The 72089-nt window shown below is 36.3% G+C and overlaps 1 protein-coding gene across 1 annotated transcript; it reads right to left on the bottom strand.

The window, feature by feature from the left end:
• Window positions 1–12501: 12501 nt before the first annotated feature.
• Window positions 12502–65502, bottom strand: LOC124532969 (TWiK family of potassium channels protein 7-like). The gene is made up of 3 exons (XM_047108108.1): window positions 65207–65502; window positions 14210–14856; window positions 12502–13718 (listed from the first exon to the last, which is right to left on the bottom strand). Exons 2-3 carry the CDS (start codon window positions 14751–14753, stop codon window positions 12979–12981), a joined length of 1284 nt encoding a protein of 427 aa, XP_046964064.1. The 5' UTR covers window positions 14754–14856; window positions 65207–65502; the 3' UTR covers window positions 12502–12978.
• Between the last annotated feature and the right edge of the window lie 6587 nt (window positions 65503–72089).

Genomic DNA, 72089 nt, shown 5'->3' with positions numbered 1-72089 from the left:
TTCCTCTTTCGAGTCTCCCGGGACCAATATTTTGAATGCACCGAATTTGCATACTCAGTAAATGGGAAAAGTTTTTTCTGATTTTCAACGGATTTTCATGTTTTCGCTGCACTTAGACAGTCGCTGTGACCCAATTACATTTTCAGCATCCTTCCGCGCTTTGAGAGATTTCTTGGCGGTTGAGTCCAATAATTTACTATAATTGGATCTGCTTTTCTACTCTTTCATACTTAGCGTGTCCGGAAGATTAGCAAACTTATTTAATCCGTCGAGTGTTTATATTCTGTTTTCTGTTTTAGCGACATCTGGTATTCAATAAAATTATAATATGTTAAAGAATACTGTCATTATTAAGTTAAAAACATCGATAAAACTATTTTCATATTTCCATCTGTCTGTTCAGGTAATCTTTGACTTGAGTGAAAATTACAAGCGCAATTTAATAATTTTACCACTAAACATACAAGGCACTGCTTAAACGTTATCAATCGAATCCATCAAACATTTTTTAAATTAAACCACCAATTGCAATAGCTAAAAACTGTATAAAATTAAAAAAAAACTCTCGCGATAAAAAGTATGGTTTTGCTTCTGTTAAGAGTAGGTTAGGTCTTAGATTTTTATTTATTCCATATCTTATATATCTACACATATATTAATACTGAGTCGATCCATATTTTATTTTATGTTAAACAAAGAAGGTACGGGCATGTAATCGTAAAGGGCGAGCAATATTTCATTTAGTTTACCCTTTGAAGCCCGAGCAGATTCCATTAGCGGCGGTTGAATCGAATAAATCGACCGGATCCGCGCGTCCGCCGACGAGACAAGTGGAACGTCTAGAGATAACAGAGGAGCGCAAACAGCTTACGTAAATATCCTCGGGAAACGTCTCCGGGATCCGCCGCCATCCCGCGGGGCTCGCCGCTCGATCCCACGGGATCGAGCCAGTAAATAACCTGGCTGCCTGGCGAAGCGTGACTTTTCCAAACACATTTGCTTTAATTCGCGATATTGGAGAATATTTATAATTTCATTGAAATACAACGTTGTTTCGACCTCGCGCCGCCCGACTGGTGACGTCATTGTGATACATTGATGTCACTATATTCTGTTACTTTATCTTACGAGATCTCTATCCCTCTAAATGCTTTATGTTGTAGTTCTGCTCGCTGTCCACAGTTTTAATACAAAATCACTCATTAAATCACATGTAATAATATTCAAAAAATGGAATTTGACTCCTGTATTGATGTTAATGTATTTCTTTATACGATCCGCACAAAAGATAATCAGAAAGACTTTTGAATCTTAAAATATTATAGATGGTTTGGAATGTATGGTTCAAATAAGTACGTAAATGTACAGGAATATTACAAATATTAGAATTTTTAATAAAAACTTTCGAATTTTCCATCTCATTCATCGATCATTAATAACACTAAAATAAAGTTCAATTACCTTTAACTACATAATACTTAAAAAGTTATATAGTTAGAGGGCACAGAGCTATGTGCGGGCGCTGTACATCGAAACAAACGATCTGATCAGACGAGCTGTTCAACGCTTCTATTTTAGGAATTTTAAAATATAACAGAATCTCGTTGTTTCGTAAAAGGCAAGTGAAATATATAAGTACAGCAATATCGGGATTAACTTTTTTAATAACCACTGCCGGCTGAATAAAGAACTTAAAACTCTTACAACAACGCAAATAAAACTTCGGAACCTCGCGGTCGGGTCCGCGCCTTCACAACTCAACAGTTCAATACTTAGAAAAAGCGGCGAAATTGAAAATATCATACAATTCACACACACACACACTCGAGCCTCAACGAGTTACACGCGAGACTAAGAGCGGCAAGAGGAGCGAGTTCGTTCATTTCTATAGCTCTTTAACTTGCTCTGTTTCACGTGTCACCTCCGTCTGCCTGCTGCTGAGATAACGTCTAGCTGTGCTTCCTTTGACGTTTTTAAATAACTCGCTCCTTCTGAGATTCCGAACAGTCGAGCGCTTTATCGCTGTAAGTTTATTTTATGACTTCATTGTTGAAGCTTTGATATTCGTATGGGAATTAGTAGGATATGTAGGTACATCTGCTTATACTCAATACATTTTGGGGTATCGCATTATATTTTGAGTTTTTTATATTATTCACGGTGTTGTAATTTCTTTCGCCACCGTATAACGATAGTCCTGAAAATTGCCGGGTTTGGTTATACTATATTGAGAAGGTAGGTTAACTGATAGATTTTGAATTTTTTTAATTTTAATGCGCTGCATTCACCGTAACTTTTACCCGAGGATGCTGACATTCTCTTAAGCACACCAACTTAGCAAGGCGAATAAATGTGTTCATATACAAATTCTTGTTAAACCAAATGTTGCGCTGAAAACCCGAAAACGAAACGTAAACAATATACTCCTATATAAAATAAATATTTTAGTTTCCGCGGACGAGAAATATTTGCTACGTTTAAAAAATAAAACGTGGTTATGAAAGTGACTATAGAATCGACATTTGATTAAAAACATGAAGTTATATAGTTATATATGACGAAATCAGAAATAAAATCAAATCAAATTTCAAATCGTCACATTTTGAAGTTATTGGACGAACGTGAGAGTAATGCCGGCTCTCCTGTGACTTTGCAGAGTTGTGTTTCCGAATTGTATCGAGTTTTACATTGTAGGGAACATCATTTGAATATTGCTTGTCTCGGATAAAATTCTGAACGCTTCAACCCTCGCTTCTACTTCAGTCGCATGCCATTTCTGTGTCGATAGAGGGAATCATTGTCAGAGATTAAAGGCTAAGTTATATTCTACTTAAAGTTGGTCTACTAGTAATAATTCTCAGAAGTCCAGAATTTAGAAGTTACTGAGAATTACTTGAGGTCATTGGTGTTACGAATAGTCTCTGTCCCGTCGTTTCAGATGTCACTCTGGATTACGAGACGCAATAGAGAGTGCATCTGTGTGTGCGGCTACATCTGTGCAATTTATTATCTACTAGCGACCCTCCCCGCTTCGCACGGGTACAATACTGATACTAAATATACTACAAGATTTGTTTATTTACGACATCACGTTCAAACTTTTAAAATTATTCAGGTTATTTACTATATTTTCCATGTATTATATACAAAAACCCTTCCTCTCAAATCACTCTATCTATTAAAAAACACCACATCAAAATCAGTTGCGTGGTTTACAGATTTAAGGATACAAATGGGCATAGGGACAGAGAAAGCGACTTTGTTTTTAGTTTATATATACTATGTAGTAATAAAACGCGCGCAGGTCGCTAATGAAGCCTGTGGGGAAGACATCATTGTATTACAATGTTTAATTGCGCCTTAAATCGTCCATACATCAGCAGCAGTAAATTATGTCAACAGTTTACTATGATGCAATAATTATGTATAATATATTACATTAATTAGACAATATCTAATCAACGAGATAATTATGTCCCGATCTTAATTTGGAATTTGGTCAACTATGATATACTCGTCTTAATCGATCTAGTTATTATAATTAATTTCTGAATTAGATAAGGCTTTTTCTACAAAAGTAGAAACAAGCTGAACTTTTTTCATAGATTCTATTTAAGTTTGTATGTTCCCTTTACTGCAGAGCTATTCTGCGTCTCCACATTCGTAACTCATTGTTAAATATGATCGTGAATTGTCAGAAACATGTACAGAATTAATACTGATTACAATTATAAAAATATTTATAGAATACTCACGTCAAAATCTCGATTCAGGATGTCACCGTTTAGCGCCCGAGAATCGAAGTGAGTTCGAAGATCGCCGTGAGGAAAAGCCTATTTATGTTAGGGATATATTCGCATTGCGTAAGGTTTTATAAAATCAAAGCCTAATGTGATTATATTATTACCATTTTGCATTTGGTATACAAGTCAAAAACTTGACTTTTCATTCTCATACCAAACTGTAAGTCGAATTTAGAATCTAATGTTGGTTTTAAACGTCATATTGAGAATAACCGACGTATGTTATGTATAAAAAGTAGTGCAGATCACGAATACAAATAACCAGCACAGTTCAGTGGAAGTTTGCACGATTTATGAAAACGGCGTGTTTGCGTTAGAGAGTCAACAGTACGCGCAAACACGGGCGCTGCGAGTGCCGTTGATTTGTGTGCGCTGCTTCGCCAGTAAACTGTTGCGTCGATGAGCAGAAACAACTTCACACATGCGAGTACACAGCGTTTGTTAAATGTAATACAAAGCCTTATTGAGGAACACGATGACTTAGACGATGAGACAGCATTTCAGTTCATTCATATATGTTTATTTAAATTTGTACAAATTTAACAATAATTTATAATAAAACACTGCCAAACTAAAAATATGTTTGTCGTCAAACGCAACGCTCTTTTGTTTATAATATTAAGTATTTTCAAAAATAATCACACTTTATTTTAGATGTAAAACTACTGACTGTATGTCTGAGTATAACATTATTCTTTCTAATATTATACTTGGTTGGTGGAAGGGCTTTGTGCAAGCCCGTCTGAGTAGGTACCCACCCATCAGTTATTCTACCGCCAAATAAAAGTACTCAGTATTGTTGTGTTCCGTTTGAAGGGAGCCAGTGTAACTACAGGCACAGGAGTCATAACATTAGTTCCCAAGGTTGGTGGCACATTGACGATGTAAGGAATAGTTAACATTTCTTACAACTTTATTTTCTATGGGTGATGGTGACCACTTACCATCAGATGGCCCGTATGCTCGTCCGCCAAACTATACCAAAAAAAACATGTGAAAGTATGAAACTTAACTACTCAACAAAAGGTCGTGAGATATGCTTGCGTGTCTGGTATAGAAAAGGAGAAAGTCTACCAAATATTACGTACATACGAGTGTGATATAAAAATATTTGACTTATGTTTAATTAATGTATAATTTTTGCAACAGTAAATAAAGTAACATTTGTGACAATTAACCTTTTATGGTCGTAACCTTATAGTTTAAATTTATCATTTGGTATTTGTTCATTTGGTAATAATCATTTAAATGAATCGTGAACCATTTCCTTGTGTGATATCGAAAAACATCTGCAGCTTTCGTGAGTAAAATTTCAAATCGAATTACCAAATATTCAAGAAGACTTGAAGTCATAAGTATCAAAAAATATATTCTTCCATTAAATTTCATATAGACTACACGACACTTTTTTTGAAATATCTATATGAACCAATCAGTATTCAGATACCACATTCTTTATTATTAAAGTATAGAAGGCAACTTATATTAACGGCAACAAAGGCCAGCTCGCTAGTCAGGCGGCGTGACACAGCCGGGCCGCGGACTGCGATTGCGAAATACGTGTTCATTATTCCAGTAAATTGATACCCAGCAATATCGCATCGAACGTTACGGCCATTAAATTGAAACTGCCGGCTCGCGTGACGCCGCGGCGAGCGCTGCAAACATTCTACTTTGTCACGCCGCGCGCCGCGCGCGAAATTGCCTCATAATAGCTGCCGTCGCTGCGGCTTTATTTTCATTTTTTTTATAGACGATTATATAAAATATAAAATCTTTACAAGACGTTAAATTAACATGGTTATTTTTATTATTACAGTTATTTAATACGGTATATTTACCATGTATTTTATTTTTAGTTGGTTTCGTTCACGAGTGAATCTCGTGAATAAGACATTCGTAGATAATGCCGAAATATCCAGCTCCACCAAATAAAAATAGAAATCATGGTAAATATCCCGTAATAAGTAACTGTTAGTGCGACACAGCTTAGATGTAGCATCGGCAAGATTCGTAAAACCGATCACATCCGAATTAAGTACGCTATACCAAATTATCAATATTTATTTTTTATGTGAATATGATCTTTACACAAACGCAATAACTCAGAACATCATATGACCAAATATATTCGTCAATTTGTAGTAATCGGTTTTATTGAATTTGCCGTTGCTACATCTAAGTTGTGTCGTGCTATATTTAATAATATAAAGCTATATCTATATCTACATATTGTCGTACGGAATTCTACTTTGGAACAAAAATTCGTAATATTTTACCGTATTCTGTTTCAACAATCAAGTTCTTTAAACAATTTGTATAGCTCATAATGAAGTATCTTTCTAAAGAAGTTATTGTTAATTATTACTTAATGTGAGATTGTTTCTATTTCATAAATATTTTGATTTCAATAATATTGTTAAAGTAGTAACTGAGCTCTTAAAAGTTTAACAAAATTTTAAGAATACTAATTTAATGAGTGTTGCTGGTTCGTATAAATTATAAGTTAAATCAGGGAATGTGTTGTATGTGCGAGGTATAAAAAAAATGTTTTCTACGATGAACGTGTATTCGCTACGAGGTATTTACAAAAGTAGCGAGTTTTTACACTAAAACAAAACGGAAGAAGACGATCGTTCGCAGGCAATTATAATTTCAGTCCGTTAAAATGAAAATGTTATTAGTTTTTAGCATATAGCTAAAATTTGTGAAGCATATCAGATATAATTCTTTTGAGCTTTAGGGTTTTATTTTCAGACATGAGATGATTCTCATCGATATGAAATTTACTACAGTAAATCCTGGGTTCAAACCCGGGTCATTTTAATAAAAAGTAACTGGCTTTTTAAGGAAGACAAGTCTAACTTAGAGAATTGCTCTTAGCTTCTGGAGAGTAGTTTGATAACTACGTTTGTGATCTCACATTTTGAACTATACAATAGATTTGAAATTCATAGAGTTAGACTTAGTTCTCTAAGGTATTTGTAATAGAACGATAAGCTCGACAGATATATAACATAAGAGTTTTATTCAGGAATTCAAATAAATATATTTAATTTAAATATTTAGACGTCATCCCGACAGACATGACGTGTAAACGTAAAGCAGCAAATATACGAATATATTTATATATATATTTTGTTTTGGAAGCGCCGTTTAATGAAAACGCCGGCAGCGCGCGGACAGAACATATTTCTTTGGTCTTTTTATTTCAGCCTTTTATCGAACAGAACAATTTAGATGTGACGTGTTCATAGAACATTTCATTAATTATTATTTTTGGAAGATATATAACTGTATAATATCGAGCCATTACCGCCAAATTATCGTAAGCGACACTTTTGTCGAAAAATCGTTTTTTATTGATACTAATATTTTAAACCGTAACGGATCGATACCTGTTGATATATGTAAAAGGTCTTGTATTTTACAAACCGTAAACCGTGAGACCTTCAGTTAGATTTATTGCATAGTTAGGACACGGCGGAGACATCGTTATATATGTTTTCTATGCAATTTACTTTGTACTAAATTAAGAGCCCCTCGTGCTTTCACTGTACTAAAAACTTCGTACAATTTCCACAGAGACAAACTGCTTTTCGATTATATTACGCGTAAAACAATTTAATAACCCACACCACTGTTCCATAAGGGGGAGGAATACGACTATGGCGTTGAATCACCTTTGGTCGAGATTCTTAATGATTTGCATACTTTTTCAATCACTTCATCATGAAGTAGTATATTGAACTAGCGGTCCGTTCCGGCTTCGCCCGTGTGGGCATGATTTTTATTTTTTTTAAATTTGGTATCTTTGTTTATTATTATTTTTGTTACTTTTTCCGACATGCTTAACAATTGTCGTTCTATTTCAACTTATTTACACAAAAACCCAAATATATTATATATTTAAACCTTCCTTACGAATTCTTCTGTCTAATAATGAAAACCGCCTGGAAATTCGTCCAGAAGTTTCGGAGTTTATCGCGAACATACAGACAGGCAGACGCTGCCGGTTGACTTTATTTTATAATACGTAGTGATTGTGTTATATACGTAATCTAATACATTCAACTCGCTCCGGCGCGGTGGCGATACGAGTACGTGCCGCAAACGTATTACTTCGGCCACGTGACACCCACGCTTCCGACAAAACCATCAATATGGTGTATCAAGCGAACCGAATTACAAAAGACATTGAACTATTACTTTACTTATAAATTTTATTTTAAATTGAATTAAAACCTCTGAAGATTAAAACTTTAATATAGCACTACCGACCTAAACAGACAATGTTAATTTAAAGTTGTAAGGCGTAAGGAGCCAACTCAGTATACCTAATTTCACACACAACACTGGCTTTCCGCTGGTCACTTTATTTAACGGGTAAAACCTTAATGAAAACTTCTTCTTTATATATATATTTTTATGAAATAGGTGGCAAACGAGCAGGAGGCTCGAGCCCTGATGGAAAGTGACTTCCACCGCCCATGGAAATCTGCAACCAGGGAGCTTGCAGGTGCGTTGCCGGCCTTTAAGAAAGGAAATTTAAAATTGTCACTGGAAACAAGGTTCACAAAAATCTTTACAATATAACTAAAAGTATAACTTCAAACAGAAGTAGACCACTTGGTTTTGAGGATTGGGTAAATTATTAATATTTTTATTGGTAAACCTAATACTTGAACTATCCGATTCCATCTTGGTTTTATTGTAGTTCACAAAAAAGTATTACTTAATATCTTAATACAAATACATATGTTAAGTCGGTAAGAGAAAGTAAAAATCTTATTAGACTAAACTAGAAAGAGTTTTGGTTTGTAGAGTTTGAGTTTTTCTTTGCATCATAATAATCATATCCCTGTAATTGCAGCTGCAGTTTCTGAATGTTTTTCACCCTTAATGTTTGTTTGGATCATTCTTAGTAATCGAACCCATCAACCCAAACACGTTCACGGAGAAAATATTTCTATATAACATACATAGCATACACTCTGGCCGGGTACGTTCAGCCGCGGTCAATTCTTTCTCCTCGTGGAAAGGTAAGCCGCGTTATCGTGGATTAAACCGATTTTCACTGTTAATTATTCGAATGCATGACTGTCCCAATACGTCTTTGTAAATAATAAATAATAGAAAAAAATGTTAGTCTCTTAGTTTTAAATAAGACAAGTGGAAAAAAAACACAGTTTAAGGAGCTTAGCTTTAAAATAATCCATGTAATTTTCTAAAGAGAATGCTCACGAACCACAATACACCTAGCGCAGTATCTGCTGAAGTGACATCTTACAAGCAAATGTGATGGTACAGCGAGCTCTTGAGAAATTTTGAATATGTATTCAGGTCGTATTCTCATGTGTTTGGCTAAGTCTTGTCTTACATTGATTGTTTTATGTTATAAAATAAAAGTATTGTCATTGTTAATTGTGATTAGTTAAGAATAGGTACGTGTGTATATATAGAGTCTCGTTCCTCTGACGCCTGCTAAGGGCGGTTATATTGGGTTATATTGCGGGTGTCATGTTCGGTGATAAATGATTGAGACGGCGTTGTGACAGGCGCGGGATATAATGTGACAACTCGTTTACCATTGTATTAAGTGCCGGAACTCATAAATGTCCTTGTTTACTTTTAGAAGCTCAGGTGTTGACATAATAATATTATCGCTGTGTTTTTGCCGTTTTCTTTCTTGAACAGAAAAACAAGGTGTACGTTTTATGTACCAAATCGAATAAATTTGTATAAATATGAAATATGTATTTTCACCAGAGGTATAGAGTGAAAATATTTACCTCAGTTTGATAGAACTGAATTGACTTAAAATTCTGTTACTAGAATAAACTCACACATGCTAACAAGTAAAGTTAAATAAAAGCTTGAATAAGAAATTTGAATTCAGATATATACAAAAAAAGTATATAATTAATGAATTTGACAGAATTGTACTCCTAACAGGCATGTTAGAAGTATAATAAAATGATCAAATGCATATTAATTTTGTAATACTCGTAATAGCACAAATTTTAATTTTGTTATGAAACCTCCATTGCTACGTTTAAAAATAAAAGCACTAAGCAATGCCTCTGTTTGAATTGACAAACTACCAGCAGATAAAACTACTTACAGTCACAAGACACTACAGTCAAGACAGGGTTCTGGGTCCTCTGAATTATAGATCACTTTTTAAAGGTGCTTGCAACTGCGACATATTTTGTAAAAACTTTAGATGGAAGGTATTTCGATCGTATATCAAAAATGTTTTCATTTTAGGATTCATTTGTCCTCGGATGACTATCAAAAAATTAAAATCAAAATATACTTCATTCGGTAGGCTCTTACGAGCACTTTTGAGTAATATTTTAACAACTATATTAAGTGAAGATATTAATTTTGGATATTTGCAATTTGAGTTTTTCTTTAAGAGACTAATATGGAGAAGATTCGAAAATTACAACAAGAATTGTGATATAGAGATACATAAAGGCAATGTATAAAATATGCTTATGAATAGCAGATCTCAAGTATTCACTCCGGTAACGATTTCATCGAATGAGACTTCTCTCGCGAGATGAACCCACTTCTGTATCGATTCGTCGATCCATTTCGCTCGCGCTTCAAACTTTCCTCTTATAGCAACTTTAAAGCTTTTAACGCAGTAATCAAGTCGGTTTGCTGGAGACAATATTCACCACAGCGACTTGTTTTATTTATTTTTCAGCGACGTCTTGCGTGTAATATTATAATTATGTTGTATTATTTATAACAACTTTGCCAGCCGACTTACCTTTTATATAATTAAAGGAAAAAGCATCCACACCAAGACCTAGACACACACACCCACACCCACACACACACACACACACACACACACACACACACACACACACACACACACACACACACACAAACACTTAAATAAATAACTGTAGAACATATAATATTGTTAATTTTTCTCTTTATTTTTTTATTTTTTGTAAATCTTTATAACGTGTTTGCATGTTGTACAAAATGTTTATGAAACATCCAAAGAAGGGAAAGGGACTGTTACTCCTTAATACAGATTATTTTATAACCTAGCGAGGAGTACAGTACTACACCCAACTGATTGAAATTAGATACAATTGTACAAATCAATTATAAAACTATTATAAAAACTATAAAAACTATTATAGACAGACGGACTAATGCCACCTGTTATTCTGACGAATACCCATAGTCTTTGGTCAAGAGTCTTTTGCCAAAAGTTAGATCCCCAACCATGAAACCATTATATACCAAACATGAAATTATGTCATTTGTGCCTTCCATACGAGTTAGTACAAATCTGTAGCCCTACGTATGGTGGTCATTTTCTGTGTTGACTGCTTTATAGTGATAATGAGATTTTCTCAAAAACTTTATCGCCAAGCCAAATATTTTTTTTTTTATATTACTTTTTAAATTCTAATTATGAACAGACTGTTGAACCTTCACAAAACACGGTATCGTATGATACACACATTATATTATGAGCTTAGGTGACCTAATGGTTAAAACACTTATTTCCTTGACGAAACTGAAGATAGGGGGTTCATGCGGGGCAGGCTAAATTTACATGTAATTAATTTGTGTTTATAACTCACATGGGGAAACCTTCATTTATCAGATAAAACCCTGCCTATGTGTACACAATAACACGCATTGGAGCGGCGTGTTGGGATAAACTCCAAGCCTTCTCATTTCATCGTCGGTTATTAAATTGCTAGTATCATATTATGTCATGAAAAAAAAACACTCCGGACGGACATACTATTAATACTAATATACTGTTATTACTATTATTGAATACTGTTTTCATAGGTTACTCTAACACCAAGTTTATATATGTCACTGTAAAATTGTAAATATCTTTAGATTATAATCTATCTCTCGCAATTGTAAACTAACGAAAAATTAGCACGTTTACTAAACTTACAATAAAACAATATCCATAGCTCATAATATTTCGGTTAGATTAGGTTGGAGTAATTATAATTTAATTAAAATTGACTTCGATAGATTATGAACTACCGAATAATAATGTGTTAAATTGTAAGCAGGGAGCACAATCTTTCGAAAGTTCACAATATCCGTGATAGATTATAATCTAAGGGTCTTTACAATTTTACGGTGATATACGTAGCTAGTAGTTTGTTGAATAATTTAAATCAAATTATTTTGTAATGATACGTATTACTGTTTTATTCAATGTAGGTAACGCTCCCATAGCTGCATCGTCACTCTCGGTAGAAGAACATCTTGATTCAGCAGTTCCTGGAACTCCTCCCGCCGCAAACTTATTAATATCGGTTCTGTAAATTAGGTTGATGTCTGTTTGTGTAATGACAGACTTTGATCTAGACGATAGTATTACAATTTATAGGTCTCCAATTTTCTAACAATTTTCTGCATTGTACATAACTTATTTATACTATTATTTCTATCGTTAAATCAAATCAAATGTGTTTTATTCAAGTTAACATTACAGCGAAACATTTTGAATCGTCATGAATTAGTTACTGATACAACAATGAATGGGATAATATTTGAAATGGTGGGTGTTTTATTTCTGTATTGAATGTTAGGTTAAATAAATTAGAAAGTAAATTATTAAATATAATAAGTATTAAGAAACTGTGCTGAGACTACTTTTTGATTCATGTAGAGAAATAAAAGTAAGTTTAATTGTAAAACTTTAAGTTTATTATAATATAACAAATCTTGTCCAAATCAACAGACCTATGGTTAGTTCGTCGGCGCCGTGACGTCACATAAACACGTCATCGGCGAGCGCGCGGCTCTCGGCCAGCACGCCGGCGTTCTCGTCCTCGAAGGTGACCATCTTATCGCGACGGGCTCGTGCGCGGTCGCCCAGGGCGTTGACGCCGACTGCCACCAGCTCGCTAGCACCCACGCCCGTGCAGCTCAGGTTGAACTCGCTCAAGCTGCGCGGCACGAAATACTCCACGCACCTTTCCGCGTGTCCGGCAGACCGGCGCGCCGGGGTGTTCCTTTGGAAACTCTCCTCGCCGTACGCCGATGACTTTCTTCGCGGTAAGCTGTTGAACTTTGTCGGGTTCGCACTGTCGATCTTGAAGCTCACTTGAGCCCGCTTCTCGTGGCAGGTTATAGACGGCACCTCGGCCGTCTCTCTGTGTCAGGAAACGACGGCCATGGAAATATTTTCATCGCATTTCTCTACACTATGCACTGCGCGAGTTTTAGAGTTTCCTGTACAGAGGGCGGTGAAGCCGCGGAGAGCCGAGCTCATGTCCTCTTGGATGAGATTAAAACACATAGCTACCACTACTATACCCACTAGAATGTATATACAACACACGCCTATGGCGATGTCCTCCGCCTTAGCGGACACGGTGCTGGCGTACAGCCCGGGCCTCAAGTTTCCAAAGCCTATCGTCGCGAGACTCGAGAACGAAAAATAACATCCATCTATTAAGTTCCATCTCTCCGTCGTGTGAAATAAGAACGTACCTAAAGCTATGTATAGAACGATTAAAAGTAAACTAAGTAGGATTGGCACTCGCGTGTGGTCCCGGCACGTCCAATGATAACCTCCGTTTAAACTGTCCAGATTTAAGGCGGCTTGGAATGGCGTTCGCCTTTGACGATCGTAAAATTTTTCTTTTCTGTCACAATCGACAAACTGCTTGCACTCGACGCCAGGCAGGGAGTATCGGCTCAGACAATCCGCTTTTGAATGAAAGTCACCGCTTTTAAGGCGCGCTGGGCAAAGTTTGGAGTAGAGAGAGCGGAAACTCCTGGCCAGCGCCTCGCCTATAGTCGATAGGTACAGCATTATTAGAGGTATGCCCACACATGCGTACAGTATCGCCGCTACCTTGCCCACTGACGACTTTGGAGTTACGCTTCCATGTCCTGAAACAAAAGTACCTTTTATTTTTATTGTCAGAGCCTGTATCAAGGAATTAGACGTACTTACAATAATAATAAACTAGATCCAACTCAAATATAGACTACTTCATTTTAATAACTTACATACTTCTGTGTTTATTAATATTGTTGTGTTCAAAATATAGTTAATTCTATTCATTTCAAATCTTATGGTTAAACGAAAATAATTTTAGGAGATTAAATTACAGTATACCCTTTTGGCTTTTTCATTTATCATAATGAAACGATATTGATCAGTAGTAAGGGTTATTGTGGGACCTATACTAATAGAATATAATTATAGAAATAATTATCAATGTGAGACTAATTAATTTTTGTAACATATAAAATGTTACTATTTAAAACAGAATATTGCAATTTTGCTGAGTTGATTTAACATAAATTGATGCATTATGTAATTATTATACCGACTATAATTACATTCAACATAATATCCATTCATTTTGAGTACTCACCGATTGTTGTGATCAAAGTAAGTGCGTACAGAAAACTGCCCGCAAAAGTCCAGCGATAGTCTATAGCATCATAGTGGGTCGAGATACTCGGTGCGTCGCCCGTCTGCATCGATTTCATTAAAACCCTCTGGAAATCCATCAACTCTTTGGCAGCGAGCTTCGTCCAGTTTTCTTTGTAAAGAATGTTCAGGTCTTCTGTTATGGACCAGAGGCGCTCGACAGTTCTCGATCGGAGGTCGCCGCCCTGCGACTGACTCAAATTCGGTTTTGACGCTGCAACCGATGTCTCTTCCGGTATCGAGTTGCCTTCTATAGCAAGGAACAGAAACCCTCCGAGCAAGTTGTAGGTGAGGACTAGGAAACATATCGCCAGGCAGGTGAGAGGCGACGCGCGCCGCTTGTGGGCGCATCTGCAGCAGAACAGCCTCGAGTCTTCTCGGCGCGAGATGAAACAGCAGTTGGGTTCGTCGATTATGGACGGTTCGTTTTTTCGGAGAGCACGCTTGGACGAGTCCCGGCTGCCGTCCTCTACCATGTTGATCATTGGCGCATAGCTTACCGCACTTTGTACTTCTTGTGGTGTATTCGCTTCTTCGTTCTCAACATTCTAGATGATCGTTACTCGTTGGAAGCTGCTGGAAGGTCATCTGTAACAACAAGAATGGTTGATTTATTCCCTCTGATTTAATTTGGCGCATTTGTTCATTGTTAAATAAAACAAATTAAAACTTACATAACTTTAAATCACAAATGATCATAAAGTTAAATAAATGATCGAAATATATTTTTGTCAAAGATGTAAAATGTAGAAACCATTTATGTTAGTTTGATGGTGAGTTGATATTTAAATTGTAAGATATAACAGTTTGAGCGAGCGAACAAAGAGACATTACATACCCCCGACCGAGATCATAGCGTTTATTAAGCTGTTAAACTGTAATTACGCAACTAAAACTATACTCGTACGGCTGTGCTATTATTTCGGAAATCTGACATCCCTTGGAAGATGGAACTATCTACTTATTCATGATTATTCATTTATCAAGAAATCGCTTTATCAAACTTACATAATTCGTCTCAAATTTGATTCAATGGGTAGATATTAATTAAAAGGAAAACAAAAAAGGGATTTTCTCGTCTTAATTCTCAACCGAAATTAATTACGCGCAATGTTATTTTATATAAATTAAAACTTCGAGTCAATATTTGAAACAGGCTCGAAAATTATTCTCTCGTGTAAAAACAAAAGTTAACTCCCCAAAAATCCTAAAATAATATCTATAAAACAAAAACAAACTCGAATTGGAAACCGTTGATGCAAAAAGTTATGTCTCCGAGGAGCGTGTTGTCGACTTCATAAGCGATACACGTATTCACGAGCAAATCGAAAGTTACATTATAAATCGCTGTTGTTCCGCGTCGCGGTACGAGCGCTAGTTTACGCTGTAAGCAGCTGTGACAAACGTTTTAATAATGCACGCGCCGCATGTGCGACGACCCGCAGACTCCGAAGAAAGATGACTCGTTCTTACTGAAATATAGATTCCAATAACCATATGAGATATAAAGAATTACTCCATCAAAATGCTAATCCGCTGCGCGATAGAGGCTGGGAACAGGAGGGATTATGAACAGTGAAGCGTCCCGACTAGCGGTGACTCACTTACATAGAGTTACAGTTAATGCTTGTGATGTAAGTACGGCACTTGTCCGGTGTAGGCCAATGTTATTGTTTAAGTACTTGTGAGCAAACTAAAATATAAGTAACTATATAGACAAGAGCAGGGGAGCCATCTGTGTGGATATTCAATGAACATTGAAAGTATTAGATACTAGAATAATACAAATTAACTCGTTGTCAAAGAGTTTACTCAAACGAGCTACCAGATATCGCTTGCAGCTTTATCCCTTGTGATGTGACAAGCTGTTTGACATGATTGGAAGTAAGCCATGATTTTTTCAACACAACTGCAGGGGTCCGATGTGTGAAATGTATTTTGCTTTAACCATTTATATTCAACTTCACACTACATAATCATAAATACTTGAAGAAAATACTGCTGATTCTAACCTAGACTAGAGTAGGTACTATGTATGTATATGTGAGAGATAATATAAAGACAGAACAGAAAGACCAAGCCGCATTGAAACAGCGTGGTGGAATAAGCAAAATCACCCTTAATGTCCAAATCATCTTCCTAAATAGAAGAGGCCTTGGCCTACCTGCACCGGAAGCCTTCCAGGTTGTTATTTTACTTTATTTTTCGGTAACCCTTGACTCTCGCTGGAATTGATAATATTTTTAAAATTTCTATTTGATCTTAAAGAGGATGACGATATTATCGGAGCGAGCAAGCTTTGGGCGATTGAACTAGGAAAAGCAATTAAGGGGAATTAGTGGGCAGCGGAGTATGAACGATTGCTTGTAACGAAGTTGTGGGGACGCCCCGCCCCCTCCCCGCAGACTTGACGGCACTCGCAACTACATGAATATGTATTAAGAAGTAAACTTGAGCGCAGTTTGGGTTTGGCCGAATGTTAACTCAATCTATGCACTATTAGTTTTTGGGTCCAATATTATATACAATATCCGTTTAAAAATTACGAATACGCACTAAAAGACAATGCTTAAGTGGAAGTTGCTAGGCAATAGAGAAACTACATAGTAAAGCTTTTATTATGTTTTTTATATTTCAATAATAATCCAGATGTCCCTCTAAATAGACGGGATTTTTACTAGGTATTGGTGAATTGGGCTCACTAGACCTTCGCAACTTCGGCGAGAATTTATTAGAATTGAAATCCCTCCAGCCTCTCATATCACTTATTCGCCTAGTTTAAGTAACATGTCTGACCTACCTACCCACTTTACAAAAACATAACTGGCCGCATGAAGACAAAGGCGATGATATTTAACTCGGCCAGTCCAGTCCTGTGACATGCAGTTACAGGACGAAGACAGGATATAGAAATAAATATATAGTCGATATAATCATACACACATCAAATATACAGGCATGTAGTTATTGCAATTACTTGGTATTGATATGTCTTGTGTCGGGATATGGTGAGCGCACCATTTACTATCCACGAGTAACTAAAGCTTATTTAAAAACATTGAAAGGCAAACAATTCATCGTTCTAAAGTGACGACGTGCATGCGAGGCCGGAAATTGGGTCAGTATTTTAAACTTACACCGCGCCAACAGATGCGATGAAAATAACACAGAGTTGTAGACACGTAATTTAATATTGATGAAGTATTCAAGGCAATGTAAGCTGCAGAATGTTAATGTACACTCGCTTCTGAAAACAGTAGTTGTTCACATGTTTCAGCTTTCAGCGCGCCTATTCAGTGACGTATATTTGAAAGGCGGTGCCTTCGGGCAAATAATCAAAGATGAAAAGGTTTCCTTCGGAAACGTGTCACGCTTTCTCTTATGTTTTTGCCAACTTGAATACCAATAAGTCAACTTTCTCGTCTTAATTTTACGACCGAGTAAGACTAAATTGAGTGTTGTAATTCTCTTCAATTGCTATATCAGAAAAGACATTTCGCAACGCAATCCAATTACCTTATCCCAAAATGAAAACTGGAACATACATGTAATGTTATTAGATTACGATTGTGTAATAACGTTTTTATATTTGCCAGACGGGAATAAGCTATGAAAATTTTTTTTCGTTTATTATTACATCAAATTCCTCATTGGTCTAGTGACTAACTTGTTTGACCCAACATAATCAGGCACTCAGTTCGAATCCAGTTTCATTATAGTAAATATAATAAAATTATAGTAGCAATTAACAAAAAGTCACAACTGACCAAACTTATCGGACTCTAAGGTATAGCATAAAATATATAAGTTTTTTAGTTCCATTGTGTATTCCACTTATTAATTTTAATATTAAGTATTTTAAGCGAAGGTTAATTATCAACAGAATATTAACATCGTTCATAATGGAACTGTATATTGTACAATATATGTACTACTAACTAAATGTAATACTTTCTTTCATGTAAAAATGAAAATTCGAATCGGAATTTATCGAACCTTCGAGAATTAGGTCATAACAGCCTCCTCTTTATTAAGTATCAATCGTTATTCGACTGAGATGATATCCCGATTGTAAAAGATTTATCTTTTATACAATATACGACTGTCATTGAATTAGCATGTGCTTTCGTGTCGTCAACGAATAATATATGATTGTGGTCTTCGCACTCTAACTAGTAAACACTACTTGTCAATATAACGTTCAGTACTCTTACAAACAAACGACACGTGTGAAAAAATAGAACAAACCTGACGTAATAAAGTAAAAAGTAAGTAAAGTAACAGCCTGTACATTACCCACTGCTGAGATAAGGAGCAGTTCTCCTCTTCCACTAAGGAGAGGGTTTGGAACATATTCCACCACGCTGTTCCAATGCGGGTTGGTGGAATGCACATGTGGCAGAATTTCGATGAAATTAGACACATGCAGGTTTCCTCACGATGTTTTCCTTCACCGCCGAGCACGAGTTGAATTATAAACATAAATTAAGCACATATATATATATAGTCGTGCTTGCCTGGGTTTGAACCCGCAATCATCGGTTAAGATGCTTGATGTTCTAACCACTGGGCAATCTCAGCTCAGACGAAAGTATTTCCTTATTACCTGACGTAATAAGGAAATACTTTCGTCACAAGTACTTCTGACCCCCAAAATGACCGCTCTGACTATAATAATTTTGATACAGTGGAATAACACTTATAATTACTACTATTTATAATATTAACGATGTTTAAACAATAAGTACGCTTAAGCAGTCGCTGAGATGTTATTTAGCAATAACGCCGACCGCGCACTTGTATAACTGCGGAGTGTTTCCTCAGCGCTCTAGTTGCGCCGCGCTCGTGTTTCAAATTTCTTATAAATTATCCGCGCAAGTGGTTTGCATTATACTTAAATATTACATTTCTCCTTACCGTGCCTTGTAACCAACTGTACTAGCTGTCTCATTTGACTCCGTCTGTTACTGATTGTGTTGCAATCAAAATTTTAGATGGAAATTCGTCCCACACAATGATAATGTATTGTTATAGCTTTCCAAGCTATTTAGGAAGCGATAGCATGTTTATTTCAAATATTTGTAGTGATAAATAGTTTTACTTAACTTAGATTCAATAAATCTGGAAAAGTACCAAATTCTTCACATATATTAAACATGACAACTAGATAAGATGCCATATTGTCAATTACGTTGTTTATAATTTTAACTAATAAAGCCCCAAGTTACCTTCCTTTATTTAATGTTTTAAATGTCATAAGCATAACGTTATCAAAGGGGGCTAAAGAATATTCTATATCATTCTCAGTAACATACCGATTAAGGGAGCCAAGGGCGACCCTAGGTGACGCGTTGAGTTCTTTGGTGGTATTTACAGGAATATCAGGAAAATAATTCTTAAAATTATTTATGTATATTTATGTTTTGATTCTAATACTTATATTATATTAAGGGATAGGAATTTATCTGTTTTAGATTTTGTAATTTTATTATTATAAATTTTACATTACGGTTATATTTTTAGTTTTAGTTTTAAATCGTTCGTACCATTAATCTTATCAATTATCAGTGTATAGGAATACCTTGACAAAAGGTTTTTCAAGAAAAACTTATAAATTTTAAAATGTTCTACCCACGGTAATACTTGGCCTCGAAATAAATAAATAAACTAAATATAGATACTTCATGAAATAATAACATTTACAGGAGTTTCAGTGCACCGGTACACGTACTCGACGTTCTCGTTCAATTTGAGTTCGTCCTTCAAAACTATAATGGAAGTGCGATGGATGTGAGGAACCGAGTTACGCGAGGTAATGGATAGTGGCTGTTAAAGTACAGTCAAAGGCGAGCGCTCCCGAACGCGGATAGTCGAGCGCACGAAGTCAGCACTCGCGGGCGCACGAGCTGTAACGATGCTTTGGGAACTTTTGCATCAAGTGCCGACCGACTGGCCGACTGCTTCCCGTGTATTGCCTCTGTCTAGATTATATACAATATTGCCAAGTAATTTAAGACTAGCTTTTATACTACATTTAATATAAACGAATAATTTGTTTTGTTAGAGATAAATTTAGAATTAGACTTGTCATAAAAAAATCTTATAGAATTACATCTTAGATGTCTGCACTTTGGTGCAGCTGGTGTATAACATGTTTTATACTTCTGTATAATTGCTAGCAAAATATTGTTGGGTTATGAATTATACGATCTTCTTTGTTATAAAAATAAAATCGTATCACATAGAAATCGTGCATTTTTTAAACTTTATTTGTTTTAATAATAAAACAGCCAAATATTTTAATTTTTTATTCAACAGAACGCTATTGAAGCGACGCAGTAATCGTATAAAAATGTTAAAATAATATGCATTTTCATCCTCGTTAACGAATTGAATGTTTCAGCGAAGTGTTTAGACGTAACAAGCTATTGTTCAGTTCGCAAAATATAATAATGTCTCCGTAGAGTTGAATAAAATAAAATACTAAATAAAAATGATATCAAAATATTCGCTACTATAGAATATAAGGTTGGATTGCCTGAGGAAAAAAAAATGGGGGAGAGTACAAAACGAGGCGAGTGGTGCCCCCTCCATCGGCTGCATTGTTGGCGGCAGTCCTCGGCCGCTTGAGAGGTATCGTTATTCTATCTCGAACGCATTGTCTCAACATCTTCGCGAGTGACGACGAGTCGCTAGTTTACTGGCCGGTCCGGACAGTACGGAATAATGCCTCTTAAAGTGTGCTACCGGTCGCGTTTACATCTCGATTCGTTTGTTCTTCTTTATGAGCCATTCCAAGTATTACACGAAACTCGACATATTTTGTATTGTAGGAAAGGAAAACATTTGCAAAGTTATTCATATTTTCACGAGCCTCAGGAATATTTTATTTCAGCATTTAAAATTTTGATTACGAGGAAAAATGAAATCAAGTAAATTTTCTTTGAGAAGTTTTAACAATTATTCTGATTACTTTTTCTCCTGACGTGGTAGTGCTGACGATTGTATAATGCGTATCCGTTAAATAATTAGTTTTCACTGAATACAACACGCGGCCCTAGCAAAGTTTGATGATTTTTCATTACCAATACAATAAATTTAAAAAATACTGTATGTAAACAAATAAAATATAAGTTACATCTGCGTATCAGTACAACGGGTTAATTACGTTTCTATTGTTCGCTAAATGCAAATAACTGAATTCATTATTTTAGTTTGTTATTTTAGCACATTTCATATGACGTCAATAAAAATAATATTGAACTTTCACCTCGTAAAACTACTGTTAAAAACAGCTCGAATGGAACTTAAATATAATAAAGTATATTACGATTTCAATTAGTAATTTATTTACAATTTATCAAATGCGAATTAATATTTCACACCAATTACTTTGACTTATACAGCAATGGAACACATGATCGTTGAAGCTTGTTTAGGTAAACAACGAACGAAAATTTAAAACGTATGTTTTCGTTTCGTAAGAGGCATGCCATGTTGTAATCAACGTGGCGTCGAACATCAATGTTAGTTAAATTAATAAATAACTGAATTACATGCGCAAGGAATTTCTCGAAACTCGTCAGACTGTAACTGGAAATTCAATATCGTCGGCATCTTAATTGGCAGCAGTCTAGGATCAATCTCAAATCTAATTCGTGGGCCGATAACGTAGCGCGCCCGGGCCTCCACTACTTGTTAAACTTCACGACAAAGTCTCGTCGCATTCGTCTGTGACTTTATAACGTCTTAAGATTTATTTTATTTCAATACTTTTTTATAAAATTAATTTAGAATAATCCAATGAACAGTATGATTAGTTTGCAAAATTTATATTCTTATTTATTTTATACCAGCAACGCACCCGGCTTCGCGCGGATGACAATTTTAAATAAACAAAATTAGAAGATGTTTAAAACTCACCAAAATAAAAAAGAATATTAACATTATAATAATGAGATGTATGTAAGATACAAATAAAATACAGTCAGCTTATATTAAGAACAGGGCGAAGCGTACTTTTTCAATACAAATTTCAAAGAGCATAATCTTATATGCAACGGTATCAGTTACATTATCACTTAGTTAATCACGCGATGGCTAAAGCTGCTCAGAAAACCGGCTGTGACAATAAAAATTCGACCGTGCTCTGTGCAAGCCCGTCTGGGTAAGCAAATAACAGTACACAGTATTGTTGTGCTTCTGTTTCAAGGGTGAGTGAGACAGTGTAACTACAGGCACAAGGGACATAACATCTTAGTTCCCAAGGTTGGTGGCACTTTGACGATGTAAGGAATAGTTAATATTTCTTACAGCGTCATTGTCTATGGGTGAGGGTGATCATTTCCCATCAATGGTCCATATGCATATCTATCTCTTAATATTTTCTTGCGTCTTCTTTATGAACATTTTGCACCGGTCAGCCAACGTCGATCTATAAACATCGTGTTAACAGTCGTATACAGCAAGAGTCGACACTATCTGAATTAATTGCAGACAGTGGAATGGAATCGTAGATAGCCGGAGTGGATTTCGGGCGCAGGCTCACGAAACCCGGTCGAGTTAGTCTCTAATGCCCTCCTATACTAGAAGAACTAAAGCGATTAATAACTCGTTAATCTGTTAAACTTGTCAGATTACATCGGGGCGGAGCAGCTCTCTCTACCTGCGAGGTGACGCCTTGCTCGACTAATGACGTTTTTATCACTTCGGTAAGGAAGGGGGGAAGGGAGAGGCGGGGGGAGGGGGCCGACGATTAACAGACAGGTGGACTCGGTCCGCCAGCCATTCGGACAGCTTGTTACGCCTAACTTTCTCTCCGCGCCAATTGAATACTAATCAGTTCCGAAAAACGAAACGAACGAAAAAAATATAATAACGAGGAGTGAATGAATTTTTATGTAACAGGAAAATTATTTATATTTATTCGTTTCCACGGTTTGTGGGACTTTGAATTCATTACGCTTTTTAATTAGTTTCATTCGCATCGCAATGGCGAACGGACTAGTTGTTAAATGATTATTATAATTACAAATTATACAATCATTGTGTTTTATTAGAAAAATATTAATTGCTAAAAAAAGATTTAATTGTTGTACCTAATATATTCATTCTAAAATAAAAAGTCCCTTTTATGGTGCATGTTATGTGATCACCAAAGCTCGTCCATACCATTTCATTTAACACCGTCAACGTACCACCGGACACCGTTTGTATTACTCGAGCTATTAAGCATCTTAACTACTCATCAAACTGCATTATGAAGTATGGCTGTATGGTGTAGAATAAATGAAGGAGGATACCACATATGTATATGAGCTCGTGTTACCCGGTACCGCAACAAGTAAGTTTGTTATGTAAATAATAACGGAAAATAATCTAATCTGCTATACATTTGTGTTTAGAATGATTATTATTGATTTCATTGAGGCGATTTTGACTGACGCTTCTCAATATATTCAGATGTGTAATTTTATTTTACTATTATTTTAATGCTGTTTAAATAGGTCGGTAGGTTATTCATACGCTTGTCTCACTGATTTTAAACGAAAGACGAAAATTTTTTGATCTTTAAGTTCAAACATTACATTAATTTGTTATATAATATAGGTAACAGGGACAAATAATTAAATTGCTGGTAAAACATCATCACCGCCTACAAAACTGACGCTGTAAGAAATATTAACCATTCCATACATCGACGATACCGCCGACCACGGGAACTGAAAGTTAAACTGTCTCACTCGCCCTCAAAACTACGCGATAATTGAACTGAACTGAACAAAACCAAACTTGCTTGGCTTTGCAATATTCAATGAGACCCGCTTAGGGTTTGTATTTACTCGTTCAATGCTACAGTCCCAACTTGATATGAAACTTTTCACATGATGATTGGATTAACGTGCTCGTATTTGGAAATATCAAACTGTACTTTCGCATGTCATGCGATAGTTTTTACATTGAAATACGTCCTTGTGGATTTTCGCAACGAGGGCTTCAAACAACGCACTTGTATACGCTCGGATCGTAGAAGACCCGACCGAAGATAGCGGGCTTGCGTGTTGGTATCGCCTATAAGAGACAATGTGAGCTGTTCGCTGACGGTGCGGAAAGCGGTCGTTAAGTAGATGGCACATAAATACGAAGGAGACACACGCACACTTACTCGTTTTTGTCAACGTTTTATTTGAACCTTGCAAAAATTTTACTGAATAAGTTCTGTACTAGTTATGTACATTGGTAACGAACATTGATTATAACTATATTTTCTTAGTAAGTTGTTCTATTGTGAAACATATTACTGTGTTATTATTTTATTATTAGTAGCAAAGTTTTATTTTTTGAAGGTCTTTGGTTTTAAAAATAACAGTAATTTGTAATTATTAAAAAATATAATTCAACGATGAATTGATTCATCATTAGTTAATTTAGATTTAGCTTTTAAATAAAATAAATAGAAAATAGTAATAATATTTTTTTAATTTAGATAATTTTGTTAATAATCATAACGTATCATGTAATCGCATAAAATCACCTATAATCATGTTTCTGCTTTAAATTCAAATGCAAAAGTTATTAAACAGCATTTGCAAACAACACCTTTCTTGATTAAAACTTCACTGAAAGATTCATATTCCGTCTGTGTAATCTCACTAAATGGAGATTCCTCCCGGAAATTATTCAGAAAATCAAAGTTAACAGTCGACTTGGAAGCATTACAAGACATATCGGTCGCCCTCAAACTATGTCGTCGGGACAACTTACAATTACTTACTTTAACTTCGAATCTGATAACGGCGTTGGGATGTACAGCCTGGTACGCTCTGATACATTTTCAAGTTTTACAAAACTATTGCTTCTTGTCCGAATGTATTATACAAGCTGTGCCCGCAGATATATTGACAGTTATTTTAGTCTGTAGCTACAAGAGTCTTATTGTTACTGACAAAATAAAATGTAATTGCTGAATAAACGGTTTACATATTTTTTTTTGTTATAAGAAACAAAAAAACGCTTTATTCGTAACAGCATTATGTACGACTCTAAAATATTTTTTCTTGTTCTCATTATTGTAAGTCCTCCTAATTGGAAGTTTTCATTATATCTTTCAGTTAACTGCCATTTAAAAACCCTTCTGCAATAATTACTTTAACTTCAAAAACATTGAACTTTCACACAAACTACTATTCCTTGATTTATTCCCAGAAAGGGGTTGGTTTCTAAAGATACATTATTAATAACCCTCCGCTCCATCTGTAGAGCACACGTTTTAAATTTCAAGTTACTTACCCCTTTTAAACCCTAAAGGGGACTTGATTTATCCGCTCATATAGATTATAACAGCAGGTAACCAAAGTCACTTATAATATTCTTACACCAATAATAATCAACCGAACAAATATAATAGAAACACTATCGACTCTCTGAGAGCAAACTATTTGTCGTCTGAATACAATCTACGACACGTCTGACTTTGTGTCATTAATCGCGTTACTTAAACCGAATACAATTCAGTGTATTTCTGCAATCGTCGGATATTATAATACATAAATTAAAACAATGTAAATATAATGATACATTTTAAATTCTAGTTCATATTCGCCGCATATTTTTCATTACATTATTGTCACCAAAATTGTCGTACTTTAGGCGCAAGGCTGTTTAACCTTTACAAACAAGGGTCGTGTAATTCTCGGCGAGGAGATTTTAGATTCGTACCGGAATTTTTACTGTTTATAGACACATTATGTACATTACAAGCAATTCATTTTAACAACTTTTGACAATTATAAAAACTTTGTGGCTGTCAGCACAGAAGTTGCCAAATTTCCTTTAGTGGAGACGCTCACACGGGAATGGGTACAAATCCGACAAATGACGTAAAAAGTAGCGCTCAGCGTGACGCGGCGCGGATGCGGCGAGCGACGCGCGTCGTAGAATTGCAAAGCAGGCATTTACACGAAAGCGGCGCCGCCACGCGTTACTTGCTCGTTAAATCTGTATTAAACCCGAATAGCGTCGACCGGTTTTGTCGAATATGTATGAAGTTTTTGATATTGTAATTGCTCGCAGTTTGTGAGGCGTAATCGCCGTTTTCGGGACTTGTTCGTGTTTTAAATTCACAATGATTAAAACATTATTAAAGTACATACACAGTACTACAAAAATGTTTAATGAAATAATGAATTCGTGCAATAATATGTGCTATTCATACAAAAGATAATTTTAGTGATTTAAGAGTAGATAAAGTTCCGTCCGAGGCAGCAACTTGTTTTATTCGGATCGATGATTTTTCTCCCGCTATCGCGTTGGCGCATACGTCCGCCTCGCATTAAGCCAGCTTTATGAGGGAGAAACGATTAGTCGGCAGGTGTACTCGCCGCGGACTCCGCTATTCGTTACCTTACGTACGACCTACTTTACCATTCAATATCCGCACCGTAACCGAAATCCGTGATTTAGTCTTGCTTCACGAGCTCTTTTCGGCGAAAAATTTAAATCGATAGACGTACCTGCGAATTGAAAAAATATTTCCTGTCTTGATTTATTTTTACATCACAAGTACGTACTCGTGCATCACGTAACGTTCGAGCGGCGCGCCGAAGCCGAGCGAATGTTTGCCGGAAAATTATAATTCCGTTACAACGTTGTGGTGTAAAATGGGAAATATTTTAATGTAGTGAAGAATGCCTGCACATTTTGTAGTTTGTTATGCACGTTAATAAAATATTTGCACCGAGCTATGCGAAGTATTGTTGGTTGTGCAAAATACCGGCCGCTCCTCCGCGTTCTGTATACAATTCTCTGAAAATGTTATTCGTATAGCTTTTGCAAATATATTCATATTTTTGACAATTGTGGCCTGAGTTTTGCATGACATCGCAGCTTTCTAGAATATTTTATCTTAATTTTATTCAGAGGATTTCTTGCATGTCGCAAAACAAAAGGAATAGTTTCCGAAAACATACGATGATTTCAAAAAATTTTAAATATATATTTTATACAGCTGCTAAATAATTCTTAAGGGACCTAACTGTTAAGCGCCTGTGTCTGTTTTGCGATAGAATAAGTGGAAAGGGATGCCAGTGGCCTGCGCCGGCCGCTGTGGTAATGAAATAGTGAGAACAAAGAAAGTAAATTGAATAGGTATATTTTATATAATCTTCTTAAAAAAAAATTTCATATTGACTGTTAATTGCCGTTCTCACTTTGTAACTAGGATCTGTAGTTTAGGAGATAAACAGGGAGTTTTATGGGATGGGTGAGCTATAAGATATTATGTCACACTTCTCTAATCTTTCTTAATATCATAGAGTAAAACTTTATCGCTAGGATTAGATTATTGAGCGCTTACGTTTCCAGTTTGACATTTTGATTATTAGTGCTCGTCATTTGCAAGAGTAATTGTGAGTTGCGTTGTCTATTATCATGAGTAAATACAACCAAATCGATGAACAGAATATTTCTTTTTTTTTAGAATTTCCCCTTTTTACTATTGCAGCGGAATTTAAAAACATTTACACTAATTTTAAAAAATCTCATTCAATTTTCATGTATTCAGTGCTATGAAATAATTCTACTATAATAAACAATTATTTTTATAGCAATAAAAGCGCTGCAAAAATAAACATCAATATTATAATAGTTTTATAAACAAATATGAAAACGTTGTGATAAAATATACAATTGCACCAAAACTATTTATAGAATCATGTTTATGAATATTCTATTCTGATGCCTTTATATCTAAAAAGCATGCCCTTAAATGGAAGTCACGATACCCTTTACATAGTGTAATAGAATAAAACTATATAAACAAAATTAAATACATCCCTTTCGTCCCAAAACGTCCCTTCCGTCTCTTAGCAGTTCTTGCGAGTCAGCAGTCATCTCCATAAGGCCTGTTAACGCGCCGGGGAGCGTGGCTGTGTGAGTATATCCGACACATGTGCGTCATAGCTATGTATACCGACTAGTATGTGTTAACTGACATAACTTGTCGGTGAGAGAAGTGTGTGTGAGGGTCGCCTCGGGTAATTTCCCGATGACATCGAAAGCTGTTTAGGAGATAGCTTTTACACGAAAAAGAAACATAGGCAAGTCTGTACCGCTGTTATATATTCGAGAAAGTTTCTTGAAGCGAGACTAGAGTCTACACATCACATCGAATATAAAAAATAAGATAAGCCACAGCCTGGTGTGTTATGTTACATAATCTCAGTAGATTATAAGTTTAGATTTCTGACATATATTTTAAAAATGATCTATTAATACTTGAAGTAGTATTTCAATAAAATATATCATGGCATAACATTACATGTTTATAAAAACTTTTTTATATTTTATGTACAATATTTCAAAATAGACTTTAAATTTGGTAAAATTATATCACGTCTACTACAACTATTGTAATCTCGTAGCATGTGTGCTACATTCGTAGACTTGCTACGTGCTGCAGCGGTAAAAATGATTATATGCAAAACACATACGTACTCTTTTCCTAAATTATTTATTATGTAGTCGTGTAGAATGCTAAATTACACTTTTAATTACATTTCCCAATTGTCTCTCCAGGTATTTGTTAATTACTTTAGTACATTGTATGTTCATTTCTTGCATCTTGCATAAATAGCACAACATTAAATCCGAAACTAACTCGAGTGTCTGTAAACAGCTCAGATTAAATAAATTACTCACATTGCTCCAACTTTGTAAGATTTGATTTTGGTTCAGTGTAAGTACAACTCATATATATAATTGCGTTGTTCGTAGCGGCGTGACGTATGCGAGACTATCTCAAAAGCACAGGGGTCCTGACTACCACGGCACATTAACAGACTTACACTTTATATTAATGTATATATATTTTATTGCTGGTGGAAACTTCACAAGACCCCAAATACTGAGATCCTGCTTTAAATTAACAGTACTGTAAAAAATGCTAGTAATAACTAAGAGAATATACACCGATATATAATAATATACACCGGATGCTGTTAGAAAATATCTGTCCTACATTTAACCATGTTTTCTTACAATTTTGTCACTGTACATCTTAGGACAGCTTTTGAAAGAGATCTAATGTGTGCTACGATTGATTTTGAACTCCTGTGCCCCAGAAATAATATAAAGCCGATGCTCTTGTTCTAACTTCGTTCGTTCGTTCCCAGTTTGATATTTAACAGAGCATTTTAAATCTAAATATAAGTATAAACATTTTATTATCATACACTTAATATCAACAAGGTCTGAACTCAATTATAACTCATACAAATAAACAACTAAAAGTTGGCAAGCGTTAATTTTATCTCGCGTCTACTACTCACTAATTACGCGCAAATGTAAACTGTGTAAGTTTTGACGTGATGTCAAGAGAGACGACGAACTTACACAGAGTCGCTTGTTTGAAAAAGCTCCTGGCGAAACATTCAGAGGTATCGCGCGCCATGGGAAATGCGAACCTACGTAACTCGTGATTGGGTCAAAGATGTCGCGACGAATGTTGAATTAATATTGTTACAAACTTAGGCGTGTATTGTAACCGCTTGTCGCGGCAGTCAGCGAGGGTGTGTGTACTCGTAAAATATAGCTATAACCAGACTTTAAGTACTTCTCGTGTTTTGAATAATATAATACGATTATGATTTAATTTGCCTTAATATTATATATTATTATTAATTAAATTACTTACAAATTAGTTCCAATAAAATGTCACTGATGGGAAACAAAGATGGGATAGAATAATAGTAATTATAGAAATGACTAACGGCCCATCCGGGCTTCGTACGGGTGGACTTATAAAATAATAAATATGAGACAACATCACATACATTACTCTGATCAAAATGTAAGTAGCTGAAGCACTTGTGTTATGGAAATCAGAAGTAACGACGGTACCACAAACACCCAGACCCAAGACAACATAGAAAACTAATGGTAATCTACATCGACTCGGCCGGGAATCGAACCGGGGACCTCAGAGTGGCGTCGTACCCATGAAAACCGGTGTACACACCACTCGACCACGGAGGTCGTCAAACAAACTTAAGATTTTTATTTATATTTTTTTGCTTTTTCCGACATATTTAACAATTGTCTTTCTATTTCAGTTTATTTACACAAATACCTTAGCAAATAACACACATAAACCTTCATGAAAATCCGTTCTAGAGATTATCGCGAACATACAGACGACGCAGCCGAAACACTTTATTTATAATATGTACTGACATTAGCAAGAGCAATATATCTTGTTCAGTAACACCGGTATGTTTTTTCGCCTTTATTTAATGCGAGCTTTAAAATGACTAATTGCTGAATGTGAAATGGCACACCATTCCCAAGGAGAGGCGTATTGATTTTGCGGAGTCTGACACGAAATCACACTGACCTAATATTACTGAGAATTTATCTACTTTTCTGTAATCGAATAAAGTTTTGTATGACACGAAACAAGTAGTAGAACAATATATTTTCATAGTCAGACAATAGTTGCCAAGATGCCCCAGTGGTTAGAGCGCGTGCATCTTCACCAATAACTGCGAGGGTTCAAACCCAAGCAAGCATTATCGTCTAATCTCAACGAAATTCTGCCACATGTGTAAAAACTATTGGAGTAGCGTGATGGAATCAGCTCCAAGCTTTCCATCAACGGGCGAGAAAGCCATCGCCCAGCAGTGAGAAGTTTACGGGCTGTGATTGTTTTCTTTTAAATCATTTTTAATACTATTAACGATAAATTATTTTTTTATTTGCAGGGTTACATTCTAATCGTGGAATAGTTAATTTGGTTTACCTATAGTATTAAATATTTAAATAAGTGTTTACCAAAATCATATGAACTATTTTACATAAACATATTTAAAATAAAAATGAGTGCTGTATTGTTATATTTTCATTGAGATGAGCCAACGTAACATAAGAACACAGTTTCAGCAAATTGATAAGCTTGCCTAAACTTTACTCGAGTTGTTCGGTAAATACTAACAACAAAGTTGTTACTATTTGTCACCAAATAGTTCATATTTGTTTTGTAAACCAATATTTCGTGAACTATAAACTCGTTTTAGATTTTGTTTATTCGAGATTCTTTTACTTTTAAGTTTTAGCGACAATTGATGATTTGCTGGCGCGGCTTGCCCACACGAGTAATCGGAAAATGATCAACCGCATACGTGGGTCTTAAGCCTTATCAGACTTCATCTTTCCCAGGCAAACAATCGCAACGATTACGTAGGCGGTACTACAGAGCACAATTATTAATGTATACCCAGACACAAGTGCACTTCCTATTTATTCCCTAATCTGATTCGATCGGAGAGAGATTAACTGCAAGACCAACGCCTGCACGTGCCTACCGAGGCACGGAAACGCAGCCAACTATACACACTACAAATATTTGTTAGCTTAATAATATAATAACGCTAACTATCTTTAACTCAGTGTTTGATTTGTGTGAGCAGAAGAGGAGATGCACAATCATTCGATGTGAGAGTACGTGCTAACACCTTGGGAATACCGAAATTGGCTGAGGAATGTTTGAGTGAGTAATGCCTCAGTAGCTGTTAGCACTCGCGCCGCAACAGGAACAGAATAGAATAGTCGAATCATTGGCTTTGAGTGGCGACGAACCGATCCCGACTCCCTGTGAGCCTTGAAATCGAAGATTTAATAAGATTACCATTAATGCAGTTATCTATTAGAAATAAAAATAAAAAAATTAAAATATACTTGTTAAGTAACTTTTGAATAGTCATTAAAGTAATAACTATAGTACTGCCAGCATTTTTGAATCTAAATTATTCTCAAAAGAGACCCCAGTTCTCTTATTCATCACTCATATTTATTATCTATGTATGTAAGAAAAATGAGGCAAAATCGAAACGAGAATGAACAAGATCTACTTTCGTGATTTTTAAATTTTTTATTATCCAATTGATGAATGCTCCACAAGGAACAATGTACGATATTACGGTAAAAAGCATTCCGGTGTCGCTCTCCTTGTTATTCAGACGCGAATACGAATCGTTTCGAACAATCCCACCGTTACTCATACGTGAAATATTAAAAAGCATTTAAAGCATCCGCGCTGGCACTTACGGCAACGCTAAGCGGAGAGCGAAATGTTGGAGGATAAGTTATAAAAGGACTTGTGATAAAGCGCTTAAGCGATACACGAAATTACACTCGCATTCATATAGCCGAGTGTGCACTTTTTGCATTTGTACGAAACTCTCTGATAAATAAAACATTAATTGCTCATAAATTATATTCCGTATAATGCAAGGCATTGTTTTTCGCGATGAATCACCATCATCATCATCAACAGCCCATATTCTTCCACTGCTGGATATAGGCCTCTCTAATTCCACGCCACTGTGATCGTTATTCGGATATTCGCATCCAGCACCTGCTCCATTGCTTATCAGTGTGATAGAAATCATTATCACCCGTCGTAAATACAGTACGCATGAAGAAAACTGATTCCCTAAATGCGATAAGTGTGGAAGTTATGAAGACCTATATCATTTGTTGATGGAATGTGGCAAGACTCAGAATGAGAGAAAGTTACTTTTATGTAATTTAAATGTATGTTTGTTCAATCTTGGATTTTTTCAGAGTATTCTAGCATATACTTCGTCAGAATCTGCTAGGATGCTCCTGGAGTTCTACTTAATAGCAATTAATATTAAATAATGTGAAATCAGAGGAAAAGGGTACAATGGGACTAACGTACCTGTGTTGGACAAAAGTCCCATAGTAAAATAAGATTTAAAAAAAAATACAGTACGCAAAAAATGTTCTCAGCAGACTGTTACAATGAGGTTCGGTGCTAAATTATGTGCATGTAATTGTATACGATGTGTTCAAATGAAATTGTCCGCCGCGACGGCCGACGCGCGGCCATCGATTTCCACTCGCACGATTGCAATCGTTATTGCTTTCGCCGATTGTTTTTCATTATTTCAATACACGTATCGTTATTTCGCAATCGCATTAGCTTTATTAAAATAATAATGTGAGCCTCCGATATCTGTGTAGTATTACGCAGTTATTTTAACAAACTTCTATTCAATACTGTAATCGTTTGGTGAGTATGATAATCTCAGTCACAAAGCCGCCTCTATGAGCCTTCGTCAAAGTGTATATTTTTTAAATTTAACATAAAATAAAGGTTGATTCAATTACACGTTATTGGAGTTAAATTTGTAATAATTAATGTCATTAACGATATTGCATATTTTACTTGTTTCAAAAATGAGAAATCCATTATGATATTCGGATTGAAACCTCGTTTCCTAAAATGCGCTCCGAAAACACAAAAGATTGTCAATATAAAAAGTTTATTCGTGGAAAATCTCATTCGAGATCAGCAGGAAGGAGCTAACGACAACGCATTCACTCGTTAGTGGTAATGAAGCGACGATGTGTGGCAGCCCACATTCACGTCTCACGCAAATATAGCCCTTATCACTATGGGCACAAGAACCGTAATAGTTTCCATGAAACAGACAGTGGGTAGGCTTTTAACGCATGGACTTAACTATTTACCTAATTTATTTGATGGTTTTGTAAAAAAGAAAATGGAGCGAACTCAAAAGGAGCGCTCGCGCCGCGCGCTCGCTGCAAAAGAAGTTAAAGTCCACTAATAGCTGCGAAAATAGAACAGAACTCCACAAAAAGGTTTCGAATGCGACACCCGCTCGCCGAAGTTTTCCATTTCCATTTTACTCGTGTGGGCGACACGTATTTTTTTCTATGAAACTATTGCCCGAATTCGTTTGCGTCGTATTAATGAAAAAAAAAATTATAGAGCACGGACTGACGCAAGTGCCGGTCGTGAGCAACTGTGGTGATCTGAGACATGTCTCATAGAACGTATTATTCATATTTATGGTTATTGTATTATCCGCTTGTTCTTAAGCACTTTTGTACAGCTGCCCTGTGCAGGGCGCGCTTATTAAGCGACACAGCCTGTAGAATGGTACATGGCATATGTTGACAGCTGATTGAGTGTTTTTCTTTTCTTTTTTTTCTTTATGGAATAGGTTGACGGACGAGCATATGAGCCACCAGATGGTAAGTGGTCACCATTACCCATAGACAATGACGCTGTAAAAAATATTAACTATTCCTTAAATCATAAATGCGCCACCAACCTTGGGAACTAAGATATTATGTCCCTTGTTCCTGTAGTTACACTGGCTCACTCACCCTTCAAACCGGAACACAACAATACTGAGTACTGTTGTTTGGCGGTAGAATAACTGATGAGTGGGTGGTACCTACCCAGACGGGCTTGCCCAAAGTCCTACCACCAAGTGTTTGCACTGTAAATTTAACAGTTCATACCTACATCTAACTAATAAGATTATTAAATTTAATAAAATAAAAATTAATGCATGAACTTTTTTCAGATTTATATTATATAACTCTTATATCAGAGATATATTGAATATAGTTCATTATTAACATCATTTATACCTTATAAAGAGTTAGTATATAAACTCCGGACCTGTGCAACTTATTTCGAAGTTATCACATTCATCAAAAATTAAAAAGCACTTACTGGGATCTCCTTGGGTAAATCAATAATTATTTTATTATTATTCCGTGAAAACTGAGCTCAATTTGCCTTTTTAGAGCGCATTAAACATTTCAACTCGCATTGTGAATAAGCTCGTGATTGCAACTGCGTTCGATAATTAACCCGCCACTCGTGTGTAGCGCCTGACGTAATAATTACTGATCCCGCCTGTAACGACTCGAAAACGGACTTGAAATGGATGTCTATTCTTGGGAAAATATCGTACTCCTGGAGTGTCTGTTTGCTTATAATTAAACCTTATAATCGGATCGTTAACCTTATCTAGGTTAACGATCCTTATAAAGCTGCAGCTCACGTAGTCCTCGAGTCAGTCTCAAAGATTGGGCCAATAAACTTGATGGTTGTATACATGAACTTTACCTGGTCTTGTCTGTCTGTGTGTCTCATAGGAGAATGAGGGAATCGACAGTACCCAGTGTAATGTTTGACTTCACTCTAATGTTCCCTTCAGTTTGTTAGTTTCCTTGGAGCGATTTCATCGCCATCATCATCAGAGATAATCAACAATAAAAACAAATGTTGTGGGACGCCCTATTGGAGCGAAATCGCTTTTGCTTCGTATAAATTATTAATAACAAAAAAATAGTTGAATGTATATTATACAAAACCGTAAATAAAATAAAGAGAAAGTTTGGGAATTAGTAAATAATTCAGTTCCAATAATAACCCAAACCAGTTCACGACTCGCTAAGGTATGCACCGCATTCGTCGTTATTGATCTCTGAAGGTCGCTGAGAACTCAATGTCGTTATTTCCAGCGGCCCATTGAACCTCGCTGTAGTTTTTGCTAAGAGCGAGAGCGCTCCGGAGAAGCAGCCACTTGTTGAGAGTTGTATGATATGGAACTTGTTTCAAACAAAATCACTTCAATGTAACATATGCTCATAGTATGCCGATGAAATATGTATAATAAACATATTAAGGTTATAATAGTAAACTAAAAAAAACATACAAAAATGTTGTTTAAACAATTAGAAATAATAGAAAAATGAAAACATTTTTGTGAGGCGGCGAGTTTGGGATGTTTGTTTGATGAAACATTTATTTCCAATATAATGTATAGTGTTGCCCAAATGCAAGACCAAGACGAGACTTAGCCAGTCTTGGTCTTGGTCTTGCGCCAATACACCTGGTCTTGGTCTTGGTCTTGGTCTTGCGCTCCCAGTCTTGGTCTTGTTCTTGCAGCAAGAGTCTTTCAAGTCTTGCAATTACCTATTAGTCTATTACTATTTATTAAAATTTATTAAATTTACTATTTATTTTAAATCTCAGAAAAACGTATTAGAATTGGAACATTGTGAGCTTGAATTAACATAGCCATAGTAAAGATCAAGCAGATTAATAAATTGCTGAAGATTTGATAAGAAATTTGAAAAATCAACTGACAAACACAGATTATTAATTACCTACTTGTTCAGAGTCGACGCGTGAATAAAATATAAGAAAAGAATTAGTGCCAATCACTATCCTTCACATATAAGTGATTGTTTGGGCGTACATCTATACTAATATTATAAAGCTGAAGAGTTTGTTTGTATGTTTGATGACAGAAGTTTTAAAATAAATAAATAAATCCTGAACGTCACTATACCTCCAAAGTTACTATTCCTCGTGGACGAAGTCGCGGGCACTGCTAGTAAATACTTACTCTCCATCTCTCTCAGAGATATTCGGGCTGGTAAGCAATACAAAACTCTTATCGCAGGCTTTTTGTTTTATTAGAAGGTAAGTATCTACGCTTTTTATATTATTTTATTAGTATTGTAGGATTGTTTTACACGTTTCAGGTATATTTAAAAGTGGCTACAATATTTATCAAACAGGTGATATTTGAACACTTTTTTGCTATTTTGTCTTGTAAAAACTTAAGAAATATAATGACTGAATGTACAATAATAGTAAACCTAAGTAATTAGTTTAAAACCATATAATCAATATTATAATATATACTTACTAGAATAAATTATTATGACATCTACTACCTATTCTTACCATTTTATCGTAATCATAATACTACTTGCGTGATCATTATAATGCATTCATTTTCATTCTAAGCTCTCTGAAACTTATTTATTCTTTGGAACACCTGTAGGTACTCTTAAAATTCGAAATTATTTTGCATGAGTATACCTACGCCCTGTGGCGGCCATAAAATAGTGTCAAATGTTGTGATTTCGGTGCGGCGGCAACGATTGTTGTATATGATTTCAAAAGAAGCCGCCGGCGCGTGTATCATATGTATATATGTGCCGTTTTTCGGAAGTACATGGTGTACTTCCGAAAAACGGCAAATTTCTTTGAGAAGTAACTACAAAACCTTTGATGCCGCATTATCAAAGTGCCGATGATTAAAACATAACTATGCATGCACTCAGTTTGATTTTAATGGATATCTTTTTATTCGCTATGTAGGTATGTTTATGGTATTAGTCGTAATGCGCATAGGCCCAGTTTTTCATATTCTTTGATACAGTTTTTTGCGTCTCATAGATTTCCTAAGCGTACCTATACACCGAACTGTTACACCTAACTACTCCGTGAAATAGCGCTAAGTCCTAGCTGCAAGACGCAAGAGTCTTGCAGGCTATGTCTTGTTCTTGCGGATGTCTTGTTCTTGTTGCATGGTCAGTCTTGGTCTTGGTATTGCTAAAAATACGCGGTCTTGTTCTTGGTCTTGGTCTTGCAAAAACGCAAGAACAAGACCAAGACTGCAAGACCAAGACTGAATTTGGGCAACACTAATAATGTACCTTGTAGTGGTACTATATTATGTTCAATGAATGTTTTAAATTTGTAATATGCCAATTCAACCTATACTATGATGAAATTAAGTTTACTTATAACATGAATTTGTAAGTAATAATTATAGACTACGACTCGCACTTTACTTCGAACACGGAAACACTTACGCATGTGCCGACGATAACGGTGCTCATTTGTGGCTCTTTCGGCTGAGAGACATGCGAACATATGATATTCACATTCGGCCACAGTGATCGAAACATTAACGATACATTTATAAATCTTCAAATGTAAATCTATAAGCAGCAAACAGTGAGTATAATATAACGACGGCGACATTGTGGACACAACGAGTGAAGGGTATTGAACCGGCTGTAATGTTGGGTTGATTCAGTCGCTGTACATACATTAGAGGCAAAATTACGTGCCATTGTGAAGTACAAGGCACCATTTTGCCGACGAGGCTCAAAGGCCGTGGCCGTAATGACATTAATTAAGTCAGCTTGCGGTCGGCCCCACCTGCATGTCGTGGAGTGCACGTGACAGCGGAACATTGTCCCGCTGAAATTACTACATTATTATTACTCCGTACCGGCGCGTACGGACGTTTTGCAATTTAATGTACTTATTGTTACACGCCAAACTAAAATAATGCCTGCATTGATTCTAAATTAGAATTGCAAATTCATGGAAAGCTTCGAAACTAATATTTCCGACACGAAAATATATCACTTGTATTGACTTGGTTGTGAACATGCTGTGTACACTGTACATATTTACAATACAATCATGATTGTCTAAAATAAGGGACCATTAGGGGTCAAATAGACAAATGTCATCTTAGTCTACCCGTGACCACGAACACTGCAAAGTGCTCGAAACGTCGGGATGTTTAAAAATAATTAATATACGCGATTCATCCGTTATAATTAGTTTTATTTAAATAAGGGACCATTTCTTTTATTTCAGAAATTGAGAATTGTTTACGGAAATATCTTTATAATTCTAGACGCGAGTAAAAGTAAAATTAAGAGCCGCATTTAAGGTACGTTTAAATTAAAAAACATCCTTTCTTCCCGTTTCAATACTAATAACCCTTCGGAGAACATTACGGCGGATACAAGCGAGATTCAATTAACGGTTAAGTGACTTCGACCTTTAAAAGCGTTCCGAGCGCCGCCGACTCGGTAGCGCCTAAAATCGCATCGCTCAACTCGCGCCCGCGGCTTCGTTAGCTCTCTCGCTGAAATTTATAACCTCAGCGGGACATTTATAGTAACAGCGCCATTCATATCCGATCGAGATTATGTATATATGTATGTATAACACTATAATAATTATGTGCACTAAGTGAAACTTGAACTGCTTAAAACGAAAATTCCACAAACAGGTCTTAAACGTAGTACGCACCCCGTAAACAGTTCATCATCACATCGGTTTGGTAGTTTATTCTCATTTGAAGCTACATTGCCAAGCCCATTTTGTTCAGAATGCAGGAACCAGCAAAGACGATATCACGAGTTCACTTGATACATTTAACGTAATATCTTGATGCGGGGCGACGCCTGCGTGACGTTAGGAGGTCTTCCATTCTCCTCGCTAAGTTCGAGTTTAGAAATATATTTTAGAAAAATTTTTGTCTTGTTCACACAGGTAAGGTATAAGGCACAAAAAAAATCTTGACAATCACTGATTAGTTTAAGACTGACTAGTTTAAGAAACAAAATTAAATAGATCGACCGGTACTAAAAATCTGAAACAGAGTGGGTCTCTGGTGCTTTTTTTAAAACATCTGTCTCCTTTATTTTTATCGTTTCAAATCTCACCGCGTCTCAAAATATTTTAGTTTGATATCACGACCTTATCTCCACAATGGAAATTACTGGACATGAAGTACTCACAGAAACTAGATCGACTCTGCTGACTTGGTATCCGAGGCATAGTTCGCATAATCCGAAGTTTTAGTAGAAATAAAAATTCCATCGAATTCCAACTTATGTGGTTGTAAGGACAAGATTTGAGTGAACACACGACGCTTCCGCAAAGACATAAAAGTTAAAAGAAAGTCGGTGGCATTCTGTGCGCGGAAATGATACAGATACAAATGCCAAAAATGTGCTCAGGAAATAAAATGTATAAAATGACTCCATTCATACTGTCGTTTGCTTACGTATGTAATATAATATGTTGATTCCCTCCCATAAAGTATGTACTTCTCATGAAATTATGTTATTATTATTATTACGAAAAAAACCCAACATAAACTTACTTTGTAGCGCAATAGTACTAACGACACGTTTGACTGAAATTTTTATCATCGCTAGTTTTCTGCTCAACAACCGCCGGCTCGTGTAAACGTTCAGTTTCACCACTCATACAATCGCTACAGTAACATGTATATATTAGCGTTTTCTCGTGCTTAGTGTATATTTATAGTTAACTGTGCTTGATTATAATTTGTCACTTTTGTTTACAGCGCGCACGAGAGCAACTTGGCTAACTAATATAGAACTACGATAGATATATATATATATAATATACGATAACATGAAGCGATCGATCGAAATATTTACTGTTATTCATGATTAAATTAAATTAAATAACAACTCACAATACTTCTACACAAGTTACTCCTTGGGAACTATTTACATTGTTTTTTGTTTGTTTAAATCAAAGAGAAAGAACACGTTACGTTATTGTACCAGAGGGCGAAAATACTTTGGGTTAAGTTGCTTTCGAATTCAAGTTTAAATTCAGAGTACACTTTGTTCGAGTAAAAGTCAACTTACAAGCACTTTGGAATCGTCAACTAAAAGTATGTCGTGACGTCACTGTGAGCAGCGGGACGCGGCCTCCGCCGGGGAAGCCGGGAAACATTCTGAACTCTCTTATAAAACTCACGTCCCATTATTTTAGAAGTCAGTAGTATTATTTCTGAACTGACGTAAAGTTTAAATTACTGTTACGACAGAATGTGATTATTTAATGCATTCAATTGGAATTTGAAAATTAATCCGTTTATCTGGTTGTCGTTAACACAAGAAGCTCAAATGTATATTACGCCGGGCTCAAAGAACTCTCCGTAAAACAGTTCGCAGTGCGTCATGGCGTGCCTTAATTAGGTGCGCGTCGAGCGCGCTGTCTATTGTCACGAAAACCGCGACACGTTGATCATTATGTGGTCTTTTTGAGTTTGTGACGATGTGTTTGGGCGGATTTCAACGCGCCCTTTCTAAATTCACTTCAAAAAGCAAATTTAGGAAATTGTATGACGGCTTGAATTGCAAGTGCGTAATTTGAATGACAAAAATTTAAATGATTAATCTCTTAAATAAGTCTAACTAGAAAGTTTCCATGTTTAATTTTATACTAACTAATATTATTTACGTTTAAATACTGAACTAGGTGGCTAACGATGATGGAGCAGGGGCTGGATATTGGAGGTCTCTAGTATCGAGTCTCTCGAGTGTGTCTTATATATAACACATGATAACGAGGGCCTTATCATAGAACCGGACGAGGAGCGCGGAACTCAATGGCTACTACTAATAAGCCACTCGAGCGGGCTTTCATCGAAATAACATTAGTAATAATATTGTTAAGTGAGTTATTCGAAATAATTTTATATTTATTTGCGATCATTGATGTGCTAAAGTTATTCAAAGACTTAAAATGAAACATATTATGACAATCGAATAATTTATTGGTCACTTTTTGATTTGTTACTCTATTTATTTTCTTCGAAATACTTTTAACGCTTACTTTTAATGATATTTTTTCATTGAATGCTTTATTAGCTGATTTTTGACTCCTAACATTGTTCGCACGATCCTATTTTAATTGATCGACAGCTAACTCGATAGCTTTTTCAACCGTCTGAACAGACTTAGACAATAAAATGAAGTGCAATAAAAATGCAACATTTCTACTTGTTGTAATAATGTAGTCACTGAATAAATGTTGGCCAACTGAAATCAATCTGTAAATATTTCAAGATTTTTCAAGAAACGCTTTCTGTTAGTTTGGTACGACTCTTAAACAAGATCATGCATTCGAGCAGATGCTTCGTTTATAAATAAAATCAACATGGCTGGACGTAATGTGTTGAGTGTATGTAAAAGCGAAATACCACTCACTGATTAATCGCGAAATCTCAGAAACTATAACGGACTTTACGAAACTCCGTCCCTAAGGGAGTAAAACGGGGGTTGGAAGTGTATTGTGTTTTATAAATTTCATACGGGTAAAACTGCACAATCATCATAGGTGCAGGCAGGCATTTATATATATATTACGTAGTAGTAGTAGCTTACCAGAATTGTATTCATAATTTTATGAATACAACGTAACGGTTATGTATATAACACTAGCGCCACGCGTTCACTGAACTTTGCTATACGTCACGACTCCGCGTCACTTCCTGTCACACAGCAATCAAAATGGAGTACACAAATGTTTCGAGATGAACAAGTTTGTTAGGCGCGACTTCAGACCTGCTGCAAACAGATTATTTACAAACGCTTTCAAATATTTCTTGAAGAGAAGTATTTTCTTAACAATTCTGTTGTACTTTATAGCAGTAACGATGAATGTGACTTTTATTTAAAAGTTATCTTATTTCTTGTTATTATAACGGATGTTTGTGTATCTTTTGCTTGTTTTAACCTACCAACAACATAGCAAAAAACTAGACAAACTGTATTATTTCGCAACCTTATTAAGTGTATAACTCCCAGGAAACATTTTTTGAGTTTTAAACAAGGGATAATGTATTATTCCAACTTTAGTAAAATATAAATAAAGAGCCTCAGGGCTAAAAACAAAATCGGTACATAAGTCGTGTGAAGTTGGAACGAGTCAGTTAAGTGAAAATGTTTGAACCCGTTGATATTTTATCAATAAGTACTTTTACGTGCTGCCGTGCTGGTGGAGACTTCGAGTATGTGACATACCATCTCTCTTTCTTTCTGTTTACAACAACCTCTTTACTAAAAATAACGTCGATCTTCAACTTCATGTCGCACAGATTTGAATGATTTTATCCTTTACTATGGTTAACTATTTAATATCTTTAATATCTAAGTTCAAACAAGTTAAGTGCTATTCTGTTTTGTATATAAGTGACAATCTAAATCTATCAAGTTACCATCTCAGTATTCATCATCTTAAGTCAATCCGAAGAGTAGAGTGTAATATGGGTAACTTTGCGAAGTTATTTAACATCAACTAAGACACTAATACTTGAAGCAGTCGTTGAAACTTACAAGTGTTTCAGTATAGCCGTCCTTCAGACACCGGGGTTAATGACTTCATCTGACTATAAAAATGTTTATTTTTTCATGTAGTACGATATCCATTATATTCTTGGAATAACTTATGTCACATTATATTATACAGGGTTATTGGTAACTCGACGTATATCCGTTAGGAGGTGACAGGGGTGACTATTTGCAATAATTTTAACCCTCATATGCATGGTGCAAAAACCATTAACCATTTTGGAGTTATCACGTTTTTTAACTCTTTTTAAAATATGTCAAAAATAAATATGTGAAAATTTATTTAACAAAAAGTATCAATTACAATCTATTTTTTTTCTTCTGTTTTAACAGCAGCAACATATATACGAGTAAAGCTTATATTAATCTGTCAAGGAAAACACTGAAAATATCATCAGAAATTAATCTTCGTCCAAAAAAATAATTATATGTATAAATATCACCATATGAACAACGCAGTCAGAGTCGTCGAGTCATCTTTCAGCGCGGCAATGATTACTTCACGTCCGCCGCTCTACTGGGGCTCCGCTCCGGTCAGTATCACAGCGGATTGCAGTAACGTACACGCAGAGCATTACTTGACGCTGCGACGTGACAACATTATCACGAGCTATTCGTGCCTCACATATTCCTTAAGCCCGGGATGCCAATCTGACCGCAGGGACTACATTAACACCTTGGTTTTTATGTGCTCTCGAGCCCGACCTAAAATCGAACCCAATTATCCGAACCAAGCCACAGGAGACACTCAGAGCGGTGTACGAAACCGCTTATTATTGCATTCTAAAATTAATAGTTCATTATTTTTCTATACTGTCTCGGGTCTGGGTATTTGTAGTACTGTCGTTACTTCTGATTTTCCATAACACGAGTGCTTTAGCTACTTGCATTGGGATCAGAGTAATGTAATCTAATATTTATCTATTATTATTTATTTATTCTAAAATATGGAGCATCATGTATGAGTATGTTATTTTAAGCGATCTTTTGTTTAAAGTAACTTTCGCTCAAAATCACATAATGAAATACATATTGCATTTGTGTGTGAAAAAATATGAACGCTGAAAGTTGATAAACAACTTCGAATGAAGTCAAGAAAACTTCATCCTCTACACGTACGGGCGCGATGCGAAGATTAACGAATCTTTCTAAAGCATTTTGGCTATTTGAGCTTTGAAGCTAAACGAAAATTAATTTAATTAAAACATCACTCTCTTAGTTCCGAAGTTTCAACTCGAGAACATGTTGTTACTTTGAGAGGTTGCGCTTACGTCTCAGTGTCGGCCTTTGAACTAAGTGTTGCGAATGTAAAGTTAGAATCATAACTTTGTATATTAATGATTCAATAATGTAAACATATCATGATATATTTAGCGAGGTACGGCGATCAGCCACCAATCATTACCCTTCAGGCGTCACAGGCGCATTATATTCCGCTCGGACGAGCCTCATTCCGCGCGCGATACAAACGAGCTCTGCGGTAATTTATCGCTAAATTATATCATCTGTTGTAATTTATAACTGAATAGTGTTATCTGCGCCGCGGCCGGCGTTTCGTAAACTGGCAAATAGGCTTAACCGTGATATATCGCCGTAATATAGCGGGTTGCTTGGTCCACCGTCGCCGCGATCATTACGCCAAAACTACCAAACATAGACTCGTTTTCAGCTCTTTTGTTGAATTCTGTTAAATCGCGACTCACCATTAGTGACAGCATTATTACTGCTAGCACTCGATCTGCTTATGAGTCGTCGAAGAGTTCCGTCACAACGGGAGCAATGACCGTATCGGAACATTTACACCTTTCTTCACGCCCCTGATTTCTAGTAATAATTCGCCTCGTGCTCGGCGGCGAAGGAAACATCGTGAGGAAACTTGTGTCATATACTCCACCACTAAATAGCAAAAATTATAGTATCATTGTGTTCGAAGAATTTGAAGGTTGAGTAAGTCGGTGTCGTCACGGTTACTGCGAACCTTCGCAAAAGTTGCAATTTTTTTTAAGACAAATATAATCTTTATCAGCTTGTTGAATTTATAAGTTAAGGACGTAAATACCTAATATATAAAAAACCGTAATACTACAAATGGTATAATCTCAAATTGCCCAAAGCCAGTTGGATGGCAACGGTACGAGCGGCAAAAGCGAAACATAAGCGCTCCACATTCCCCAAATGCGAGCCCGCGCTGAGTGCTCGCTGAACCAGAGCGGACACCCGCGGCCGCTTTGTTGCAGCCTTCACTTCGCTTCCCTTGTGCTTCAAAGTGTTGTTTAACGCCTTGTGTTGTTTATTTGAAATATTTGGGAATTCTCGGCCTAACTTGACAGATTTGAATATGAAAGACCAAATAGTATGATCAGAAGAATTTAACGAGGCAAGTCAATCCTAAGCATAATTCCTTCTGATTGCGCTTCTACATAACAAAGCATAGACCTACCGAAATTTCAAATTCTCGAAGCATTCTGTTCTGTCAGATGAAATTATACATAACATTGCCCTCCCCTTCCTGGTGGGCAACCACCAGGAACTGCAATTCCACACGAAATCTCACCGCAGAGTACGAGCGTAAAGTGTCAGAAAGTGATATGCGACACCGACTGTAATAAGAGGACACGTAAGGGACGCGCGTCGGAATAGCGCCGGACGTCGGCTTGAGATACAGGGTAAGTTTGCACATAATAACGTTGAGGTATCGTAACTTACAGGGAAATTCCTTTTGTTTATAATATATTGGGCAATAAAATCGCCTAAGAGTGAATATTCCATCAAACATGTATGTCGACCGCCAAATTTAAATCATCACATAAAAGTAGAAATACTTTATTACGCCCATATATTTTTAATTTGTTTAATTTCATTTATTTTCGAAATCTTCAATAAAGGATGAGCCCGCTTGGACAAGCTTGGCCAATGTCGACATAGTAATCTTGATAATGCGATATTGGGCAGTATTAAACAATATTAAGTATAATACGGTCACACAATGAGCTGGTCAGTGAATATGGATAAGCCTACATTGCGGGCCTCTTTTAATCACTGCAAGCTTATCATAATAATATTAACGCTACACTTAGCGATCATATCTGTCAGCCGCTCAAATTGTTAGCGGAGGTTAGTTGGGGTAAGATTGGAACAAATGTTTGTTGTATATGTGCCGTGTTTGTATTTTCCCTTGTTTTTGACTAATTTAATAAAGTACGAAATACGCATGTAATAAATGGAGCCAACACGGTAACAGGACCAAGGTATAACTCATAAGGCTTACAAGGATTTCCTTAGAAATTCGTTTGAGATATGCTTACAAAGAATCTTTTAAATAATTCGCTATATTTTTTTCGCCCAATGAGATCTTGTTTATCGGCCTCGAATTACCATAAAGGTGAAGGGAGAACCATTTCACCGATAGAAGGCTTCGGTGCGGGCCCGTGGGTGGGACGAGTCCGTTCACATTTTTTACGATGGTGAACGGTAAATGGTGTCTGGTGGTGGTAAGTGGTCGCTATTGCGACAATAGACATTGTCGTTGTAAGAAATTTTAACCAATCCTTACCAATATGGTGGCATAGGATACTGAGACTATATATCTTTTGTTCGTGAAATTCACCTTCACTTCATTCACTCTCTAGGTTCCCTCGTGCTTTAAAAAGCAACAAAACAATACTAAGTATTGCCGTATACACCTAAAACATCTATTTACTGTACAATATCTAATGAGTGGTATATCTATCCGGGTGGGCTTCGAAACTTCTGCTGTACTGTGCGGTTAAAATAATGAGCTAGGAAGTGTCAGCGTGGAGAGTTTTTAATACTTCTTACGGTGGCATTGGCTACGAATAAAGCAATACGGCGGCCAATTTGTCCATTTACCTTCAAAACATTGGTTTAACAAAATATTTGGTTTCAAATTTTATTAAATAATTAAAATGAAATTTTGTTACTTTGTTTTCCTGTATTCCTTCTACCGCTTCCACTTACGAAACACTTATATATTTAAAATCAACTGTGATCTGTTACTGTGTAATAATTTTAAACTGACTGAAATACATTCTCACCCAGCATGACTTGACGGTTATAGGGGATATAATATAGGATCACATTCACTGATAGTACGTACGGAAGGTACGTAAGCATTAAGAAGAATTTTCAAACTCCAAAAGTAGTGCGATGGGAATGAAAGTTTTTATGGAAAAAAAATTTTTGGTAGATATCTAAATATTTAGGCCCATTAATGAGTTAAGGATAATGGTTAATGTTTATAGAAAATTAATCACCAAAGAGGCTGAAATTTAGGTCAACAGTTTATATAAAATTTCTACATTTTGAAGTAAAAAATTTCGATATTGATGTTTAATATCCATCCCATGATAGGTTTAAGTGGGTTGAAGTTTATATGGAACCCGAAGTAAAACGAGAGCTCGGGCAATACCGGCCCCCAAAACTCTAACAGTCAAGATTATTCGGTGTTTTTCTTATTAACGTTTTCCGATGGGATCCCACCAGAGACTCCCTCTGTTCTAAATAATACTTTCCTGAAATAATTTATAGTTTTCGTTCACAAGACGACTAAAAAATGTTTATTTTATACATTTTTCCTATTTAGAACGAATGTTAACATTTTGGCCATTTTGACTAGAGTGTTTGCTTGCATTTCCGATTTGGGTAAGTAGTCTCGGATATGTTAAAAGGTGTTCGAATCAAAGCAAGTAAAGGAATAAGGCGCGAGTGGAGCGGACGATGCAGTGCAGCGTGTGCTTATGTACTCGTGTCATGTATGGGAGCACCGCGTGATCTGACCGCGCAGGGAGATCGCTCGGTGCGATACTGAGCATGTAACATGTTCACCACTATATTTATATAAAATATACCTTGAGATATATGCGTGAAGTTGCAATAAAGCCATATTTAATTAATAATAAAATATTAGGTAAAAATAATCAGTCAAAAAAGACATTATATTTATTACAGGTACATTCATTGTTGTTTAAATATTCACAATATGTATAAGCTTTAGAAGTCAACCTCAGACCCATCAATGTCAACTAATCCTCGTAGAGATGAACACAACAATGGATCGACCTTTGATTTGACTTAATTGCAGCATTTTAATGTAATAAACGAATATTATGGCTCCGTGCTGGGAGGTTCATTCCATACAGTTGTTTATCGTTGTAAGACAATCGACTAACTCGCGCACGTGTAACCGACGCGCATTATGCCGTGATTGCCGATGCATACATAACAAATATCCATCTCGACCAAACCTAGATGTTTACTGCTTAAACATTAAATGTAAATCCGCACCCACATTTGCATCTGAAACGATAATGATTATACAATTTACCCGGACGTGAAACATGATTTGCCGCGGGATTTTATCGTTGTAATTGTATCCTTTGATACGATGGAAGGATTTGAGATCGTCGGCGCGCTAACCGGCCATTGATCGTAAGCGCGTTAAATGCGGCGTCAGTCGCGCGCCCGCGGGAATTACGCACCATCAACGCGACACTACACCACGCACAACATCGAAACGATGTTAGAGAATATATTATGCTACGTAGCTAAATAATGTATGTCAACTGATATTACTTTATTTACCTACGTAACGGAACAAATGGGAAAAGAACCACTGAAACAATATCTTGTACGTGGACTTGATGCTTACGATATCTCAAGACTTCCTTCTCTTTGCAGATGAAACTCTTAAGTGTATTCATCGCACAAGACGACTCCAATACATTAATCTCTCTGAATACGAATATAAACCGTGAAGTAAAAGGAAATACTCCGAATATTACAGTTTCAAGTTTCTCATAACATTAATGCGATGTAAGGCGAGTCGGAACGTAAGCGTAAGTAGACTGAGTCAAATATTAAGGTCTCGCCTCGGCCGGGTCTGCGCCCGCTTTGTTCCGCAGCTACACGTTTATAGCAATGCCGAGTTAAAGTGCAACGAACGAATGAAGCCCGCCGGGTACCAGGTGGAGTTCAGCGCAGATAATCTCATGATAAATTAAATATATTATATACATAATCAAAATCTGATATAACAGAACAGCTAGTCCTCGACAACTTATCCGAGTCAAACGAACACTTAACTCATAATGAAACACGCGAACACAAATACAATAACGGATATCAAATTACAGGCTCAGCTCACGTGTGACGCAGCAGTGGAATACGAGCTGTGGAGATCAGATAAATCATCATTTTAGCTGACATATTTTTAACATACTAAATTTTTGCTATTTCTTTTTATTGACATTATTATTTTTATTAACATTAAACAGTCATATATGTAATAGCAGAAAAAAATCGCAAAGAAATACATGTAGCACTTAAATTAAATATTTTTTTAAAAAAATAACACCGACTTCAACGTGATCACCAAAAAGTAATAAAATAATTTGATTTAAACACGGATTATTGCAGTCGGACGATTTTGAGTGAAAAACAAAATGTAGAAATAATTAGCTACAATCGCCCGATTTCACTCTCACTTTTCATGATCACTCTGAAGTCGGTGTTATTTTTTTTAAAAAATATTTTATTTTACTCTTTTTAGTGGTATTTTCTCAAAATATAAATTAAAAATCCTTATGTAACAAATTGTTAGTTGTTGATTTTTTTCAAAAAGCACTGAATCTATTTAAATAAAACTTATATGGGACCACTTCTGGAGCATGATATACTAAGCAATAACATAACAAAATAAATGTTTAGTGAACCTGTACTTCTCTTCATAAAAGCTACGAAGAGGAGTATAAATCCATGTATTAATGTTGAAAGATCTATTTCCTAACTCCTAGTAATTGAGGACTTACACCTTCCATCATCAGCTCAGCAGTATAACATTATGATTGCCATAAGCAAATGTTAATACAACTTCAGAAAATACATATTTTATAATAAATGCATACTTCACACGGTACATGTGCCTATAAAAATTCTCCAGGATCACATCATCAGAATCTGATATCCTCATCATGGTACCATTCCAGGAGCATCTTCTTTGTGACTAAAAGAATCATCAAAATCGGTTCATAAATGGCAAAGTAATCGTCGAACAAACATAAAAAAAAAAATAATATACCGGTCGACTTGAGAACACTCCGTTTTTTGAAGTCGCTTAAAAATGACTCTCACTACCAGACACCTCGGAGAAATAATGGAGTTGTGAGTAATATTTTTATGCATTTTGATGTATTTACTTGGTGGTTGGACAATGTGCCGGCGGCGGCAATACTCAGTGCGAGTCAAGTAAATTCACATACAAATAAGCAAGCATACTTGTACAAAGGCCTTATCACTGAAACAACGACAAACGCTTCCCGACAGCCATTGTGCATCGGACACTACCATGTAGCTGAGACCGCGTTTTACTTTAATATGTTGTACGACACAAGGTACGATGAACGAAATTAAAATAAATGTGTTATTTTCTTTGCAAAACGAATACAAACAAATACAAAATTTTGTATACTTGGTGGTAGGGCTTTGTGCAAGCCCGTCTGTATAGGTACCACCCACTCATCAGTTATTCTACCGCCAAATAACAGTACTCAGTATTGTTGTGTTCTGGTGTTAAGGGCGGGTCGGCCAGTGTAGCTACAAGCACAAGGCAGATCGTTGTTGTCATGGTTTAGACACGCATTGTCGTTCGATACTAGGAATGATTAACATTGCGTTCACTACCAATCTCTATGGCCACTTGCCATCAGGTCCCCATTTTTCAGTCCGACTACAAATATAAAAACCGTAATAATGATGATGAGTCAGGATTAACGAACGAACGTACGCTGAGCTAGATATCACTTCCCCGTAACGCAAAACGACTACTGACGGTTCACAAATGCGTATTTCTTTCATCAGTCACTCGTACAAATATCCGGTAATTTGTGTCGCTCTGAATTGTTATAATACGTCAAAGTTGACATGAACTGTTTTCCTTGGTCTCGACAATATCATAGCAAATATCGATTGTATCAGCCCCATAATATTAAATCGCAATAAAAAACTAGACACAACTGGTATAACTGTTTAATATGTCAATAAGTACTTTTTAAAATATTGTTTTTTAATTAATTTGTAAGTAATGATACTGCATTACAATAATTAGAACAGGTTAATTTAGCGCTGTAGCGCTGTGACGGCGGCCGAGGGCTGTTCACGTCGCCCGCAATCAAATGCTCCCTCTCTGCCAGGCGGTCTTCGTGGATTGTACACGATGACGTTTCTATTATTTAGTTTTTTCTTTCATAAAAATAAAACAAAGAACTCTTCTGAAGCGTTTCTCGGTTTCCCAAATTAAAACAACTCAATTCAATAAAAATACATCAATCAATTGTAAGCTATTTGGGTCTTTGTCATTTATGAAGCCGAGTGAGACAATGGAGCAATCAAGAAAGAGTATCGTTTGAAGAGAGGAAAATAAACTCAAAAACAAGCAGTCGTAATGTAGTCGAGATTATGCACGAAGCGGCCGGAATAAATGAGAGAAGCTACAAAAGATCGTCGAGCGACACGTCTGCGCGTCACGTCTGTTTTTATCTGAAACATTACGCCAAATCAACTAATCTAAAAACATAAATATTTTATCAAAATATCGAATACGATGTCAACGGTGTCAATGTCCAATCACTTGTCCGTCTTACTTTCCTCTCCGCATATTCTACGCGGTGACAGGCGTGACTCAAAAGTAAGCTGAGCCGAGTCTTCCTGTATAGGATGACAAATGAGGATTCCACTAAATTTTTTTATCTAAAATAATTTGTAAATTCCGCGGTATCGTTCATACCATCGTCTCACTTTAGTTCTACATTTTGTATTAAGTAATCACCACACATTTAGCATTTTGGCTTTTAAATTCAAGTTATGTGTCAACAACTCATTGTGTTCCAGTAATAATGCATTGTTCATATCGGCATTTTTACAGTTTTATATGTATCGCTATACAAAAACAAAACAGTTACAAAAACCATTAACTTAGAATAGGACCCCTTGCTATATTATACTGAGGCTGATCTATCAAAATAAGCTTATAATTATAAAGATTGCTCATGTTTCTTGTTTTACATATTGATACGGCTCTTACTAATTTAGTAAGGATATTGACGTGACTTTGTTATTATTCCAGACTTTGTTGTTACATGGTGTCCCTTGCATTGCTTCGCACGTGAGTGCGAGGGTCATAAAATGTTCATGTCATAATACATTGCTTTACGAGACGCGCGCCGATAAAAATCCTTTCCGAAATCTTCGAACAGTCATCGTCGTCTTTTAGCCAGTTTACGAAAAACCTTACGAATTATACAATTAATTGTATAATTCTATAAATAGATAACCTATTTACAATAATATTCAGAAATTATTAGAATTCATGGACACATTCACATTTCATTTCACAACTATTTATCACTACTGAATTTTTTTAGGTTAGTTAGGTAAATAAATAAAACAATTATTTAGACTTATATTTAAAAAAAAAACAAATGTTTGTACAAACAGTCGAGGTGAGAGGTCAATTCCCACTTTATAGCCGTCGTCCTACCGCGGATTGCTCTATTTTGTTGTGTGAATATTTTTCAATATTTCTAGGAAATTAAATCAATTAAAAATACATAATGAACTCCATTAAATTATCTTTACCTACAGAGGTATGGAACCTGTCTCAATTACGCGAACTGAGAAGATTGCAATTAAATTATTTATATCTCCGATGCTCCGCATCGTAACTCGTGCAATCGCTGTTATTCTTCGAACTGATTACTTAAAATTATTTTATTCCTTCTCAGTCCTCAATACAATACATTTTATGCAATGATAATCATTTTTCTTGTCAAGTCATTCAAAAGCTCGTATTATCTCCTTACCTCATGTGTTAAAAAGTTATATCGTAAATGTACTGCGATTAAATAGTGCCAATCCCATCCGTTTCCCGTTGGAAATCACTTACAAGTACAGTAGGTAAGATCAACATTTCCAACTCGAAGATTCCGGTATGCAGCACAGAGATGCACTTCGGAAGCAGAAGATTAATTCAACGCTCAGTACGGCCGAGTTCGAGGGCTCGTGAGGCGCTCGAGGAGCAAGTTTCGCAGTCGCTCCCCCTTCAACGACGCCAATGAGTCGAATAGCTCTCGACTCGGACGCCCAGATCATTCGTGGATTGAGACGTGGATTCCAATTCCAAGTGTTATTTAATATTAGTTACATTCAATTGCGTAAGCGAATGATGCGTCGGAAGCGATATTAGTTCGAATTATTAGTTGAATAAGTCTTCGATCAGTTGATTCATCACCGGGAAGAAAAGAACATCGCTTTCGAGAGGCTCCATTAGCTAAATCGATTTCTCGAATAAAGAGACGTAAAACGCTCAATGGACGAATTTGGCGGTGCTGGCGGTTGAATGATTAGTTATGTCGCCCGCGCATTGTTCCCTATCATTAATTATGCTCCGAACAATCAGACGAGTGCGTCGAAACGCCGACAATACCTAATTGATACATCTCCGACGCCTCGAAGATCAATCACTCCTAAATTTAAGTATCCTCTGAAGTTTTGTCAGATTAAATATCCATACGAAAAACTTTTCGACGGCAAATTCAATTCTATTTTAACATATTTTAAACGCCACATACATCGACTTCCAACTGAGAAGTAGAGACAACTGCCATTTTCCAAACATTGTAGGCGTTAGACAATCTAAAATTCAACGAAGACAAAAAAATAATTACTTCTTAAAAATAATTATAACTTTTGAAAATTTCAAATATTAGAGAAATAATTAAAGTTCAAAATTATTGTCGAACAAAATATCTTTAATAATTGAAAGTTATAGCAGCCCGGACACTTTTAGCACAAACGGGGCGGAATCGTAACAGAAGCTTTCGAGTTTTGTACAAAATAAACCCAAAGAAATCTGCAACAAAAGTTATACTTTAGAAAATTTATCCAATCGATTAAAATTATGTTGAAGCCGTAGGTATATTTGAGTAATTTTCATCTACCAGCAATTGCATTGATTATAAGTAGAACTTGTGCGTTATATCGAGTATAGTATGCATACAGTAGTACTCGGCAAGAGCGTCGTAATGTTTCCTCTGCCAGCGAATGAACAAAAACTACCGAATGATGCCGAGCATATTATATTATTCACGGCGCGCCATCCCGCACCTGACTCGTCCTGGAGTCCTGTTGACAGCTCGTCGGCGAATATTTTGTTTTATTCGTTGTAAACAATATTTTTAATTCATGATATTTAAACATATTCATTATATTCATATTTTAGGTATTGTATTGTAATAAAAATTGTCCAGAGATCAAATAAAAAATAATATCAAAATATTATTCTAACAAAAGTGTAATACAATTTTTACGTATGTATTTCTAGGATAAGAACAATATTTTTAATTTATTCACAGAGATTAATAAAGTATCCAATCATTCCCATAAATATGAATGAAATAGTTAAAATCAATGTAAAGCAAAAAAGACGGCGTTTTACAAATCTCAACTAAACATAAATGGAATATAGTCTTTCAGTGTTATTGTTGCTAATTGGGATAAAACAAATAAATGAATCACAACGAGAGCACAGCGAAACAGTTTTGGCGCAAACAAACATCACGCGGGCGGGATTAGCTAGTTCTTAGATAAAATCTAACTGAAACATTTCGTTATTTGGTCTAGTATGATGCCGTATTAAACGTTGTTTTGGAAATTTATGAGCGTTAATTTAATGTATCGCATTATTTCTATGCAAATTAATTTATCAATTGTACGCGTCATCATTACAGCTAAAAAATAAAGTTTAAAATGGAAGTAAAGACGTTTCTTGTGCCTGGTTACACTGGCTCACTGACATCTCAAACCGGAGCTGTCAATACCAAACGGATTCGCACAAAACCATACCACGAAATCATTAATTTTATACTTAAACACACAAACGCTCGTTGGCGTCCTTTCCTGACAGCGCCCAACTATTAGTATCTGCGTCAAATTTCTACAAAAGTATTTTATATTTTTACAACCATAACGCATACTATCAACACGCGATATGTACATATATTATTATAAAAATAGAATCGACAGTCGATTTTTCTTAAAATTTGTATCTCAAAGAAACTCTTGGCTTTTTGTATAATGTCCGACCTTTAGACCTTTTCTGCAAGCCAGGGGTCGTCCTGATATCGGATCCCCCGGAGCGGAGTTCTATAAGACATTATGCTTCGGAAGTAATTAAAATAAACAAGGCGAGCCGCTTCCACGTCAGTCAAAAACATAATCGTTTTAGTCCACAACAATCTACACGTCATTGCTCAATTTCTACGCATATAATTTGCAGCCCAGAATTTAGTGATATCATGAAATTTTGCAGTGTCAATAAGATCCGACGCTTCCATCTTTAGTACATCACTTTTTAAAGATTTGGCGTTTCAGGAAAAAAAAATGATACATTTAATTTTTGACAATAAATAAAAGTACTGATACTGAGACGGCATTGATTACATCGTAAGATATTGTTTGACATCTTATGGAACAAAATTAGGTAAATAAATATAATCAGCGTACAATAGTAACTTATATTCTCATCTGAAATAAAAAAGGGGACAAGTGCGAGTTGAACTCGCGTGAAGAGGGTTCCGTACGATGTTAATATCTCCTAAAATATTGGTCGTAGAATGCTCATTGTGAGCTTATATTTTTCATTAAATATTCATCTACAAACCGATTCAACAAAACTTAACATTGGAGTTAAAAAATATGTTCTCCCACACATTCCACCTGCAAATGTAAGTTGGTACGCACAATATTGAGTGATTTACCATGTTATTTCAATATAATGGACTTCTTATAGGTTTTCCTATAATCTATAAGGAGAAAACTAATTTCTGTATTTTTTTCAAAATTTTAGGTTCAGTAGTTTCGGAGATAAGGGGGGACTGGTCAATTTTCGTCTACTTTCTTGAATAACTTGGAAACTATTTATTTTAAAATTACAAAAAAATACATATAAGATCTTCTCAACAAGACCTTTCATTTGATATACCACACGATGCAGTTTTCAGCATGTTTTTTTTTAATTTTCCCCTTCCCCCCCAAAAATGACCCCCATATACAGATTTCATCTGCTCACGTCACACCTCTGTATTTGGGTTTCAGGAATTGATATGTGTACCAAATTTCAACTTAATCGGTCTAATAGATTCGGAGATTGAATTGACTGCAAGCGACGGACGGACAGACACACGAGTGATCCTATAAGGGTTCCGTTTTTGTATTCAGACGTACGGAACCCTAAAAATGAGCTTCACAGCAGTTTTTGCTAAGCGACCCCTTGAAAATCGGTTTTCTTTTAGTAAAGCAATATTTATACGTCAAAATGTTATATATGTAATTTGTATTTTTTTTTTCAAGTCTTGCTAATAAACAACTCTAAAAAGATCACTTTTTTCTCAAATGTCTGTACACCATTGATTTATTTTATTTATTTTTTCTGTTTCTCGTTATGTTTGAAGACATATAGTATATAAAATTCGTACGTGTTGTATGTAGTGTGTATTTAGTTAGTGTGTATTTATTGAATACTTTTATTTTATATGTATTGATGATGTTATTTATTTTTTGATATATTATTAATGTATTCTATATTATTAAATTTATTTAACAGTTTTAGTAATAGATTCACGTTATTTTATTTATTATTACAGCACCACCCACCTCATATTCTATGAGATATCCTATCCTACACCGATGGTTGCCTGGAAAAGATCGCATAGTTGCGATAAGGTCGCCAAAACTGTACACCTCTTTTATTAAGGCTAAATCTATATTGTCTGTTTGGTGTACAATAAAATTTAATATAAGTAAAATATTATTATCCATTTAAATAATTACTAGCTTTTGCCCGCGACTTCGTTCGCGTGGACTTCAGGTTCGTCCCGTCTAGTCTAGTAATCGCTTAAAATCGCTTCGTAAATAAGCCATTATTTCTCGTACAAAGTAAAGGATAAAAAATGGTTATTGTGGGTTATTCCTAAGAGATAAACATATACCATCACGGACTTTTTTGTAGACCTTTTTAAGTTGTACAATACTGTAGTACATTGTTTTGATCTATCTTGTAGGATTCAGTCAGCGTTTGCAATGTAAGTGCAAAAAATGTGTATTTTTACGACCTCACATTAGAAACCTCGAAAATTGTAGCCTATGTGTTATTCTGATGTATAAGCTATATTGTGGTAAAGTTTCATTCAAATCCATTCAGTAGTTTTTACGTGAAAGAGTAACAAACATCTATACATCCATACATACAAACTTTCGCCTTTATAATAGTAGTAGGATTAACCTTTAATCTGAAAGGGTAATTATTGCCTAATTTTAAATTAATTTTAAATTAGGCATGGATTTAAATACGTCACTGTATAAATCTTTAACGCGTGGAATGTTGGGAAGAATACTAATAGCATTTCCCTTTTGAATCGCAATTGCAATCCTCTGGGCAAAAAAAAAACGAACCACCTTGTCACCTGTAGAGGTAATATGATGAGCTGTTAAATGAAGCCTTTTGCACAACTACTCCAAGGTACAAGTGTTTCAACAGCAAAATATTACCCGTATTATTGAGATGGATCTATATTGATGTATTTTGCTAATAAAATAATAATCTTACAACGTTTCATTAGCACAAGAAACGTACCGCAGAGAACAATTGACAATAATAGAGAGAAGTTAGCCTTATTATGTACTTTGCTTATAACTATTTTATACCATGAGATTTATGCTTTAGCAGTTTCATCGGATATAATGTAATACATTTAATTTGTCACTTAAGAAAAGGATCTTCTTATTTTCTTGCCTCCTTTCTTAATCGCCGGAACATCGTATTTAATTCATTCTGTAATATGACAACCGAAACGAGCTCGTAAGAGGACTGACGAGCTGCCATACAAACCGGAATAACGTACAAGCAACAGCTTGTCAATTAAAACAATAAACATAATCTAGCCATATTCATTACTCGGCATTGTTTGGCTCTGATCATTTGCTTTGCTGAAACCAATTTTCAAACATTTCCCCTCTCTTTAAAAACGAATTTGCTTACAAAATGTTTATTAGATAAAGTTTTGAATCTGACTTAAATTTGCGACTCTCTAAAATCTTTACCGGCCTGTAGCCATTACTTTCAAGTCATAATTAGCCTTCTTGACTGCGATCGCTAACGATTAACGCTAGTCACCGGACAAGCGAACATAGCGACATCTTACAATAAATACTCCCAGTCATGATACAGCGTTACAATACACTGATTACTCTTTCAAACAAATAATATGTATAAATTTTTAGCAGGTGAATGATTTTTTATTGTATTCATATTTATGAATTTTCAACAAACGTTTAATTTTATTAATGTTGAAACCATTTTATCTTTTACTCATAACGTACGCATACAAACACACACGAACGTAATAAGACAAAACCTAATTCATTATACGAAGCATTCGTTCTGTAAATATAATGAATATTTACAGAATTTAATATGTTAAAATAACTTTCCAAATGAAAAATAAATACATATTAAAAGCTATTCGTATTCCCAAAGTTCAGCATCATATTGAATAATAATAAAATATTTTGGATATTGAAGTGATTGACATCGCACCCGTGAGGTGTCGTCGCGACTGCAGCGTGACGCGAATTCTCGAGAGACACGACTCCCGTTCCGTCGCCGGGACTGCGTCGCAACGTGTCGGGGTATGAGGGACAATCTTCGCTTCTCACAAAAACCGATACGGCGATTTTCCTCCCAAACACTTGCTATTAAATTCCAATAGATATTGACTCGACATCGAGGGTGTGACGAGGCGGTTATCAATCAGTGCGAGGCGGCAGAGCCAGGAAGGGTCGCGGGTAGAGGGGAGTGGTCACAAAGAAAGGCTCTCGCGACGGAAGCTCTTCGGCGGTAATGACGTCAACATAATGACGGGAGCACATCTGCGCCGCTGAACGCACGGCGACCAAGTCATTAAGGGCGTCGTGTGACCGTGTGACTACGGCCGCGGTTTCCGAAGATACAGTCGTATACAGAAATATTTCGCCGCAACTCTCTGCCTTTTGATGTTTCCGTAAATCTTTTACGCTATATAACAGGGTTTAAATTGACTTTATTTTACGCACAAATAAATACTTAGACTTACATATAAGAAACGTTGGCATCAAAAAGTGTCATATGTACATCATCATGAAGTACTTTAAGAGCAAATTATTATCACGTCTGCATTTCCTGAGGTAACCGTAAAATATTATGTGAGAGATTAAAACGTCACCTAAAAGCACATTTTCATCCTGATATTTATACTAAAAGATAATTAAATTGAATTAAAAATCGAACCCGGACTCCGCGTTTTCATGAGCTTGCTTCGTATAAGTAAATAACCTCATGCTCGCCCGTAAAGTGATTCCATCCGATGTCCGATCTTTGCCGAACTTTGCTTTTGTGCAAGCGTCGGCCATTAACAAGTTATAATATTCCGGACATTTTGTACTAACATCAGTAAGATTCAATATATCAGGAATCAAGTAAAACTTTTTTCAACCGAAAATACCTGACATTTCCTGTTGCTTCTATTGCATTAGTCTTTGCACGATATCAGCTTATGCAAAGTAATGAATATGCAAAGTTCTGCGCTCAGTAAATATTTGAAGTATAATTTGTCTACTTTCAGGGAACTTTGCTGTAACTGAAAGTCTTCTTAATGTAAATAGTTTGTAAAGTATTTAAACAGAAGGAAATAGAGAGCACTTGACGAGCTCCAGGCTTATTAAGGTAAACAAGGCAAGTGTCGATAGACAAACAGGCGGCGAGATTCACTCGACATTGTTTAAACTAGCGGCGTCAGCACACAAAGGTGGCACTTGTTTGCCGGCGGAGGGACGGCGGCGCGGCGGGGCCGGCGCGGGGGGGGGGGCGAACGTGGAGTGAACGAGTGCGTGATTGTTGTCGACGGCGGCGTGCCGGCGCTCGGCGCGCGTAATTACACCGAATTAATTGCATCTGGTTTAGTGTCCACGCGGAATTCGGGTGCTATACGCGAAACTCTATTTATAGTCAGGCCTCATGACGCCGTAATTAAAGCTTAGCTCAGAGGCCGCTTTATGCCGGAAAATGAAAAAGCACGGAAATGCACAACATAATGAGAGACATTTTAATAATAATAAGAAAATCTTAGTCTGCTTTCGATTCCACCCACCCACACTCTAATCTAATTTCCATTTAAATCCAAACTTAAAACATCATTATAACCTGTGGTAGCTCCATGGTTGTTTTGGTAAATACATAAAAATGAGCCCTTCTAGTGGGTTATAAATAATTAATTATATACTTTTTAAAATAATACATTTACACTGTGAATGTTTTTACGCAATATTATGTATATGAAGTGCAGCCAATTATGTTGACACACTAAGTTCTAGTTTTTATTCTTAGGTAAAGCTATCACAGATTCCATAATATACTGTAAAGGACTCATGAATATATTTCACAATATTACTTCACCGAGTGTCGTCTGAATTCTATATAAATTGCTACCACAAATACCTTAAAAGAGCATCCCTTTCAAAAGATTTTGGCTTATTGAATACGCCAGACTTCTTTTGTACATCTACTCAAATTGATTTGCATTGACTTAATTTTCTTCAAATAAAATTCGAGGGGCAGAGAGTCCGACGAGAACCTTCGAGTGAAAGTCGTTTAGGAAACGATTTTTATCGGCGAATAAAGCCGTCAACGGTCTGTTTGTGAATGAATTCGATTCATTTTCTCCGCTAATCTTACGACCGTCCTTTTAGCTTTGAATGGCGAAATAAACATCGCTGACAGAAGTTACGACGGAGATATGAGCGACAGCGAACAAGGCGAGGCCGAGACCTATCGTGACGAATGGCTCCGGTTATGGCAGCAATAATGGCCCCTGAGATATTCGACGGAGACCTTTATCCGCGTAGCGATAAATTCACGTGAGTTATGTCGGTCGGGCCCGATCGCCCACGACACACCGACCGCATCCGCTCACTTCGGTCTCCAGACTCCGAGTCCAGCAAAGGACTCACAGACTCTTAGAATTAGAAAAACTTTTCTGTTAAAGCTGAGGAAAAAAATCTTTATTCATTATAGAAGTATTACACTTGCTTATTTATAGTCAACAATCTACCAAAAATTCGGAAATTATCACCTCAGACCTTAAAAAAATGGCGAATAAGCTCAGTGAATGCGATCCCTCAGCTTCCCGATGTCAGTACTCATATATTACCACTGAGTCAAACGATCAAACTATTACAATATGGATGTTCACCTCCTCGACCTCACTTTTATGCCACGCATAATATTTTCATAACGCTGTATCCGATCGCTGCCGGCATATCCTACGAGAGTGTCACCGATGAGATGAATGAGGTGTATATAAAATTCCTTACAGCTGTCGCACTTTTCCGGACTCCAAACACTTTATTATCAGCATTAGTTCCACTACAACGCGGGCACTGTTGCGATCTCTATCGCGAGTATGAGGACGTAACCATGTCGATGTGGAGTAAACGAGGCACATGATATTTTTATTGTGAGGAGGTATATTTGTTAAGGATTATACAAAACGAAATAATACATTTGTTTTTAAACATCTGACTTCATAGTAGTACGCTTTTCTGAAATCTTGCATTGCCTCAAAATACGTAAAGAGGAATTTGACTGTCTGCTGACTTTCGTAGTAAGCTCCAGACCAATTTTATATATTATAACCCTCCCTCAAGTAGTCTTCCGTCACATAGACGCACTCAGTGTCATTGTGTTAAAAAAAGAGCTGATCTATTTGTAGCGTTAGAGCTCGAGACTTTGGGAGGCTTTAAATATGTGGGTATACTTACAGATGCTTCACAACATTAATTCAGCAATATTATGTATACTCACAATAGTACACATCTTTTCATAGACACGAGAAGGAAAGGTTAACTAATAACACCGAGGGTCCGACTTTGAAAAGTTAATACGCCCTTCCTGGGACTCGGGATTGGTTTCTACGTATTATGATATACTGTGAGTTTTTTTTAACCCGGCTTGGTAAAGAATTTAAAATTTCACAAAAAATAGTAAGGGATATTACTCCAAACAAGATTATATTAAATATAAAAAGGCATTACCAAACAGCGTAGTCTGTTAAAAACTCTACAATAAAACAAGTTTTTATTTAACCCACGATACCTATTTCACTGTGATAACGTAACAAAATATTACGCTTTTGAATTAATTTATAGTACAATTAACTAAAAATATTAAATGTTTCATACAATTATATCACGGTCAATAAAGCCTTCGCGGTTTTAATTTGCCGAAAGGATAATCCGATATCCCACGAACAACGATTACATTTTATAGATCGGATTATACAACAATAATATGATGTTCATTATGAATGGAAGTTTACTTTGCGCTCATAACACAAATGGAAATTACCAAACTGGTCTGATTTTGTAAAAACTAACTCCGACTGCGATCGCGACACGATCATGTACCCGTAACCGAACACCCGGGCTGATGATGCGCTGGAAGTCACTCAGTGTCCACCGGCGACCGACAACAAAACCCTACACGGCGTTGTGCTCGTACCGCCACATCGACTACGCGATTACTTATAAATACATCTCAAGCGAAAATGGTTTAGATCGTCAGGTGTTTATGAATATGTTCACAGAAGTATATTTCCTAATAACTGGTATGTTCGCTTTCCTATCCTATTAATTATAAATAAAAGAGGTTTATTTAAGGGAAAATGCAAAAAAAAGTCCAGAGCGATCCCTTTTCCATGAACACTTGTGATTAAACCTACAAGTATCGCATGAAATTTTGTGCATCAACCCGCACTAAATCGAGATGAGCTGCAAACCTTCTCCCTTTGAGAGAGGTCTAGCTCTAGATAAAAGAAATTATATTTTTTAAATCTTAACAGACCTTCCTTATAGTGTGCGTGTAGTCAATCACACAAGGACGCGGCGCGTTGAGACCGCAATGGCGGCCGTAACGGAATGATATTTGAACGCCGAAATATATTTTCTATTTCTATTTCGTGAATTGCTTCCATTTCGTTTTCATTGTATTTGTACATAGAATAGCTCAAATTTAGGAATAAGCCCGACCTAGCAAATCCAGCTCCGAGTTAAATTAAATTCTCAATAGAGATTTCCGAATAGCCTCGCTTTACACGGCGCTGCTCCCATTCCGCACTTCCATTACAATACGAAACAAATTTGTTCTCAGCTCTGTATAAAGAAAGATTTCACTAGAATTACTTCCAACATCCTAACAACGAATCCACGTACAGAGTCGACGCCTAGATTGTGTATATTGTACGCGGGCTGCGGACTGCGACCGCGTTATTGTTTGTTTGTTCGGCTTTGGCGACTAAATGAAAACCATGCAGCGTGAAACAATGCGTGTTTTATTTTAAGCAACTGTTAAACACTGTAATAAAGTTTAAATTGAAAAAGATAAAGTAACTCGCAACGAGCGAGCACTGCAACCGAACCGGCTACGAACGGCCACGGGCGACCGAATGTCGTAACATAACGGGCACAGACTCATGTGTCACTCGTTCGAAGCACGTCCACACGTCGCATCATATTTTGTTAAGTCTAATCTAGCCCAAATCTGAAGGTGCATTCCGAACTAAACATTTATTTTTCAGAAATAACATTAGAAATCATACAATTACAGTTAACATTAGTAGTACGTATGCTGTATAATATACAAATCTAATTTGTAAATAAATCCTTTTAAAATATTCAACTAACAACAAGCTCCACGCATAACCCGAGAGCTGCGGACTTTTGTTTGTAATAATTGAGCTTTTTTCAAACGTTTTAGTTTGAAACTACGAGGCATTTTGAATGACAGCTTTCGAGAGTTTTATTTTTTATTTTTTTACTTCATAGTCGATATGTATAAACATTCAAGTATATGAAAATTATTTTCAAAGTCAAGACGATACTATTGACTGTTTAGAATTCACAATTTTATTTGTGGTCCGTGGAGCATGTATTCTTCTTCCATATTCCGTCTTCTCACAAGTAATATTCTGAACAACCATATCGACTTTCACACGATCCGTCTATCGTTTCTTTGGTCGTTAAATCGAAAACATTACCGAATAAGTCGTCGGAACAACACAAAGTTGTCTTAAGTAGACCAGGCCCAGTGAGTGTAGTGCGGCATCGCTTCCGTAATATATATACGTAATGAAAAGTAACAAAATGTACTTTTTGAATAATAACGATGATAGCCTACGTGTAACTGGCTCGCAAACGTAAAAATAAATCGTCATGGCACTAATTTTCTCCCGAAATTTGTGCTTTTTCCGACGCTGACAAGATTTTTAACATTTATTTCAAACTGACTTAAATTAAATCGAATATATTTGGACAAGTCGTCAGGTAAGATAGTTAACTTTACGACATGATGCCAGCGATGTCTCGAAGTGCTGACATGAAGAAGCAATAGATCTCGAATCGAACGATCCGCACGAGTTTGAGATCGGACCCTAATAAAGGGAAGCGATTCTCCGTAGGCCGACGACGGCTGACCTACCTGTCGCACTCCATTACGGTTTGATAACTTATTTATTGCCCACCCGACCGCCCGCCGCCCGCCCGCCGCCTGCCCGCCTCACCACTCGCCTCACCGCTCGCCTGACCACTCGCCTCACCGCTCACCGCTCGCTCGAAACTTATCTTTGGATAATGACCGCTCATCGAATTCCACTTCCATAAAAACTCACACCCATACTACAGAATGAACCTATGACAAGTTTGGAAAATGTCATTTTCAGCATAAAATATGTATACATTTTAAATAGTTTTCACTAAAAATGCAATTCATGCATGCATTTCATTTCATAGCAAATATGAAATAATGACCTAATGTTAATGTTGCTTCAGCAGCAGTCGGTGATTTAATGATTTAGAAATTCGTCGTATTAATGAACCACACCGAATCTCCGTCACGTCTCTCTCACTTCACATTATTCTCGAATAGATATCGAATAAATTCTATCTGTAGTGGAAATATACACATATGTAGTTTGCACATAACATTAATATAATTTTACTTTAGTAATACCGGCCCGAGCACTTGGTGTTTGATTTTACTTTATGTTATAATAAAGTCGGAGAGGTAATGCTTTGACTCAAAAAAAAAACTGTTTCGATTCTTAGTTAAACTTGAATATTTCTTAATAAAACAATTAAAGCTGCAACTTACAGGATTGTCGGTTGCAGCGCAGGCGACACGAGACTTTCTCCGTCTCCTAATTTTCGCTCTCGGTACTTTCACAGAAATAAATGTTTCAAGTTAATATTTCCTAAAACATGTTTTCTAATGCAATAAAAGTTTTAAATTCTATACGAAACAAATAACTAGTTTCGCTTAAGCCTATTCACGTATCAACAACTCGTTGTTCACGATCACTTCGAGCACAGTTCACTTTGGTACCGGAGTCGTGTTCCAGAAGTGTAGCGGGCGCATGTTGCGCGCCGGCGGCCGGCGTCGAGGCGAAACTGCTGCTCCGCCACGCGGCCGTCGCGCTGCGGGCCGGCGGCGCGCTGTGCGGCGCGCTGTGCGGCGCGCTGTGCGGCGCGCTGTACGCGGCGGCCAGCCTGCGCGCGCACGCTCCGCCCGCCCTACGACTATAGGAAAAGCATTTCTTTGTACTATCATAATAAATTACACATCAATCAGATTAGTCATCCTCTCATCGAAATGAAGTGCGCCGCCGGTTGACCTTGCGCGCCACCAGCGATGGGCACGTGATTAATGCGAGCCCCGCTAAGTGCTCGCCGTGTGAGCTTCGGCGCTTAGCTGGTTAATCACTATTTATACAAAACTAATACGAATGATTTGTTAATTGTAAGATGATGTACGTACCTCAATGTACATTTTACGATTGTGCGATAAAACCAAATGTGAAACTAGAAGGCCGTTCAAAATACTAAGAGGAATCTCAGCAAACAGTGTTTGATAATTATTAAACCATATTAAAAAAAAAAAACTATATACTTTATTACACATAACCTTATCTTATTAAAACAAGTAAGAACACAACTCGATAAAGTCGCTAATAAGCTGCAAAATCACGGAAACATTAAAATAGTGACGATTTCAACACGCCGTAATGTAACGTTTACTGGAACTTGAAATCAAGTTGTCGTATTTTCTAATTACAGCTCGTCGTGTAAAAGACGTAAATATGTTTTGTTGTCCGATAGCTCAACAAGCCTTGATTAATTAGTTCCGATCGAGAGCCGCGACCGCATTCGGTAAGGTTTATCGAGATTATATATCGGTGTTAAGCGTTCGAACTATCGCGAACATCTCGTAACAAAATAGAAAAAAAACCTTTCAATTGAATTGAATAACCAATATGAAGCTTAAAATATTACTTTATTCGAGTATGCTTTTACGAGCACTTTGGATCATTATTTAAAAATTATATTAAGTGAAGCTACCCATTTAGGAAAGTAGACTCTACCGAGAAGAACCGCCAAGAAACATAGTAGTTACTCTTTTTCAACTATTAATTATACCGTCATGCTAGTTAAATTAGTGTAGGTATATATTAGTAAGCGCCTTGAGTCCAAAAAGAGCGGGAGTTTTTTCCACTTTCACAGCATTCATCGAAAATGAAAGCTTGTCTGTACCAAATAACTATATTCAATTGGCATTCACTCAACGGAGTTTATTTTTTAATTGAATAATAATTTTGCTTTAACAAAAAAATATGATCTTATTAAAAAAATAAAAAAACGATAGAATAAATTGTAACTTCAATCGCCATAACTATTAAAACTTTAAAACAGAACATACATCGCATGTCATTAGCGGCAGCTGACACGGGATTAGAGCCGTAACTCGAAATATTATTTTTGTTTACATGAGTTTCATGTAAACAAAAATAATATTTCGAGTTAGCTTTCGGGAGCGCACAGATAAAAACATACAAGTTATTATTTCGTGTACAAAAAAATACGCCGCTATAATTATAAAAACTGGAATAGATTTTGTAGTGCGCTAGCTCTACACATCCTTAATGTGATCTATATGCCTTGTCTAATTAAGACATAGCTAATTTTATTCATTCGGTATTCTATTCCAGGCTAAAAATAATGCAAATAGAGTCTAAAATAGTTTAGAGTTATTGATTTAAACGTAAACTTGCGGAAACTCGCGTCGCGCACGCACGTACGAACAGGTTTGTTGCTTCACATGGAGCGACTGTGATCGCTTGTGTGCACTCGTTAGTGTAATAGATAGATTCGTTAAATTCGAACATATTCGATGAGTTCGCTGAACAAGTTTGGAGCGAGCCAATCGAATCCTTAAACGGACGGTGTTCAGAAAATTTTGATAAACTGATTGAATATTTGGGTCGATTTCACTACCGCTCACTTCCAATGGTGGAGCCGTCGCTGTCGAGACACAGAGTTTACTCAGCGATCACTGGAAAATTTAAGTAAAAGCGAGTTTTCTTAGTTAATTAAGTCATTTAATAAATATTCGTGTTCCACATATTCGGTTTTGGACATATACACCATGTTTACATTAGTACAAACGTACCCAAATAAACAATTTAAATATTGCCGTGATATAAAAATCATAATTTAAAAGTTTCACAAGCTATTTCTGACTATTTGAGGATATTATTTACAGACGTAAATAATATAACAATATAACATATACAATATAATAATAATATAACAATATAATAATATAACAATCTGAGTATAGGACGACCTTTAGCAGTTATTATTAGTAGGTATTATATTATGCTTCATATCTAATATCATTCACCATTACGCGTATACATATTGTTGCTGGCGAACGCTATATATCCGTTACATCGATTATATAGTCTTAGGTGTTGGAAATGTTTGTTTAATGTGCGGCCAGACGACCGACACAGTTTGACGCGTCAGCTGCGAGCGTTCTTCTGCTGTGACAACGCGCTGCAACTTCGCCTCTCGCCGACTTGTCCGATATGTTGTAACACACGCCGACAACTTCGCCAAGACTTCTAGTTGAGTCTTGCAACTAACCAATCGGGCAGCATAGTATGTTCGTCGGATGAACGAAACCCTACATCATCCTTAGGGCATGTCCAATTTAAAATAAACTATCTAAATCGGGTGTGTCCTAGCCACTTATAGCTTTTCTATTATTTCTATATTTTAGAGATTGACCGTTAGGTGTTGGACATAAAACAAACCCATGTCCTTCCAAGGAGCTTGATTTTTCTATTTAATTTCCTCGAAGTCTGTGCAGCGGTTTGGCCGAGTTTTGCATTAGTGATATTAGTATTGACGATGTACGTATTAAATGGCCAACGAAAAATGTGTTTTTATTGCTGTCACATGAAGCAGTTTTTGTTAGATAAGACATTAAGCTGAACCTTCGGCACTTAATTTGTAGCATAAAACGAAAGAGGGCGTTTTACGGCGCATGTAGACTTGTTTTATGTTCTTTCCGAGGTTGTGTCACGAAAAACATAAAATGTCTATAACAGACTTTTCTGGGGAAACGAATTCGCATCGTAATGGAATGCTCAGTGAAAAGGGCTTGAACACGCGTACATTGTTGTAAATAGTTAAAGTTTTTAAAGTATATCTCTCCTGAAATTTAAAATACGAAATACGAATACGAATTATATGAAAATATTACCAGATCTTAATTAGAGAACAAGGAGAAGTTCTGCTGGGTTCAACCGTTAGGCAGATAACTAAAAGATAAAAATAGAATAGTTGAAAATGTTTTTCTGTATTTGACTACTGACATGAACTTCCATTGTGCGGGTTACAATCGCGTTACATCATGTCATTACTCATTAAAGTTTAACTCGGATAATCGATGTAAGAAATAAATAATAAATCTAGTATGTCTATTAAATGACTTCTACTTGAAAACAATTCATATCGGTCTCAGATAGACAAACAAACGACGCGCAATTAACTGAGACAAACAGCGGCAATTCGTTTGCTCCGGACTCCGGCCGCCGTGAGCCGCACGCCGCACGCCGACTTTCACGTTTTTTCGGAGTCACGTTATTTAGCCCAGACTGCACACATGCTGTCGGCTCTGAGTTAAGTGTCTTATAATATGATAGTTAAGCTAACTTTAACTCGAATCGTTTCAGTCGCTCGACATTACGTGGCTGATGGACACTGACCTATATATATCTGACTAATTTATACGAAAAAATATAATTTATTTCCTAAAAATATATATATTTTAAAAGCATATTGTGGTAGTGCAGGTTATAACTTTGTTTTTAAAAATCCCATTCGCATAAAAATAATAACTTGAAATATGTCTCAAGATTGTTACAATATTCAAAACACAGAGAGACAGAGGAAGGCAAAGGAGGCTTAGGGAAGTTTCCTCGACGAAGTCTGCCAGTTCACAGTTTGAACGTAAGGCGCGTAAACGAACTTCGTTCCAAAAACATATAACTAATATATGTTCCTTAATTTATGCATAACTATAAAAATGTTCAGATGAGTACTTCTCGGCTGATTGTCTCGCTCGACCTTCTGACTTCCTATCTTAACAATAGAATTCAGAGGGTTGACGTTAAAGGAAAAAGGTCTCCTGGGGTCTCAGTTGGTATGGGGGTCCCTCAGGGATCAATTCTTGGACCTTTTCTGTTTCTCACATATATAAATGACTTGCCCTTTCTTGTTGGGAACAAACATGATATAGTATTGTTTGCTGATGACACCTCCTTAGTTTTTAAAATTAATAGAAAACAGGTACAGTACGACGACGTAAACAATGCTATAGCTGATATAGTACATTGGTTTAGCGTAAATAATCTTAAACTAAATAATAATAAAACTAAAATTGTGAAATTTAGTACGCCAAATGTACAAAATGTAAAAGCCGATGTACTCATCAATGGGGAATCGATGGATCCAATTGATTCTGCTGAGTTTCTTGGCCTTACTGTTGATGCCAAGTTGCAATGGGGCCCCCATATTGACGGATTGGCGAGTAGACTGAGTTCTGCGGCATTCGCGGTCAAAAAAATTAGATTATGTACCGATGTTGATACGGCTCGCTTAGTATATTTCAGCTACTTTCATAGTATAATGTCATACGGTATTGTGCTGTGGGGCAATGCAGCCGCTATCCATACCATATTTGTGCTACAGAAGAGGGCTATTCGCGCAATCTACAACCTAGGAGCTAAAGAATCGTTAAGGAATAAATTTAAAGAAATCAAGATATTGACTGTTGCTTCTCAATATATATTCTCTAATGTTATGTATGTACGAAAAAATATTAATGATTTCATGAGAAAATGTGATACTCATAACATTGGTACAAGGAACAAACACAAACTTGTTACTCCTGTTACTCGACTGCGTAGAGTCAGTAACTCCTTTGTGGGGCAATGTATACGGTTTTACAACAGGATCCCAGAAAGCGTTCAAAATGCCTCTGTTGCCAAATTTAAAAAAATTATTAAGGAACGCTTGTGTGTAAAAGGTTATTATACAATTAATGAGTTTATGATCGATAGCACACCTTGGGAATGATACGATCGCCTCCTGGCTATTTCATCTCATATTAAATTGTTTATTTACATAATACATAAGACAAACAAAAAAAAAAACCCGCTGAGTTTCTTTCGCCGGTTCTTCTCAGGTCAGGGTATTTTCTTTCCGAACCGGTGGTAGTGTTTCAATTGACCATCAATAAGAAAGTGTAATGCTTCTATGTTGAATAAAGATATTTGAGTTTGAGTTTGAGTTTGTCAGCAGTCGCAACTCGTAGTCCCGACGCCACATCGCCATCGCCACAGCGACGCGTCTCGAGAACTCTTCGCGACTTCGCGCTTCAACTTGTCAAGGTTACATTTGACGTAAGCCAAGCTGAAGTTACCATGTTGTCTTAATTGCGTTCCCTGATTTCAGATAGACGTCCGTTTAATGTTTTTTTTTTGTTGAGTAAAACAAAATCTCGCACAGCCGTAACATCCGTTTACTCCACAGATAACTTTTATTTTATATCCTGGAACATAAATTATTTCAAATATATGAACACAAACATTTTTGATGTTAGAAACAAATTGCAATGTACTCCTTTGAATGCTGTGTATGAAATGAGAGAACAGTCAGCGATCTATCCGCTGGGCGGTATAATGCAACGACAATATTTGGCAAGACGGCGAGGCCCGGGGGAGGGGAGAGGGGTCATTCAGCGAGTGCTTTTCACTGTAGTGCTTTCATCTCTCACTTATAGCATATTTTTTCTTCACTTTTTATTTCTACTATCCGACATAATATTTTTATAGTGAAATAGACCCATTGAATCATATTTTATGTTACGTGACAACTTCAGATCATTTCTATAAACATTAGCCGAACGATGGGCACATGTTTGGAAGAACTTAATGAAACTTCATTTTTGCTTAAATTCGCCGCAATACTCTCATAAAATGAATCTCGACGGACCAGCCATTAACACTCTGGGTCACATGTGAGCTAAGCTCGCTTTACGAGCTCTGATTTAATCAGCACCTCGCTTCGAGGGCGTTTGTCTTTATAACTCATTATCTCAGCTCTTTCTCGCACCCCGGTGACTTAGTAACGCCACATAAAACCAAATGAAAGACCCGAGCACGTGGCGTAAATGATTCCGTCTAAGGTCTTGTAAATATTGTTCCATCTGCGTGTCTACATTTTAAAATTGCGTTAGGTATCTGTAGAAATAGCCTTTCGAGGCCTAGCGCTAGCCGTTATTGAAGTGACGTTCGCTCCAATCATAGTGAGTTGCTGTTTGAAATACACTTACTAAACGGCAGCGGGCTGCCGGGGAAATGCAATAAACCACGGCCGCCGTGCTCTTCCCGCCCGGCTTGCAAGAAACCGTTGAACAAAAAAACAGTACGCAGCTTGTTTCACGGAAACCTCGCCGCCCGTCGAAGCCAATCGCAGGGCCTCCGCCCCGCGCCGCCCCCTCCCCCGGCCCCCTCGCCCATCTGTTCCCGCTCGACGCTTCCTTCCAGCGAAATGAAAAATTGACTTATATCCGATTTGATTATAGGATTTTAAATATAAATATCTGGGTTACGACTTTCTTATAGAAA

The sequence above is a fragment of the Vanessa cardui genome, chromosome 10 (genome assembly GCF_905220365.1).
Source record: "Vanessa cardui chromosome 10, ilVanCard2.1, whole genome shotgun sequence".
In the NCBI taxonomy this organism is placed as follows: domain Eukaryota; kingdom Metazoa; phylum Arthropoda; class Insecta; order Lepidoptera; family Nymphalidae; genus Vanessa; species Vanessa cardui.
Note: the sequence above shows the minus strand (reverse complement) of the source record. Positions and strands in the feature narration are given on the sequence as shown.

Excerpts from the sequence above, each read along its gene's own strand:
- LOC124532969 (XM_047108108.1), bottom strand. The coding sequence starts at position 14,753 with ATGATCAACATGGTAGAGGACGGCAGCCGGGACTCGTCCAAGCGTGCT. Across the intron at positions 13,719-14,209 it reads TACTTTGATCACAACAATCG|GACATGGAAGCGTAACTCCA; the intron begins GTGAGTACTCAA and ends CTTTTGTTTCAG.